The sequence below is a fragment of the Coffea arabica genome, chromosome 9c, assembly GCF_036785885.1.
Source record: "Coffea arabica cultivar ET-39 chromosome 9c, Coffea Arabica ET-39 HiFi, whole genome shotgun sequence".
Classification (NCBI taxonomy): Eukaryota; Viridiplantae; Streptophyta; class Magnoliopsida; order Gentianales; family Rubiaceae; genus Coffea; species Coffea arabica.
The window spans coordinates 32,190,037-32,262,125 of record NC_092326.1 but is presented as its reverse complement, the minus strand read 5'-3'; the positions used below and the strand labels follow the sequence as shown (position 1 = coordinate 32,262,125).

Below are 72,089 nucleotides of genomic sequence, written 5' to 3'. Positions count from 1 at the left end.
TCTCTACTTTATCACTTTCAAAACCCGACACTCTGAGATGGGTCCTAAATTCATCAGAATGTGAAACAAAAAGGATATGTTTGACTTTCAAATATTCTGTTAATTTTCCCTTTTTTTTTTTTAACCTCTCATCCGTTCTCACGCCCTTCTCATCCGCAATTATCAAACTCAAGATTCGAACCCGAACTCGGTAACAGAAAAAAAACATTCTGTTGATTTTGTAGTTACAAAAGAGAAAGAGATTAAATTAGTCTTCAATGTTTTGGGGGGATTTTTTATTTTGTGGCGTTATTAACATCAGATGTTATCAAATCAAAAGATACAGCAAAAGTTGCATCTGTAAGTCACTTTTGTCATTGTCGGTTGTCTAAAGTATCATATAGACTAATCATTTTTCTAGAGAATATTATAGATTACTCAAAGCAATTCAACAATAGATAAAAGCCAAATAAAATATATGTGGTGTTAATACACTTTTGTTATCTTCTAACTCTCCTTTGTATACCCTCGCTATTAAGATTAAATTAATGGTCCTAATATTTTGAGAAAAGGAAAAAGAAAGAAAACCACCCTCAAACTAAATATTGTAACCTTATGAATCCTATTCACAAAAGAAAAAAAAAGGAGGAAAGAAAAGCCAAAAATTATATTTATGAACAATTAAATACATTTTTCTTATAACAAATATACTAAGAATATATCATTAACACATGATAAATTTCAATGAGCGCTACTTTCTCTTTTCCCCTATCAATTGCCTTTGGTGTACTAATTAAATTAAACTACAGTAAATGAAATGTCAGAAAGTTGATCTGCTTTAGTTCTTTTTACCAGCAAATATTTAGAGATTATTTATCAAACAAAAGTAATTAAAGCTATTTAGCTTTTAACAAAGACCATGTAGTGCTAGACCAGTAATTTAAGTATTTTAAGCAATTTTAACTATTACTTAGAGGGGTATCATAAGTCATCCCCTCACTACCGGAAGGATGGTTCGTCTACAATAGGAGTATTATAATCCATATACTAATTTTGGAAATTCTAAATACGTGAGTGATTGAGATAATAATAATTTGTAATAATGTCTTTTTCGGTTCTTTACTTCATTTTTTCACTGATATAAGTATTGAAAAGTACTTCACAATCCTATGTAGACATTTCTCGAATATAAAGAGTTTTGACTGTAGTTACAAGCAGCATATTTTAAGATGAACAATGGTTAACTCTACTACTCATCTTTTGTTTTTAAATTTCCTTTAGCAGGGGAAGGGAAGGAGTAAAGAAATGGGGAAGGGACCAAGGGATTTGAATCCAAAATATAAGGCCTAAAGTAATTGAAGAAAGAGGTGAATTAGGTTGATTAACAACTAAACAAAATAAGTCAAATTTTCATCCAATTTAAACTAATCAAATTACCTAATTAAGTGAGCACACATTTAAACAAATAGAATGTGATGAAGATAAAACTAAGAAATCACACAATTTATCAAGTAATTAAGAGAACAACAAAGTAAAAAGAAAAGCAAACCAAATGTATTTGTACCCTTAATGGCACCTCCTTTAACTCCCAAATTTCACCAAACTTGGATTTCAATCAATCAAGTACTTCTTCCAATTGTTGGTGACACAAATCAATTTGTACAAAGAAGGGCACATCCCTTATTCACACTAAGTATTTCAATTCTAATTGAACCAAGAGATTTTACAACTCTTCCTAGTTGAGCCAAGGAATTTTAAAAAGAAGGGTTTATCTTCTCCAAGGTTTTATTTCTCTTTAACGAGAAACCTTTTAAATCTAAGAATTTTTTTCACCACTATACAATATTCAAAGTATTTTTCTACCCAAAAATCACTCTTGAAGGTTTGTACCTCATGTAGTGCAAGTGAAATTTTTTTCCGGTACTTGATCAACAACTAAATACATGTGATGTAGCTATTTCATTTATTGTGAGATTAAGAGCATTTCATCTTTCTAATCATAAATGAAGATATAAAGATCACTAGATAGATATCTAATTCATTTCTTATGTGAAGCGAACATGCATAGATATATCATTTGGCACCAAATGGTTAAACTAAATCAAATTTAGATATCTTAGCATAATTTACAGATCAAACTCATAGTAAGTAAACATAAACAATTTTCAACCACATAAACTCTTTCAAAAAAAAAAATGAAAACTCATGTTTTCTTTTGTAAGTCATGAGTTAATTTAGAAGGAATTGAGAGTTATCACAATCAATTATTTATATGTCCAAATTTATCATTTTGGAATGATATTTTCACATATAGGACATATATGAATAGAATTTCGAAATGATTAGGCATTCAAAATCCATATGTTCTATTCCAACAAGAGTGCAAATTAGGGTGCATGGCAATTAAACATTCAAATTAGGATGTATGGCAATTACACATTCAAACAGGCATGTTGTGCGTTCGACCTATCGTCCGATCATTAGAATTGGCATTCTTTTCATTTTTTGGACGTCTGATCCTTCAAACTAGTATCTGAAACTTTGTCTGATGCTTAGCGACAAACTTTATTTCTTCTTATTTTTCATCTTCTCTTTTGCCAATTGCTTGAGCATGTGTACTAGTAACATTCTCACTCAAAATATTAGTCGAAATCATCATTATGGTTCGTTAATCATCAAAATTAAGGATTAATCAACCTAAATCTTCACAAGACCTCTAACTCTTATGAACCATACGACTCATGATGACTGGAGTGTAAATTCAATTACCCTATTTCCCTCCTAACTTCTTAAATTCCACTTTTTTTCTGCTTTAAAGTAAAAAAAAAAAAAAAAAAAAACAATGTGGATCGATGAGATAAGAAAAGGGCTTTACTCTTTTCTCTCCTATTTTAAACCCCACCGCTTTAATATACTTGTTTAGCAATATTGTTTCAAGATTAGTTATTTTTTCCCCTTTGGCTTCAATATTTTATATGTTGAACCAATAGATACATAAACACATATAACATTTTATCCAGAAAAGAAAAGGAAAAACAAACTCCGTCTTATGTAAATTGGCATTCCTATCATTAATATATAGATTTAGACATGACGTTTATAACATGTCTCAAATAAGCCTCAATCGCCAGTATTTGAGCAAAATTTCCTTCTTGCATCATCAAACCATGTTAGAATCAAATACGCAGACCCCTTAAAATTCTTCAGGCTCTCTAGTAGGTTTTAGACATTTCAAAGAGAACCATCTTTCATATAGAGGAGATGCTCAGGATGTGTAACTATACATACGTTTATCATTTTTTTTCTTTTTTTTAATCCTCTTCACATCTTTTCTACTAATTATCAAATACAAGATTTGAACTTTGAATTTGACAACTAGAAAGACTCTAAGAACTCTGCCTCGAGCACATTTAACGTTCACTTTATCCTTTTTGAAGTAAGCTGCAGATGGATGTACAATGTACTATATTTCTAATACCTCTAACTTTAAATTCCGAAGGTCTAAAGGATCATTAAGCCACGTTTTCATGGTTCGTATTCGTGCTGGGAGTCAGAATCAAACGAGCTTTTGCCCTTCTGTTCCACACGAGATTTATGTTCTCCTAATAATAAAAGTTGCCTGCCCTACATACACGAGCTTAGTGCCTCTAGATTTTTTTGCTTGTGGTTGCTTGCCTTTCTTTTCGTTTGGTGTAACATTATATTTTGTTTACATTGAAATTTTGGTACTTACCCTAAAAAAAAAAATTTTGGTACTTGAAATTCATTTTTCTAAGAATCATTATTTAGATTATCGTGTGTTTTCAAACTCCATAAAGTTCAATTGATAAATTAAGATAGTAATTGATCAAATTCACAAATCAACAATAGTAAATAATGCACTATTAATTGACTAAATTAAACGTTATCCAAAATTTTTGTTTTTTACAGGGAGGGGAAAGGGAGAAAAAACCAGTTAGAAGTAAATAATGCACTATCCAATGGAAGAAAACTAGGATAACATTTTTCGTGCGTCACGCTACAGAAATATCGAATAACAATTTCCAGATCACAAATATATATTATTTTGTCTAACCAAGTGAAACCCTAAATAACATTTCTAAACAATATACATAAAAGTTTACACTTAAAATTTGGCAAAAGAAGAAAGAAAATTTCACTGCAATACTGCTCAAACTTTTTTGCATAATAGTTTTCTGCTAAAATATTTGCCTTTAAATTAACAAGTTGCATATATAAGTGGAACTAGATTCGTAAATTTTAATTGTGTGGGGTTTTACACATAAAGCAGTTTGTAGCCCTTGTAGCAGGCATAATCATTCCAATCCCACCTGGTTTTCCTTTTCAGTATTATTATGGAAAAAGATATTCCTGCAAATACCAACAAACATTTTACTACTATCTTTTTTGTCAAATTTCAGACCAATTACTGAATACGTCTAGCAGTTGAGTTTTGACCAATGAAATTTCACTAATTGGATAAATAGAGATCCTACAATTTTGTTTATATTATATTTAATGTGGAATTAGTAAATTTCAAAATTTTACTTGAAGCAATTTTATTAATCAAAGACCAACTTCTTGCCCTAGTAGTTACTGCTGTATAGTGATAAAATTCCTCGCCCACCCCATGGCCCTGATGGCAAACTTTGCACTTTCCGCAAAGCATATACCATTAAAGTTGCAAGTACGAGTAGATTGAAATTGAATATATGATTCTTTATCATGTGGATACACTTCTTTTGACTTCTTCAATCATTCTTTCAGCTTGTTTAGGCTACTATTTTCTTATAAACTTACAAAATAATCATATTGCTAATAACACTAGGGTTAGACTTGTTTAATTCTTGAACAAAATTTCACGGCAATGTAGCATTAGTAATTTTTAGAAAAATTGCAATTCATTTTTGAGTAATATATCAAGTCCATAACTCTTTCTATTTTATTTTTAGGCGTAGATATGTTGTTGTTTTAATAGCTAAATAAATACTCTCCCTGTTCCATAATTTTTATCATACTTTAAGACTTGTTTTTTTTTTTTTTATTTACAGTAAGCTCCACTAAAGAAAAAAAAAGCTTTTGGTTCCACATATGCCCTTCACCACATGCTAAGTTTGTGAGTTCAAATGATTTGGAGATTACCCAATATTTTATGGATCAATTTATATATCTTTCATGACATCATAAATAAAGGGTACAAAGGAGATTTCAAAACTTAAAATAGGTCAAAAAGTTAAACATGACAAAAATTTAGGATAGCTCGAAAAAAAAAAAGTGTAACACTCTCAATATATATGGAGAGAATAATCCAATAAAGAGAATTTTCTATTTTCACTTGAGAAAGAGATGAAGAGTAAATAGTAAGACACGAGAGCAATGATTTTGCTTTGCCTTTTGGGTTACGGTTCCAAGTCTCGAAACTGCCTCGTAAATAGCGAGCCATCAGTAACGCCTCCCGCAACTCGTGCCGCGCCGGTAATGATGGGAATTACTAATTGGAGCAAAAGCTGTTATCCGCGTGAAATGAACGATGATTCCGCTATCAGCTTAATGAGCTTAGCCGCAGACCCCAGCCGGCTAATCAAGATATAGGACCAAGTCTGGGAAAATTGTTCAAAATATTCCTAAAATACCTTTTTTAGTCCCTTAAAAATGAGAGACGAAAAAAGTCATTTTATAAAATGTAAGGGATATTTTATACAATTTTTCATTTTCTTTACTTAGGGCTCCATCGAAAAATGCAGATCCCAGTTTTTTTTCCCTTTTTTGGTAGAGTTTTTGAAAAAATATGAAGAAGCAATTTGTTGGAAGGAATTGTATCGTATGAAAAGACAATTAGAAATGTGTTGAACTACTTTTTTTATTGAAAAAATTTGTTGGAAAAGAATCATACAAAAAATTAATGAGTGTACTTCTTTAATATATGGAAGGATTTGGGTCCTAAAAAAACAACAATCAAACTGAAAAGACTTTTTTTTATAAATTTTTTGGATAAAATTGCAATAATGCACAATAGTAGAGTAATACAAAATAATTACAAAACTACTAAAAACGAACTTACAAAATGGTGGGATGAATACTAATAATTAGACATATTATGAGACTTGAATTTAAAACATTGAACTCCATAAGTACATGCAAATCGAAGTGTAGACTTCCTCTTATCTTGCCAATATAATCAACTAATCAAAGAAAAAATTAGTGTGATGCTCGTATTGTGGTTTAAAAGTCTTTTTTCGTTTTCATTTGAAATTACATATAAGTCAATGTTGAAAATGTTTAAATTTTGTATTTAATGATTCTAGAATGTACATGCATGTATTGTATTATGAATCAAATGATTCTAAGATGTACCTACATTGTGATAAATGTATATTCATTCATGAATATATTCATGTATATGGGGATCCTTTAATGTAAGGATAGATTCATGTTTTTTATTATAGAATTATGTGATGCATGAATTAAAGTATATGAATTTGTACACAATACCTTGAATCTATTCATACAAGTATTTATTAAGTTTATTTGTTTTTAAACAATCTTTCCTATATAAAGAGGTTAAGTATAGAGTGTTTTATTACAGAAAATCACTTTCCTACTATTTTGAATTCTCTCAAAAAGCACTCCTTAGTTCAAGAGGGTTTGCCTTACTTGTGCAAGAATTTAAGACAAATAAATTTCATTTTACCCTAAAAGATATTTATCCCAAGTTATTGCACGTTATACCGGATAAATAAAATCAAAAGAAAAGTAATATACAATCATGATTTAAAGCCAATTCTTATTATTTTGTCTGCTAGTTCATTGTAATACTATTAACAATTTTTAGGCTTTATTTTGTACTCTACAATGGCTGATACCTTGAAAGAGTTAGCATCCAACATTGTCAAACTTGAGAAGTTTGATGAAGGAAATTTCATTCGTTAACAAAAACGTGTTCATTTCTTTCTTACTGCACTTCAAGTGATCTATGTTTTGACCACCCCAAAATCATTGATCATTAATTCCGATGAAGAAACTCTTGAAGGCATCCGAAAACGTCAGAAATGGAAGAACGATGATGAAATATGTAGTGGTCACATTCTCAATACCATGAGTGACGCCTATTTGATGTCTACCATTCAATTACTATTGCCAAAGAACTTTGGGATCGTTTGGAGTCCAAGTGCATGCAAAAGATGCTATAAGTAAAAAGTTTCTTGTCTCATCCTTTAATAATTATAAAATGGTAGATAATAGGTCTGTTATGGAGCAGTTTAGTGAAATTGAAAGGTTTCTTAATCATTTCACACAACACAATTTGGACATGGATGAAGCCATTATTGTTTGTTCCATAATAGACAAATTACCACATTCTTGGAAAGATTTTAAGAGAGACCTCAAACATAAAAAAGAAGATATCTCCCTTGAGATTCTTGCTAAGTCTCTTCGAGTAGAAGAGGAAATTCGCATGCAAGAAAAGAAGAATATACAAATTCTTAAAGAGAACAAAGATTCTACTTCAAAAATACATGTGGTTGAAAAGGGACAAACTAAGAAGTCTCAAGAAAGCAAGAAGGGCCAAAACCCAAGAACCAATCCAACAAAAGGTAGAAGGGGCAATGCTTCTATTGCAAGAAAGAAGAACATTACAAGTCCGAGTGCAAGATTCTTAAAAATAAGAAGGAGAAGCAAGAGTCTTCCAACAACACAAGCAAAAATCTTGTGGCTATGATCTCTAAGATTAATATGATTGAAGATGATTTTGCTTGGTGAGTTGATTTTGGTGCTATATGACACGTGTGCAATAATAAAATGTTCTTCAAGTCCGTGAAACCAGTAGATGAAAGCACCATTGTTTACATGAAAAATTCTGCTACAATACCAGTTCAAGGTACTGGAGAAGTAGAATTAAAATTTATTTCCGATAATATTGTAACATTGACAAATGTATTTGATGTACCGGAAATTAGGAAGAACTTGGCGTCAGCTAATTTGTTGAATAAATTTGGCTTTAGAATTGTATTTGAAACTGACAAATTTATTTTGTCTAAGGGTGGTATGTTTGTAGGTAAGGGTTATCTTTGCAATGGGATGTTTAAGTTGAATGTATTTGCTATTAAAAATAATAAGAATGATATGGTTTCTGTGTATTTGATTGAGTCTTCTTTTGGATTGTGACATAAGAGATTTGGTCATGTTAACTACAATAGAATGTATGAAATGATGAGACTTGATTTGCTGCCATATTATGACAAAACTAAAGGAAAATGCAAAACATGCATGCTAATAAAAATCACAAGAAATTCATTTTCTAAAGTTGAAAGATTTTCAAAAATCTTAGATTTCATTCATAGCGATGTTTGTGATTTGCACGGCACTGCTATTTTGGGTTTTAAAAAGTATTTTGTGACCTTTATTGATGATTATACTAGATATTGTCATGTTTTCTTATTACACTCAAAAGATGAAACAATGCAAAAATTCAGGACATACAAATCAGAAGTTGAAATTCATTGTGAAACCTTTATCAAATGTCTAAGAACAGATGGAGGTAGAGAGTATTATAATATTACCTATTTTGAATCTACTGGGGTAAAACATGAGGTGGCTGCTACTTATACACCATAACAAAATGGTGTAGTCGAAAGGAAAAATCGTGTATTGACAGAAATGATTAATGCACTTTTATCAAATTTTGAACTAAGTCAAGGATTTTGGGGTGAAGTCTTGTTAACGGTTTGTCATATCTTAAATAGAGTTCCTAATAGAAGGAGTTCTACAACCTTTTATGAATTTTGGAATAAAAGAAAGCCTAATCTAAACTATTTGAGAGTTTGGGGTTGTACAGCTATTGTAAAACTTTCGGAACCTAAGAAAAGAAAATTAGGAGAAAGAGGTATGAAGTGTATATTTTTAGGATATGCACAAAATAACAAATCATATAGGTTCATGGTAATTGAACCTAATGATTCAATTTTGGTTAATACTATTATTGAATCTAGGGATGCTATTTTTGAAGAAAATAGATTCATCTCCATAAAAGATGTTATTCCAAATGAAGTGAATTGACAAAAGATAGTGAAAATAAAACCATTGAATTGAGAAAGAGCAAAAGAGTTAGAAAGTCAAAACACTTTGGCTCAAACTTCTATATGTATCTAGTTGAAAGAACTAGAGATACATTAAGTAATCAAGTCCCTTATTCCTTCAATACTGAGGCTGATTTCAAAACCTATGAAGAGGTAATGAAATCTCAAGCTGTTCCTTTTTGGAATGAAACTATAAATGATTAAATGGACTAAATTATGGGTAATAAAACCTAGAAATTAGTAGACTTGCTACCTGGTTCAAAACTAATTGGTTGTATGTGGATTTTCAAAAAGAAAATGAAGATTGATGGTACTATTGACAAATTCAAAGCCAGGTTGGTTGGCAAAGGGTTTACACAAAAGTATGGTGTGAACTGCTTTGACATATATTCTCCAGTAGCTAGAATTGCTATAATTAGAGTACTACTTGCTAAAGTTTTTATCCAAAATCTAGTCATTCACCAAATGGATGTTAAAACAATATTCTTGATTGGTGATTTAGATGAAAAAAATATATATATATAACAATTCGAAAGGTTTGTAGTACTTGGTCAAGAGTATAAGGTGTGTAAACTTGTAAAGTCCTTATATGGACTAAAATAAGCACCTAAACAATGGTATAAAAAATTTGACCAAATTATTGTTCCTAGTAGATTCAAGGTAAATGAATATGATAAATGCATTTATAGCAAGTTTAATGCTGGTAAAAGTGTCATAATTCATTTATATGTGAATGACATGTTAATTTTTGGGACTGACTTGGAGCAAATTGAAGTCACCAAAACTTTGCTTTCAAGTAATTTTGATATGAAAAACATGGGTGAAACAAATGTCATTCTTGGCATAAGAATCTTAAGAAACAAGAACAAGATAATGCTATATTAATCGCATTATATTGAAAAGATTCTTAATAAATTCAATCAAAGTGATTGTATTCCAAAATAAATTTTGTAAAAAATGAAGGAAATCCAAAATCTCAATTGGAATATGTCAAAGTTATAGGGTGTTTAATGTATGCAATGACTTGTACTATACCTGATATTGCATATGCTATTGGTATATTGAGCATATATACAAACAACCCTAGTAGGTTACATTGGCAAGGTGTAACTAAAATATTGAAGTATTTAAAGGCCATTAAGGACTATGGTGTATGTTATATTGGTTATCCTTCAATTTTAGAAAAATTTACATATGCTAGTTGGATCACTAATAAAGATGATCACTTGTCGACAAGTGATTGGATCCTTATACTTGGAGGAGGTGCAGTTTCTTGGGGTTCTAAAAAACAAACTTCTATCACCGATTCAACAATGACAACATAATTTGTAGCACTTGTTTAGGCTTACAAAGAAGCTGAATGGCTATGAAACTTACTCTATGATATACCATTGTGGCTGACACTTTTGTCGCCTATCTCAATACATTGTGATAGTGCAGTTACACTTGCTAAAGCATATAGTCAAGTGTATAATAGTAAGTCAAGACATATTGGTTTAAAACATAGTTATACCAAAAATTTGATCATAAATGGAGTCATATCAATTGACTTTGTGAGATCTAATGAAAATTTGAATGATCCTTTGATAAAAGAGTTATCAAGGAACTTGGTGTTAAGAACATCAAGGGGGATAGGTTTAAAATCCAAAATTCTTGATCACTAATGGTGGAACCTCAATTCAACGCTAGATACAATGTCTAATCTTGAATTCAATGAGTGAAAGTACATCATGCTAGTGGTTGGTGCACTATGTAAATTTAGACATCTCAAGATAGAATTGTGCATATTATTCTTGTCAGTGCAAATGTAAGAGTGAGTCACTGGACTCTTGACGAATCTTAAAAGTGTCATCAAAGGCGGGGACAGTAAGATATTGCCTATATGAATGTTGGTTTTCGACAAACCACAAAATTAATGACTTTGCTTTGTTGCATTCATGAAAGGATGATGTTACAAGGCTGTAAAACGTATCATTGAAGAACTTATGATTGTGCATTGCTCAATGTGTGATGTGTTTATGGGATTAGTCAAATGAACAAGTGGTTCAAAACTTGTTTACCATCTTGTAGAATTGATTTCAAAGAATTTTCACTAAGATAGTGGTTCAGTCGAAAAACACCATTAATTATACATATAAGTGTGAGATTATTCAGTGACATTTTGGAAGTCTATTTTCTAAATTTTGAAAATGGCGGGGATTGTTGAAAATTTTTAAAATTTGTATCCAGTGATTCTAGGATGTACATACATGTATTGTATTATGAATCACATGATTCTAAGATATACATGCATTGTGATAAATGTATATACATTCACGAATATATTCCCGTATGTGGAGATCCTTGAATGTAAGGATAGATTCATATCTTTGATCATAGAATTATGTGATACATGAATTAAAATACATGAATTTGTACACAATACGTTGAATATATTCATACAAGTGTTTATTAAATTCATTTGTTTCTTAAACAATCTCTCCTATATAAAAAAGTCAAGTAGAGAGTGCTTTGCTGCAAAAATTACTTTCCTACTACTTTGAATTCTTCAAAAAACACTCTTTAGTTCAAGAGGATTTGTCTTATTTTATACAAGAGTTTAAGACAAACAAATTCATCTTATCCTAAAGAATATTTGTCTAAGGTTATTGCACGTTATACTAGACAAATAAAGCTTAAATGAAAGTGATATACAATTACGATTTAAAGCCAATTCTTATTACTTTGTCTGCCGGTTCATTGTAATACTCTCTAACAGTCAATAATTGGAAATGAAGTTTAGAAGTATGTAGACAACAATTGAAGTGAAAATAAATGGATAGTACTGAAAAGAATAAAAAAAAATAGAGTAGAATTACAACTTATGGTAATGCATTACCATTTTCAAAGCTGTATATTCAATTGCCTAATGTTTTTTCAGATTTCTTTATGTGCTTTTTGTAGACATATACCAGGGTTTAATCTAGTTTTATGACAGTTTGGCATGCTCGCAAAAATTTTCATGTTGTAATTATAATAGACTAAGTGGTTACTTTTGGAAAAATTAGACTTAATTACCAAGTATTGTAATATAGCCAGCTCGTTGCCATTAGGCACCAGATGCGCCAGTGGTGACTGAAGACTGCACTTCTAAGTACTGTAGTTGATAAACTTTTAAAGATTTTTTCTTAAAAAAAAAAGTTTAGTGCCTTGTATTCATTGTATAGTTCTTAGACCATGACAATTTCACATTTGTTGGAAGAAAAAAGGAAAATAAACAAAAAAGAAAGTACCAGTAACAGTTGTTTAATACACAGAAGTTGACTAGGTATGTGGAAATAGAGAGGAGAAAGGACAAGAAGAAGGTTAAAAAGTCATTAAAGCAAAGCCATGCTGCTTTAATCTTTATTCCATTGATAGAGTTAATAGACTAATATGTCATTGACTACATATATATGTTATTGTGACTAGTTCTTCCTTAATGTGTGTGAAATTGTCTTCCAATTTTTTCTAATATCGTTATGTCCATGCAATTTGTGGCAAATGAAAAATGGATATTCAATAATGCAAAATGGGTATTCAATTCAAAAAATACATGCAACCTAACCATAAACACCTCCCTGCAATTGTTCAATTCATCTTAATTACAAAGTATTCCTATTAATATCAACATTTTCTGTCACTTATATCATTATACTATATAAGAATGAGTTTAGAGCAAAGATTTCAACTGCAAGGGTGGGGCTATTTTGGGAATATGAGAGTATTTGAAATGCAATTGAAGTATTGAATATGAATCATTATAGCTAATTTGATTTTTTTTATAATTAAATGTTTTGTCAGACATTTAAAGCTATGGATAAGTTTAACATGTGGCAATATTCGATATCCGATTAAACATTGGGTACAATTGAATTCAGCTTGTGTTTTAATGGAATTACATAAAAATCCTTTTAATCATTTAATTGGATTAACATCCAAGTCTCTTAATTTCTTAAAGGCTTTCTCATTAGTTATTTGCAAACTTATGATATATAGATGTTAAGACACAATTAATACTGATTAGTAGAGAAGTTTGGTTTCTTGGCTGTTACTATAGTAACCCCCATCTATTCAAATTCATTTCATTTACTTATAACTTTGTTCCACTACAATCATGCAGTCTATTGAATTCAGATGTTGCTATATTAGTTACTCATCTTTCCCAGTTTGCAACATCTTTTTCAACAGGTATGCTTTCTTTAGCTAATCTACTTTTTTGGTTGTAAGAAATCTATAATCTTGCAAGTTGTATGTGCAATACTTTTTTTGGTGTTTTAATTCAATTGCCCATGTTAGATAGGCTTGATAGGGAGGAGATCACATTTGTTAATTGTTATTTGTGGTTTAGAATAATTTTATCATCATAAAATTTTTCATTTATAGATTGCATCTACTTCTTTTGTTGTTTTAACTATTAGTTACGGTAATTTTCAAATTGTTTGCTACTTTATTGATGATTCCATTTAGGCAATTTTTCACTTCATTTGATTTGCCAATATGTTTAACTATCTACTTAAAACTATTTGGCTATAGATCCAAAGTATGTACTTCATTACTTTTAATTGTTTTCTTGAATTGAGTGGATTAAGATGTTTTAGTACTTTTTTGAGGTAATTATTCATCTAGATTAGCATGTTAGTTATTGTATATCTTTGCAACTAGGTCAAAAATTGATGTTTTGTTATTATAACCCCTACTGAGAAGGAGATGCTTTGCTAGATATCCTAAATCATACAATAAATCATAATTGATTGATTGGTCAATGTGGATGTTTCATGATGATATGCCCTTGGAATCAATATAAATCAAAGAATTTGGCTTGCAAGAACCGAAATTTCACTAGCAATGATTTCTTCAAGTATGTTAATTGTTCAAATCTCACTTATATGACAAGATAATGAAATGGATTGCCCTCATATCAAAATCAAATTCAAACTAAACAACAAATTTTAATATCCCTAAAGTGCATGAGCAGATATAAGTAGATTTTTTATTCTATTAGATTAGACGCAAAGTGGTTAATTGTGTTTTATAATTATATTTCAGTGCATATTATATATTTTACTCAATATGTAATTTATGATTTTTTTGTTCAATATCACATAATAAAATTGTCATACTTCAATTCTTATACTACAAAATACTAAATAATAATTATTAACTATCTTTAATTATAGGTACTAAACTCCTGCGCATGGCGCAGGCTTTTTCCCCTAGTATTATGAAGAGAGTTTACTTATAAAAAACGACTGAAAAATCATGACATGTCTAACCAATAGATATAAATATGAGAAACCCTAAAATTAAGGAGATGAATCATCATTTAGTTTGTATCTATTGTATAAGTTGTATGTCATTTAGAGCAGAATTTTCCTTATGAAAAATGTTGTTTAAACTACTCACATCTTTGTTTTTGGTGCTTCACATGATCTTATATTTAAGCAACTTGCTTATATGGAGTAGCTTATTTGGAAAAAAAAAGTTACTTGCTTATAAAAGTAGGAGCCATTATATATTTTTAATAATCAAATATATAGTATTATGTAGTAGGAATACTAGTTTGTGCAAAATGTCCCAACGGCTCTCAAACTATTAGAAAATTTAGCTTTTGGCTCTCTAACTATTAATTGATAAGTTTTAGCCTTTCAATTAATTAAAATATATAATTCCAACCCTTCCATTAACTTGAGTTGTTATGTTTAACAAAAATAGTATAACATGTGCAACAGTGGCCTTCTTTTTTCCAACAAACGGAATTAGTGCAACATTGGTCTTCTAACTATTATAAAATTTAACTTTTTGCCCTTCAACTATTAATTGATAAATTTTATCCCTTCAACTAATTAAAATATATAATTCTAACCTTTCCGTCAATTTGAATCGTTACGTCGAGTAAAAAATCACCATGTGCATGGTAAGAGCATAGTCAAGAGGTGTTTTCGTCTTCACAGGACATGTGTCAGAGTAAAATTATTTTACCCTATTTGACTCATAAACTAATTTACCAAATCTTCAATTACTGAATTTGACCAAAATCAATTGAAAACGTAAAACCCAAAACCCTAAATGGAGAAACTCCAACAAGGATAGGCAACTTGAATTAATTGAGTTGTCTTCATTTGGAATTTAACTCATTTTCGTTGTTGTTCCAAAATCATTGGATTCATGTGCTTCTCTTAATGGCATAAACTTGGCATACAATTCATTTTTTGGGAATATTCCAACAAGTTCTGGTTCACTTTCAATTTTGAACTTTCTAAATTTCGCAAATAATCAACTATCTGATAAGATTCCTCCAAACTTTATATCACTATATCTAAACCTTAATTTATCAACTTAGTTGGATACATTCTAAATTCTTTATCAATAAATGTGTCTGTTCGATATAATGAGTCAAGTTAACAAAAAGGGTAGAATTATATGTTTTAATTAGTTAGAGAGTTAGAACTTATTAGTTAATAATTGGAGGATCAAAAGTTAAACTTTGTAATTGTTTGAGAGCCACTAGCATCTCATGAATCCTTTATCTCTGTTAAACATAACTACTCAAGTTGACGGAAGGGTTAGAATTATATGTTTTAATTAGTTGAAGGACTTGTAAAACTTATCACTTAATAGTTTGAGGGCTAAAAGTTGAATCTCTAATAGTTTGAGGGTCATTAGGGCACTTTGCCCTTCTAGTTTTTGATAAAGTGTAGGACGGACAAAGTTTGTTTAGCCATAAATTGATTAATGCATGCAACTATTACCTCCTATTCTGCTTATCACTTGCTTTGCCTACTGATTCTAGAAAATGACAACATCTCTATATTTTTTTTTTTTTTTGAGAAAAGTAGATAGATGAGGGAATTTTACATAATTTTTTATTAGAGGAAGGCCAGGGGAGAAGATCGGACAAGTTTAAAAAAATATTAAAATTTGGGGTCAACTGCCGTCATTTGGTGCTTTTGTTATCAACTGGTTGTTAAAATTTAAAAAAAAAATTCACGTTTTCCAAAAGAGGATTGAATAAATTACAAATTGTTTAATAAATTTTTTTTTTTTTGTAATTGAGCCCTTATATATAAGGGGAAACAATCAATAAATCTCAACTCATCTTTAGACATCAAATCAACACATTTTCAGAAAATGAGAGCATTCTACCCATTATTATTTTTTGTTCTTATTCAACATATATTTGGACTAAAATCTGTGTTTTGCAGATCGAACATTCTCCTAGTTGTCTTATTCTCATCCAAAAGCGTCAAAGCTGATTTTTTATGGCCCTAAATGCAATAAATTAATAGGAAAGTAATTACATCCTAATTTAATTTCTCCAAAAGAAAAAAACCTTTTGGCCAAATCCTAACAAAGTAGTAATTTACTAATAAAATATCAATATTTGGTAGCCGTACAGTTACAGTAGGATTTCATACCTTTTCTAAACTGTAATTGTAATTCTTAAGTGCATAAAAAAAAATTGATGAATTCTTTTTTATTAATGATGATACCACATTACTCTAATAAGAGAAATTTGTGTGAATAAAGAATTAATCCTCACATCGTCTAGAATCTCTAGACAAGCAGTTAAGACTTTGCAAACTCAATTATTGATCCCAGAAAAGGACAACATTGCTTGAAGAAAAAACATAGATGAATGGTTGAACTGACCAAAAGAGGACAACTCTGAGTGCTAAACCGGTGATTAGTTTTGATGATGGTTGCATGGAATTTTTCAATTTTATTGCTTTTTTTTTTATTCGTAACGGCATAGCTAGTTTAGCCTAACCAATCTTATTACTTTTTTTTTTTTCAATCTTATTGCTTGAAAAGTTGAAAAGTTCATACCATACATCTAACGAAATGCTAGGGTCATAAGCAGTATTATTAATCTTAATCAAGTCAACAAGTTTAATAATTATGTTACGCACTATTTAGTAGTCGGAAAGAGGGGAATAACTTTGACAAAGCTTTGCTCTCAATTTGAACAAACTTGGTAGTGGTGGTTTCATTAGGGATAATTTCACAAAAAGAAAAAAGTCTAAAGGAGTTAGACTTTTTTTTTTTTTTTTTTTTTTACAAGTTCGAAATTGACTTATTTGTGTAAATTCTAGCAGTAAAATGTTGACTAAATTTCAGATGGAAATTATATGGTAATATTCGTTCATGATTCAGAACTTAAACTAAATGATGAAAATCTTTCAACCTAGACAAGTGTAGATTAAAATCTTGAAATTGATGCATAACACTCCTAGCATTATGTGCCAAAAAAAACCAAAAAAAAAAGACCGCAACATTCTTGCTTTTGGTATTTAGGTTATACTTGCCGGGAATTAGCTAAGTTTGAATAATCCTGTTATAAATGTATCTGCTATGCCTCGGATAGTGGCTCAGTCAAAAAGGATCTTCGAGCTTTATTCTAAATTTCAATTATAGAACAGGTTAAGCATTGGATTTGTGTGGAGTAATATTCATCAAATACTAGTTCTTAAAATGGGATGATAACATTGACAAGAAGAAACTATTGACTTGTAATTTGTATACTTCTGAAACCTTAACAACTTCACATTTGTAGGAATAAAAAGAAAATAAACCAAAAAGAAAACACCAGTAATTACTGTACACTGTCAGTGTATACACTATTACCGTTAGATATATGACACATGTGTAAAATTTGAATTTGAAATTCAAATTTTGGTCATGTGTCATTTATCTAACCGTGACAGTGTATACACCGACAGTGTATATAAAATTTACTCATTAGTAATTGTCTAATTTAGATGCTTATGAGGTCTGTGGAAATAGAGAAAAGAAGAGACAAAGAAAAAGGTTATAATATAAGTTCATTAAAGGCTAAACCATGCAACTTTAATCGTTATTCCATTGACATCTGACAAAAATAACAGACTAATGTACCTTAGTGTGACTAGTTCTTTCCTAGTGTACAAGAAATTATTCTATAACCTACTATATAACCACTATATACTATTTCAGAGGGAGGGGGAAGGTAACTGACGGAAACTACCGTGGAGGAAGCCACTGATAGTATCGTGGCTGGTGGGAGATCAAACCAGGCAAGATTTGATCTCCTGATCTCTCATCCTCACCAAGACTTAAAACTCGATTTAAAGTCTTAGTGGTGACCAACAGCCCAAGTGGTTGTTGGCTTGAGTTCATCCTATTTAAGGAGTTTGCTTTTGTATAAACAATTTCTGTCACTTTATATTATTATAAAAGAACCCTTTTTATGATTTATGTTTAAACTACTCTCACCATCATCATCATCATCTTTTCCTTCCTTTCTCTCCACCACCATCTTAAATAAAATTACTTCCCCAGAAAAAATGCAATAATCATAATATTCTGAATAATTAAATACATAGGGCGTGAAAAAAAAATGTTAGTCTTGGTAAGATGTAGGACGGACAAAAATTTTTTTTTATAGATAATTCAGAAACCTCCCCTGAGATTTTTGACATTTTCATTGTTCTTTCCTAAAGGTTTGAAAATATCACTTACTTTCCCTATTAGTCATTTAGAACTCAATACTTACCTCAATAATAGTCAAATGACTTTATTACTTTTCCAATTTAGGAGATTTTAGATATCTATATATATGGAGAGAAACTATTACGCCTTGTTAACTAAATTAATGATATTTTAACCAGGAAATCTTGAATACTAAATTTTTTATTGATAATCGTTAACATTTAAAATTATTTTTTCTATATTTTAGTAGTTGTCGTAATTTCTTCCCCAAAAATATAGATAAAGAGATATTTAATTCATCTTCATCTATCTATATTTCATAGATATTTCATGAGAATTACAAGATGATTACCCAAAATACACTTTTTAAATTTTCCTTTTTTAAGTAGGGGCTGGGTGGGATTTAAAAGCGGGTAGTGGCCAAGGGGATTTGAATCTAAAATTTTTAATTCTTTAAATCTCAACCTTAACCACTAAACCAAAACCTCCTCAATATACCCAAAATATACAAAAAAAAAAAAGAGTAAAGTATTGAAATATGTTTACAAATTAGATCTTGTATAGTAATGGACAAAATGTAACCATACATAATCTTTTCACTTCCATTTGTTTCCAATATATTGGTGCTTCTTCTCTTCTCATTCCATATATAATCCAAACAAGATGGATAGAAATATTTTTCCTCTACTTTTATTTCGTTTCTTTCCACTGAAGTCATTTCCTTTCCATTAATCCAAACATTACCTAAGAGTGAAGTCATTTTTTGTTATTACAAATGATGAGAATTTCTTTGTCAATCGTGCGAGATAATGACTCGTAAGTGACAAGAATAAGTTGGATCATTTCTGAATTGAAAAGCATGACATAATTAACCATATTTTATACTGTTTATTTTATTAGTATTTGATCATGGCGTTTCTTCTTGAGAAGGCCATAGTTTATGTCATCTGATTCTTGTTCAAACTCTCACAAATTTCAGTACTAACTGCAGGAATTCTATTCCTAAATCTTGATTCCAAAATAACAAAATTCTTTGATTTTACTATTTTATGTATATCTATGGAAAGTAGACAGAATAACTAAATTATGCTATGCTTATGTTGGTGTTGTAATTTCCCTCAACGACATTGACACTGACTGACTTTGGTCTTTATTTTCCATTTTTACCTAATATTCTCTTTTGATTCTTAGTTAGCTAACTAGTTAATAGTTGAGGGCACTTGTGGAATCAACTGTTCTTCTCATTTTTGAAATCTTTTTTTTTTTAAACTTTGGCGGTTAATGATATTTTTGAAACGTCTAGAGAGAGCAGTGAAATTATCAGAAATCTCAGGAGAGGTTTCTGAAATCATTCCTTATTTTAGTAATAAATAGATAATGCATGCGGAAATAAGAGCATTACCTCGTATTTTGCGTACTTGCTTGCCTACTGATTCTAGACATAGAAAAACAGTCCCCATGCATATATCACTCAAAAGTTTTTATGTTCAAAAAGACAGTCTTGGCGATTATCTTGTTATTGTAATTTGTAAATAACACTACATGTACACTGGTTTTTTGGTACAGATGGCTCTGGAGGGCATAAGTGCCTTTTACCAGCTGCCCAACCCATAGTTTTGCAACAGGAAGAAGTGAACCTGTATAAGAGATCTGATAAGCTTGAGAGGAGGCTAGAACGCGAGCTGAACTTGCTATCTGAAATAGAGATGAAGTTTGAACAGAGATTCACTAATGAAGAGTCGCAGACTTTTCTTGGCCCACAGCATCCTTTGTCAGTGAAGCGAGCTGAAGTATTGAAGAAATATGTGGATGATGAGAAGTCCAAGTTTATAATCTCTATTCAAATCATGCAAGCCATGATTTTGAACAACTTACAAACGAGCGTCCCTGATGTGTTTTGTGCGTTAATGGCGTTCTCAAATTCATACGCTAAAAGCTTTGACATGGTGCTTAGTATGGCTGTCTGCAGCTGTCCAGTGGGAAGATACCAGCCAAATCCCCCTGTCGATTAATGTGCATGGACTCCCTTTTCAACTTGTTCTCTTGTTCATCTCTCAGTACTAAGCTGCGTAAGTACTCAGCATTTGCAGCTCCTGTACTTTGAACCATCTTCGACAAAGCACTTCCTTTATTGAGAAGCAGCTTCTCAGGTGTATCATATTCCACTACCTGCAAATGGATTCTCTGAGTCCCTCATGGCAACTACAGAAAGTATGTACTCTTGACTGAAGTTGGTTTTATTTAAACCATATACGAAATCAGTTGGAAAATATCTGATCCTTGGTATACCTGACCAGCCTCAAGCACCAGGATCCGGTCACTGTCAATGATAGTATTTAGCCTGTGAGCAATAATGAGCATTGTGCATGACTTAAATTCTTCTCGAATAGTTTTCTGGATTAGTGCATCGGTTCTAACATCAACAGCTGCAGTTGCTTCATCAAGGATGAGAATCTTTGATCTCCGGAGCAGTGATCGAGCAAGGCTAAGCAACTGCCTCTGCCCAACACTGAAGTTCTCACCTCCTTCTGAGACCTAAAATCAATCCCAATACATTTAATTTTCCATTTAACTTGTATGCAGCATGAACTATGTAGAAGAATTTGGAAGTCTGCATACACCACAATGTTATTCATCAGCTCCCTTGCATGCAAATTACCTGGAAATGTTGTTGGGCATCAATGTGAAACAAAAGCTGATAGTTTTTTTTTTAAACTATTTGATTAGATTCTACCTGTTAAAGAAAAAATTCCAGCATCCTTTAAAAGACATTGAACTCATTTCCCCTTTTTTTTTTTTTTCTGTCAGGAAGTTGAGTCATTAGAGCGTTAGTTTTTCTACTGCAGGAGTGTCAAAGAATCTGGATCTCTTGAGTGTAAGTGGACATAGAATTTAAGCAGCAGTGCAGTTCTGGGGACTAGTGAAAACAGATTTCTAGCTCTCTGAATCATATTCTCAATATTATGCCCTGAAGAGGACTCGAACCTCCATGCTCTTTAGCACGAGATTTTGAGTCTCGCGTGTCTACCATTTCACCACCAAGGCATGAATCGTATTCCATGAATATGATATCTATCTAGTGTGATGTATGTTCAAAGGAGTCTGGTAAATTCACTATGTACATGTTACGGCATACATGAGCAAACAAGGAACAAATGGGACTTCCATGACAAAGTATAAGTTGAAAGCATGAAGGCATTACAATGCCAATGGAAAATGTAGTCTTTAAGTTGACACAAAATTATTGATCAACTACATCAACCATAGAGCTTGTACTGATCAAAATCTGGATGCCAACTCGTAAGACGTTAAATTTGCTAAGCCAGGGATTGAAGAAAGGAAGATGAGGACCATTATCATTCCATTTGAGTTATCAATGCATGGGAAGACCAAAATAGTTATTATCCCCGGTAACCTGCATGATATTGGAATATAAGTATTCAATGTGTACCTCGGCATCCAGACCAAAAGCATTTTTCTGAATGACATCCTTTAGGTGTGCCCGCTCTAGTGCCTCCCAGAGATCAAGATCACTATGTTTATTGAAGGGATCCAGATTAAATCGCACAGTTCCTGGACAAACAAAGAACCACCATTCAAAATCCTCAAAAACTTTACTAAAATTAATAGTATAAATTATACTTGAATGCAAAAGTGGAATCTAATTCCAGAGAATTTAGATTTACTTAAACTGATAAAAAAGCTAAGCATAACTTAACTTCACTGTCAAGGTTTTACATATATATATTCTCATCTGCATGCGTGCATTTTAGCCAAACTTCACTGCAGCACCGTGCCAAAGTTAATGCAGTGGTTTTGGAGTTCGAATTCAGCAGCAGGCATTCAATCTCAGCTTCAAAGAAGGCATATGCATATGAAACTGAATATGATACAGGCCTCATTTGACATGTATACATCTAAGTGGAATATCAATTTCTCATAGTCATACTTTGAGGTTAGAAGAATTTCAGGTATAATAGGCTTGGCCTAATCAAAGGTGCATCGTTTGAAATCAAATTGGCTGTTTGTTGAAACCCCGTTAACCTAAAGCAGAAAGTGTCACCAGTTCTATTCTTCCCGACATTCATCTGCATAAGCAGGGCAAGAGTATTGAGTTGTGGTTGGCTGCATACATTGCAGTATTGAGTTGTGGTTGGCTGCATACATTGCAGTTATACACTTGAACTTTACTACTTGAAGCAGAGATATGCAGAATCTTATTTTCTTATGATGCGTAAACATGTTCTTGAGATGGAAAGGCATTAGCAAGTATAAAATAATGAGAACACAGTATGAAAATCTCTGCACAGCTCTCACCCCAATATAACATATGAACCCCAATAGTCCACATCCCAGTCCCCAGTCAACAAGAATGTATGAAAAATCACAATCCTTCCTTTTACCAGAGCTTCTCAAAAATATAACGTTCTAGTTATGGAGAGAGCTTCAATTGCACAGACTATTGAATTAACTAAAATCATTTGATAAAATAGAAGAAACACAAGATCTCAAAATAAAGTAACAGAATGGGTAACTTAACAGAATGGGTAACTTAGTAGGTTTTACCAGAGAAAAGAACTGGTGATTGTGGTATAATGCTAAGAACTCTACGTAGATCAGTCAATCCAAACTTTAAAATGTCGCAACCATCAATCAAGATTCTCCCTCTTTCAGGTTCTACAATCCGGAATAAAGCATTGAGCATGCTGGATTTTCCTGCACCAGTTCTTCCAATTATACCGACCCTCTGAGTTGGAGAGATTGTGAAGGACAAGCCAAGTAGGACAGCAGGGAGCCCAGGCCTGTAGCGAAGGACAACATCTTCAAATTTGATTAGTCCTGCTGAAGGCCATCCAGGTGGAGGCCGATTGCTTTCAATAATATCTGGAGCTTCAGCTGGTAAATCAATATATGTTCCCACACGCTCAACAGAATTCAAACTATTTTCAGCCCTACTTGCTTGTCTTAAAACATTACCCAACAAATCTGTAATGTTTAAAGAATAACTAAGCAGCAGACCCATTGTGGATGCAAATGCAACCTTGTTTTCTGCTCTTCCATTCTGCATTACCGCAAAGGTTGCAGTCAACCAGATCATAATACCTCCAAGGCTTTCCAGCCTTATGTTGAGCCAGCGATTGGAACTTGTATTCACAAGAGTGAACCTGAGATTATTGTCCATAGTTTTTCCATTGATGTTTGCCAACCGGTCATATGCTTTATACGCACGAATGGTTGATAAACCATTTAAGGCTTCTCCAAATTGTGCATACACAGGAGACCTGGTAATGGAATCTAGACGTTTCACTTCCCGAGACGTACTCTGTGGGACATCAGACATCATGTGTAAAGGTTCTAAAAACATAGTACTGGGAGAAGGTAATAGAATAAAATAGTAGAGATACGAGCATTATTATTAAATCTGGCCCGGTTCGACGGTTAAACCGGTCAATCCGGTCAACCAGCCATGAAACCGGGTTGGGTTGCTAATTGGATCATTTGAGCAATAGATCCGTTGATTTGTCAACGGACCAAATGGTTCAACCGGTAATCTCGATGAACTGGCCGATTTTGTAAGGAACGCGAGTTATTGTGTGAAAATTTTTTAGAAGATATTAAAGAGATGGTTCGAACATGGAATCTCACATATAGGAGAAAAATGCAATCACCACTGAACCTACAATCCATTTGTGGGTTGTTTGGTCCTTCTTATATTATATATTAGATTTTTATTCTTATTTTATTTCTCTAAAACAAAATTTATTTGGAATCTTTTAATAAAATTTTGTTATTCCCCAAATTCTATAAGTTATGAAATGGATTTAAAAAATAACATATTACACAATTTATTTTAAAGGTAAATATCATTATTAATAACCTTTTGCACTTAAAATTCGTAAATAAATTAGATAATTACACTTACAATTTTATATTTGAAGTTTGGTGGATTACTAATTAAATTTAGGTATTGTTGATTCTTATAAGAATTAATAATTCTATAATAAATTAGACTAATCGAACATTTATTATGGCATAGTTTATTATAATTTCAACCGTATCAAAAATTATGAGACATAATATTTAAGTATATTTAGTGATCCACTGCTTAGACCATTCATCCACTAATTGGACCAGAAACCCGTTGACATACCTCTTTCTCTAGATTCCTGCTTGGGCCAAGTTTAATAACTATAGATATGAGGTGATATATGTTTTTAAGAGAAGCATGAGAGAACTACTCATCAGATTGTGGATATGTGGATTGATTTTACGAATTTGAAAAATCATAGATACCATAAAACAAAAGTAAAATTACTAAATTTATGAGTACTTTTGTTCTGAACATAGTCGTCATGAGAAAAATGCAATAAAAGTGGTGCAGACAATTATAAGACTAAAATGGATAAAATTGGATGAAAAATTCAAATTGTGCTATCTGTGCGATGCAGTTGGACAGGAATGACAAAGTATGCCAAATTAAACTTATATAAAGCAACACATTTCTACCATGAATTCAGGTTTTAAAGCCTTTCTTAAGAAGACATGGAAATACTTGTCAATTTTTATCACCAAAAAATGTCAACGAAATGTAGTTATTATCCCAAATCTCAAGTCAGCTATTAGGCACTGGGTGTTTAAGCTCAACAGCCTTTTATTCAGTTTCCTATAGCTTTTGGAATTCCTCTTTGTCATTTCAAGAATAAAACTGAACATGTCGTTTTGTTTACTACAATATCATCGGCTAGATAGTTTGTAGGGATCATGCAATTCTGTGTTTTATCTGGTTAAGAAATGGCAATGGGACACCATATAATACTAAGATCCTGTTTCAGCCTCGATGAAGTTGAGGTCCCAGGTATACCTTCTTCAGCATCCATAAGTTTCCAATATCTATAGAATTAGTACTTTGAAATTTGGAAATGGATAAATAGCAGAAGCAAAACCATATTTACAACATAAGGCTTCGGCAAGATATATCATTCAACAGCTTCTTTAATTCTTTATTATTATTATGACGTATCTTATGCCTTTATATCTGCCAATTCTGAACATATCTTAAGAAAGCATACCTCAAAATGCTTGCACTTCAAAGGTTTGAAAATAAATCTGACAGTCTGACAGAGTAGCTCGAATTACATAAAGGCATTTAATCTTTGACTGAGTAAATGTTTTGTTCGCTCATCATTTTCCTAATGTTGCTGCGAGTTCTATACTCTGATGAGTATGCCCTGTGACCTTAAATATCCTCTTTACCACATAATTTCTCAATAAGATGCAGCGGTTTTCTTTGTCTGGCATATATAGGATTCTTCTGCCAGCAGTTCAGATTGATGACAGTTTCAATAGCTATTTCTTAAACTAGTTCTTGAAAATATGAAAATTAGTCGAACATAGTTTGAGATACTCTCCAAGAATATCTTAGCCTCTAAACTACCTTAAACTCAACTTTAACTCCAAGTATATTAATATCATAAAATCCTATGAAACTTCTCAGCTCTTAATTGTTATTATAAGTTTCTAATGGTCCCTCGAAATTCCACATTAAATTTGGCTAGGGCCAATATATCGTATAAGATTCTGAATACCATTGATAACTTGTTATTAAATTTTTGGATAGTCTAACTTTAGTTGACTCTTGAAAAGGTTGTTTGGAATGTTGAGATGTTATATGCAGCAAGAAATACACAAACAATTGTTGACCATTCACCCAGGTCAACGGGAACACAGCACAGAAGAAAGCTTATAGACCCATGAGAAAATAGTAGGCATACAAAAGGATAGAGAAAACCAACCTGAAAATATAAGTAGGCGGCATAAAATACAATCAGAAGTGGCATGATGGCCCAGAGGGATACAGTGCTCACAACACCGATGAGCACAAACGTTGACAGAAGCTGCCACAGTTGGTTAAGAAACATACTTGCAAGATTAGCAACATTACGATCAATATCACCAATATCCTTCGAGAATCTGTTTATAATTCGTCCGGTTGGATTAGTGTGGAAGAAAACCATTGGAGCCTTGAGTATTGAATGTAACATAGAATCATGGAGTCTTTTAGCTGCATTGAGACTTGATGTGATCAACCAAAAGGATTTTGCCAATGCCACCACCACCTGCATTTAGTAATAACAGAATAAGCCTCTGTTGAATTTGCTGTGATGTTTCAAAGCCTTTGATGCATCCCAAAGACCCTGAAGCCACAAACAAAACAAACAGACAAAAGAGAAAAAGAGTGACCAAGTGGAAATAAAAGGAACAACATTGCAAGCTTTAAAATATTCCTTTCCATCTTTCTTGGAACGGAGAGTAAAAGGCACTTCACGTAGATAGGAAGTTACGGATTTGATATATAGATAGAGGACTATAAATCAATAGCCCCTTTGGCTAGTAGAGGTTACAGCAATCAAATAACAACCAGAAACGATGACCTTAAACAATTAAAATACCTTTTGGATGGTCAAAAGAACACTTTTCTACCATGCAAGACAAACAAAAGAAAAACATGGGTGTTAATATCACAAAGGAGAGCTGAAAGAGCAGATGAAGGCTGATACTCTCATTTGAAAATTTGTTATGCCATCAATTAAATAATCTACTCCATTCATACCTGACCAGAAGATAAAAGTGCATAAACCAAAATGTAGAAACCCAGCCTATAGTTCTTTACAGCACTTTCCCTTGTCCACTTGCTTAACCATGTGCTGCTCAGAACTCGAAGAACTTCAGTTAGTGTATAGCACATGAACAGCACCATGACAACCCATATGCCTCCTAAAGCTTTTTCATACCTGTTGATTAAATAAAAGCCAACAAAAATTTCACCAAAATGATCATGATTCCTAAAGCACCACTAGGTCTCTGTGTGGAATTGCTACAAAGGAAGCTGAGTTGACCTATTAAATGGCATAAATGCCACTGCAACAAGGGAACCAATTAAGAACAACTGGCTGTGTTTATTCTGTGGACTGGTATCCGCACCTTAAAGTAAGATTGCTTTCTAACAGTGCTGAATTTATGTCTTACTTTGGTGTGGATCTTTCTAACAAGACATATGTATGAGTATTTTTTGCAGCCCTTTTAGAGGAAAAAACATCTAATTCATTGATGGTGAACTGTATGTAGAATGTGCATGCATGTCGTTTAGAAGCATGACTACGTCAAAAACATAAAATGTTCCCACGAATACAACAGAAACTACCCTTTTGCTCTTGATCTTGAAGACTGGTAGAGAACTCACAGAAATTGCCTAGGAATGTGTGCTGAATCTTCCTTTCTCACTTAATTTCTTTCTTGCCCTAGCTATCTAGACTACCGTTAGAAAATGTAATTCCCATAGATTTGCAGGTATTGCTTGCATGATAAGGACATTATGCATAATTGGCATATAAGTTATACCCACCATGTTTAGTTGCTGCCCATTCTTTTCTTCTTGTTGTTGAGGTCATTACTTTTGGTTCAATATAGGATGTATTTTCGAATGCAAATTATCAAACTATATGAGGACAGATGTGTAATGTTTATGTAACTTGGCTTAAATTAGGCAGTTGCTTGACCTCTCAAAATATGAGCACTAGACGTTCATAGAGACTTTACATTTTCTTTAGAGCTATTGTAATAAAAATTTTCAAATAAAGCAAATGTCATTAATGAATTAGTTTGAGGTGATAAAGTGTTGAAAGAAACAAAAAGTGCAAATTTGAGAGACTGGAAATCATAGACTTTAACCTAAGAGCTGTAAGGTACCTTGTTAAAACTTTCCAGCTGACAACACCTGTCTCTCTCTCTTCTTGCTTGATTAGAACAGATTCAACTTCCTTCCTTGTACTCATTGAGTCAGTGTCCTTTGGCTGCTCATCCAGTATGCCAAAAGATTGTGAAGATTTACAGCTAGTAATTGTGACATCTCCATTTTCTTCAATATGTTCTTCCATTTTTCCTGCATTATCCATTAGCTTTTGGAAAAGCGTGCCATCTCTGGAAAGCTCTTCAAAGGTGCCCTGCTCTTTCACCGTACCTTCAGATATCAAAATAATTCTATCCACCTGTGGAAGAAAATGTAGCTGGTTTGTCACAAGCACCCTTGTTTTTCCTTGCAATTCTTCCTTAATACATTTGTTGAAAACCTGGAAATAGGCAATCTAGTCAATCAGATCAGGAAAATGTCTTGCTGCAAACACAAGTTTTTGATAATAAATAACAGTGTAGCATACAGATGCTTGTAAATCCAAAAGAACTATCATGTTGTTGCATCCAAAAATTACTTGAGCTGCAAAATGAGATAGATATGATGCATGCACACTTTCAGATTCTGTGAACATTAGAACCAAAGTTTATGTAGTAGTGTGTTCTGCAAGATATAGAATTAGTTTATGGATCAACTAGTAATCTGAAAATGGTCTAATTTATGGAGACTCAATTGATGTGAAAGGAAACTAATTAAATAAGAGAGTTTCCATCCTCACAAGACACAGATTTTAAGCAAGAAATTGCAGCTAAAGGACCTTGACATTGGATAATTCCAGTCAAGGAGTAGGGTATAGGCATTAAAAATAATATAAGTTTCTAGCTAAATGTAATTAGATAAGAGTAGAGAACAAGAATGACTGCAGATATTTCTTATGCTGAAGCAGTCACACCATTTCACCTTTTTTCTAATTTCTCTTCTAGCAGAATATACTTGCAGAAAGTAAGAATCACCTGTCGTCCAACTTGTGCATCTAGAGCACTCAAGGGGTCATCAAATATGTATACATCTGAGTCAGAGTACACAGCCCTTGCCATAGAGACTCTCTGCTTTTGTCCTCCACTGATATTAACTCCTCTTTCGCCTATCTCTGTAAGGTCATGACCCTGGAAAGGCAATTAATTATGATGCTGTAGATGCAAGGTAAATGACAAAACTACATGAGCTAAGAGGCTTAACTGGAAGTAACTCAAGATCATGCTGCAATGCTGTAACTTCTATAGCTTTCCAATATTGGGCAGGTTGAAAGCTAGACCCGAACAGTATGTTTTCTCGCACCTGCAAAATGATTTGAAGATGTATTTGAATCTCTATAACAAACTAGTAGATGTCAAGCTCCTTAATAGTTATTTTACTTAATATTTTTGGTAAACATTTATAAATAATGTCTAATATTGACATCTTGACTCTTACTGTGGCATTGAATATCCAAGAAATTTGAGGAACATAAGCAACAGTTCCTCTAATGACAACGTTTGTATCTCCTAAAGCCGGAAGTTCCCCAAGCATTGCTGATATTAGAGATGTCTTTCCTTCTCCAGTGCCACCAACAACTGCCACAAGGCTGCCCACTGCTATATCAAGATTTATATTTGATATGGTGGGACTTTCAGCCTGAAAAGGAGTAATGAAACATGAAATTTAAGAGAAGCATTTTTTTTTGGGTCAATAAAATATTCAAAGGCTAAAGTTATAATACTCCATCTCAAATAAAAGTTCAAATAGACAGTATTTTAATTGGATGTTTAAAGTACATCGCAAGCACATTCATTTGCCAAAAGCAAAGTCAAATTTCAGTAACTTTTGAATTTGCATGAGATAATCGTGACATCTGGAGAGCAGCTCATTAGCTTCCCTTGTCCCTAAAAACTAAATGCAGTAACTTAGGAAGAGTACTTGGCATTCAAAATAATTGATAGTGCACTAGAAGAAAGGTTAAGAGAAACACAAAAGTAATAGTCACTAAGCTTTTCAGACAATCAGCTCTAAGGATTTGCTCATCGATTAAAATTTGACCAGAGGTTTCCTTTCAGAGTGAAAGATTTGTGATGCAATTAAATTGACATATGCTGTAGAAACTCGACAAATAGAAAGAAGATTGTTTCATGCATTCATATTCTTTTACTCTGCATTACTGATCCTCTGGTTGTTAAATCAAGAGTTCAGAATCAAATGAGAATTTTAATTATGAACGCAATAAAAGTTTTATAAAAAATCTGAATTTTCCTTTTTTTTTTTCCATGTGGATTAAGAGTTTAAAAATTAAACACATTAGAGATATGGACAGTCTACAGAGATATAAGGAGGAAAGTACGACCTTAGGATCCCATGAAAAGTATCCATCCTTGATTGAAATGGCAGGAAGGCCTGGTTCCCTAGGTGGATTTGGTGAAAGGATTCTTTCTTCAGCTATGAACAATTCCTCCAGCCGTTGTAGTGATACATTTGCATTTACCACCTTCCAAAGTAGAGCAAGAAAACTTAAATTAGAATAGATGGAGCAATAAATAATGTTCTTATATTATTTAAGGATCTTTGATTATTCAACAAAGTATAATAAGTTGGCTAAAAATGGAAGTCTCCATAAGTAGGCTGCAACAAACTATAACAAAGAGAAAAGAAGCAAGCAAATAGCAAGAAAAAGGGAAAGTATCCCTTGGAAAAATGTCAAACTGGTGTCTGAAAGCATCATAATGCACAGAAAAACATAAGAGGGAAAAAGAAGATTAGACTCAAAACAGTTTCATCAGCTATTTTATGGTTTCCAGGAAACATGTAATATAACTAGGAATATTTGTCTCCGTAACCATGCTGTACTATCCACAAGGAAACTTCAGATATCAGACTACTTAATACAAGATTTAATCAGAAGAATTGGTTATTCCCCTAAATGGCCAGCCATTATTTTTTTTGTTTCAAATCTTGAATAAAATTGGCATCTTGGCCTAGGCAATATGCAAAGAATAATATGCCCATGTTTAAGCATTCAGTAATTTTCAGTATACGTGGTTTTTTTTTTTAATGTGGAACACAAACCTTGTGCAATTCTTTTCAAGCACTCAAGCACAATCTACTTGTTTTTCATGTGGATGACTAAGATTGTAAACCAGTCATGGACAAAAGCTTCAGTGCTTTCTGATAAGTTGATTCCCGTGGCAAGAATACCTTTTGAAAAATAGCCATATCCTTTAGATCTGAAAATTTAGCTACTTTAAGTTTTATTTGTCTTTTCCTGGAAGCATTCTGTTAAGTTTCATTAACTTAAATCTCAATATATTGCTCTCTGTACATAACTGGTCACACTCAAGTCTCAACCTTTCTTAGAAAGCACTGTTAAAGCATTCTGTTCAGTTTCATTAACTTAGATCTCCATATATTATTCCCTGTACATAACTGGTCATACTCAAGTCTCAACCTTTCATAGAAAGCACTTTTTCCACATAATAATTTACTGCTCCAAACACATTTTTTTTTTTTTTCATAATAATGTGGATGCCTGAATTTCAAGGAACTAAAATGTTAGGCCAATATTGTTGACTTGCCTGCATGACTGTTTGTAAATGAAAATTTGATACATGTAACTCCAATAAGTTACGAACACAAAAGAAAAGAAACTCCAACTCTGCAAATCCATATTTAAACAAAGCAATGAATTGCAACCCAAGGTGCAAATAAAATGTGAACAGATGAGTTAGCAACATGCCAAAGAAGAAATACCTGAGTTATCAAGTTGGGAAGCATGTTCAAGGGAAAACGCAGAACAGCAAAAAGAGAAAGAGAGGTAAACGCCCGGGCAGGTGTCAAATTTCCACCAAGATAAGTGAACATTCCGAACGAAACCACAGTTACAAGAACAGGGATGCTGTTTAATATGAAAGTGTTACACTGCAATTCGAGGAACATAGAGATAATCAGGGAGTGGACAACAATTAAGCACTTAAAAAATTGTAAACATGATGCTTTAGGAAATTGAATAACTATCTAATATATCACACTCCTACTAAATATCTGGAGCATGAAAGTTTGGAAATGAATAGAAGTATTATTGAAGCCCGCTATCACTGCCAATAGGAGAAACATCTAGGACACTGTAGCTTTTGATGATTTGGTTCAGACATCAGAAGGGTCCAAATTCAAAGAAACGCACTATTGAGCTGAACTTAACTTACCCAGTCAGTATTTAGAAACTGTGATCAGACAATTTTAGGTCTACTTACTTAGATGCAATTGCAATCATCAGAAAACATAAGCTACATATGCAGGAGCAACTTATAAGCTAACAACTGAACAATATTATAAATGTCTGAAACAGACCAATGTTTTTCAGGGTCAAAATGTTTTGATAGGCTAAATGAGGTTTCCTGATTCAGCTTGACTTTTACATAGATTATGAATTACCGCTGCTAGCAACTGTGCTTTCTTGAACCATGAGAGTTCATCATTCCTCATGCTCAGGATCTTGGACTGAAAGCTCTTCTCCCACGCATAACATCTGATATAAATAACCATATCATCATCAGTTGTTTAATAGAACTAATTAAAATTATAAGCAACCTTATCCATTTTGTGCCTTACTTAACCGCATCCATGGCCATTAAAATTTCATTGGTTAGACCAACTCTTTTGTCAGTACGCAGCAGTCCTTCCTTGGATAGTTTTCGCATCTTGCTTACAATATAAGTCTGTATCAAAAACTAAATTAGAAAATCAAGCATTTTATTGCGGTGGAATGAATTATATCCCACAGGAAACAAGAAACAATGCATAGTACAGGAATAAGAGCCCACATGTCAAACATTTTGAAGGATGCCAACACGTGCATGAGTATTAAAAAAAAATAAAAATAAAAAGCCAAGTGAGGAGAGATCACTGGCCCAAAATGCTGAACACCTTCAGAGTAGAAGTATGTAAAGCTAACCAAATATATTGACATAATGGGTGGATATTGTCTGTGCTCGGACGTAAAAAAAAAACTCAATTTTCTTAACAAACATGTATTCTGGATTTTGTAATTGGAATTTTTCCTGAATGTTTCACACAGAAAAGAAAATGCTTCGAGTATTGTCTTCTTTTAGCCAAACCAAATTTACACATATTCTTGCCCAAACATGTAAGACCCTTCCAATGCTCCTGAACATTTACTTCAAGTGTTGAAATTACAGAATGTGTTTGCTAACTTATATGTATGGTACAACTTTGAAGAGATCATTTTGAATCAAATTTGTCTTCCTAAACATTATAATAGCTTGGTGTATAGTTCTTGATTAAGCATTGCTTACTAATAGTTCAGAAAGCATGCACTAATAAAAAATGAAAGAGGTAACAGTTGTAGGACAATGTGACCTAAATTCCACTTACATAGTGCATACTAGAAATCTTATTCTAAATTAAAGAAGGAGCAGTTGCAAATTAACCCACTAAAATACTTGGTTTGGAATGTACTCCATAGTCCACTGATCCCAAAAGAGACATTGATGCACAAAAGTTAATGGAATTGTGGCTTAATAATCTTTTTACCTGAATGGGAAACATTAGAGCCAACATAAGAGAACCAAGAATTGATGCCACCCCTAACTGCTGGTATAGAAGAACCATGGCTATCAAAATTCGAAATGGAGCTGACCATAAGCCATGAAGTTGGCAGCATATTTGCTAAAAAACAATCATAGATCACTTAGTAAACATAACGCATGAATAAAACTATGAAAATTCTTGCACAAAATGTAGACAAACACAAGTATAAACATGACAAAAAATTGAGTCTACGCTGAAAATGCATGACTCCATTAAAATACTTAATTATTGCTAATTCATCTCATTCAAGATTAGTTTAACCCATCTTCACCAAATCAATAATGTTGGTTCCAGTGATGTTCTGAGACTGATAGTCTGATTAGATTTCCTAGCCACAAGAATTACAATAGAAAGGTACATGTTTCCGAGCCAGTGATAATGGTTTTACCCATTAAGCCAAATCATACAACTCTAACATCAACAAAGATTTGATGTTTTACAAATTAGCATATCCAATGGTGTAGAAACAATTCTAAAACATTTTCTTATATATACAGGTGTCAATAATTATTCCGGCCACTAAGAAAATATGAAAAACCTTTACTGCTTTTTTGAGTGCTAATCAACCAGAGATGGTGTTAGCTTCAACTTATATGTGTTCTTTTTTTTTTTTTTTTTGTAATTCATTCCATAGTCCAGCTTAATATAGACTTTGGTGTTTTAGCCCATTGATGCAATCATTAGCTAAATAAAGTATTTAACACCAGTGAAAGAGATATTACTGCTAGTCTGGATGACCATTCCAGAAAATTTCTGAAACCAATGGTTGTTGATATGTATTCTAGGTAGATGATAATCATAGTTTGGAATATAAATCTATGTCATGGACTCATCGCAAAATTTCTCCTTAATTAATTGTTCGGTGGATACAGAGGATGACAGAATATTCAAAAGCCTACTCTAATCTAACTCAGTTGTTTGGGTGCAGAACTTAGATTAACAGCTCTATCATAAAAGAGAACAAAAGCCAACTAAAAGAAGACCAGACTCTGGCGACAAGCTTCTCACCCATTAAATATGGTTATAATTAAAATAAAAAATCCACGTCAGTACCTGAAGTCCATTAGCATCGGTTGTTATCATATTTGTTATTCTTCCGGATGAGAAGCTCTTGCGACTCTCATGTGTTAGCCTCAAAGTTTTCCAAAAAATAGCAGCTACCTACAAATGCCAACAGTATATATTCCAACTCAGACAAAAAATGCTTCAGCATCAGAAAACAGGACAAAATAAAATGATATCATTATATGAACTCAGCTTCCGACTTTCTTTGATACCAGGCAGAATGGTAGATTCTCTTCCTATCACCATACAGATAAAAACAGAAAAAGAAAGACGGGGATAACACAGACCTTGCATCAAAAGCCAGGAGTAGAAAGAACAACATGAAAAGACTAACTTGAACTGCTAAGCTAAAAGGCAAGAATCTGAACCTATGGTCGAGTATGGAACAAAACTTGATACTTTGTTTGACAATGATGTTAAGCATTCTGCATAAGATGAAACTTGTTTCTTGATTAACTTACACAAACCACAATGTTATTTCTTTCAGCTTGACATTCCTCTCGTTAACGTAGACATCAAGAGGAAGACTCGTGTACATGTTTTTTCAATTTCTTTTTCAGTGAAAATAAAAAGGTGTTCCATAACACACTATGCTTTCAGACAATTTATTTGTTATAAAAACCATTTGGGAGAATTGGATAAAAGAATAGAGAATAAGATCCTATATTCTCAATCCTTCCATGTCAAGGTTAATAGAAATATCAACCATATAATACCTACACACCCTGGAAAAGCTAAAGATTCAACGAACATCAGGGTAGGACTAGTTTGTGTATTTTCCTATTAATGTGTTGAAGTTTAAAAGAATTTTTTTTGCACATGTATGATGGGGCAATTGATAAATGAACTACTTGTAGTTAAAACATTGATAGATGAAAACTGAATTAGAATGGAAGTGGAATTCAAAGTCTGATGAAATAAAGACTCAGTGTCTCTACCGAGCACTAATCAACCTTCAAAGTCATTACTTGTTGAAGGATCAATTTCACAGGAATACCGGCCTGATAACTTACTGGAATCTCTTGCTAGCTTGACATCTTATCAGTAGTAGCCAGCCCAGTCCAGTTAGCATCCAAATTTATGCAAATTATGTAATGCAAAATATTCCGGTCACCATCTCCCCATGAAATCCCTCTGATATTCTGACATTCACACAATGTGCTCATGCCTACCGATATCAATTGTTAATGACCTAGGTGGATTATCAGCCCAGCACATTATTGGCCACTCAATATTAAGCCCAACATGCTATTACTATTGCACATTAAGTCTTATAATACATTTCAGAAATTTTCCAACCATCCACTGCAGGACATATCATGAAGTCATGATTGCATATCTTAGAAGGCCAATACCACTATGATGCACATTTTATCTAGTAGGCTAGTGATTCTGGCTTGCCAATTCATGCACTCTTTCCTTTCTCCAAACCTGCGGCTGGAGTTGCAGATAGATTTGGCGTCCAACCATGCTTTAGTCATTCAGTCTGTGGTTCGATAGATCCACATACAAATGTGTTTTCACAACATTCAAAGCACAAAAGCATGTAATCACAAGAACAATGAGCAAAGCAACATATGAAAAAAAGGCAATATTTGGTGCTCGCAATTTAGAGAAGGAAGGATAATTACCAAAGTTGATCTTAGCCTGAAACCAACACGCATCATGTTCTGAAAGTACTGAGATTCACAAAGAACTCCAAATGACTGAAGAAATGGAAAAGGGGTTAGTTTATGACAGACCAATAAATCTAAAATGAGCAGCTTAGATTCGTAGTGTATCATGAAGAAATGGAACGTGCAAATACAGAAAGATTCTTGAAAGAAATTTAAATTGAAAATATGTCATTTAAATGATGAGCAAATATAGTCATATTGACTAGATACATTAAGAGTTTCATATCACCAGGTGCAGGTTTCTATAATTCAAAGATGATGAACAAAACAATCAATGGTGGTACAGAACTTTTATCAATTGATTGAGGCAGTTGCCTCCAATGTGAAGAAAGAAGAGAGGACATTTGAACATACACATGCACACTTAGAAAAGGAGGGAGAAAGAGAGAGAGAGAGTCAGAATGAACATCAATGTATCTGAACACATTCTTGCCATGTACAGTTAATATATTTATAAAATTAAATTATAACAATTGAATGTAGTCACGATATCTACACGACAGATTACTTGGCTTACATGAATTCAATAAGAGTATCCATGTATTGAGATTTTGATTCTATTTTGCATCTTCAAATCACAGTTACTTAATCCCTAGTATAAACACACAACCAAAAACATTGAACTATGATTGACTGCATTAAGATAAATAGATTAAACACAAAATATGTTGTTAAAGATAAACAGATACTTAAATCATAATAACAGAAGAAAATGGAGATATTGGCCTTGTAGACATGTCCATTCCACCGATGACTCCCTAAAATTTAGGATGAACGTCAAACCCACTATATTTTAAAAGACATTTAGAGATGTTCACTGCCTCACATAGAAAAACTAGTACACCCACCATACTGCACAAGTGTACTTTCTTCTTTTTAAGAAATTGTCTTCATCAATGCAGGTAAAACCTGATTCAGTCCAATACTTAAAGAAGAAAGAAGAAGCTTTTAGCATACTTAGTACGAGAGTCATACCACTCCAACAAAAATTGAAAAAGCATAGGCATAACCAACCCAAGCAGGATCTCCTCGTTCCAAAGACTGCAAAATGTATCAAGTTAATCAAGAGAACTGGCTACTGCAAATGGAAAACGTACTCATGAAACAGTAAATTATTTTGCAGTCAAACTGAAAAAAGAAGCATTAGACCATATTACGACAATTCTCCAGATACCCATGAAAGACCACTTCCTCTCACATTTATATGGTTTAAAATTTGTACTGGCTCACCTATAGTACCAAGCTTGAGAACTCTAGAGCTTCAACATCTGAGTGAGTTGGACTTTCATTTCTTAATTAGACCATTTCTTTTATGTGACTTTTTTACCATTTTCCAAAAACTAATTTCTACAATTGTAATTGGTTGAAGCTTTTGACAACATTTAGAAACCCTTTCAATAACCTTAAGAGTTCAAGTTTTAAATAAAGAGAAAAAATTATGGTCCAATACAAAAAGCATACAAGATAAAGTTGTTCACACGACTAAAAGGTGGATGAAGATATTGGGGTTGCACTGTACATGCTAGAATTAATTGAAAAAATACATATTATGAAGCCAGAACTTGATTATTAGCCTCATGTACTTAGAAAGACTAACATAAGATGATATCAACTGAATTTTCATATTATGCTGTCATCAGACAACCAGCAGTCAACAATAGTCAAAATGACAAAGAAAGATGACTTTTGCACAGCATAGAGGCAGAATCCATAACCAAATCACTTTTCCTGATAGGATGTACAAGTGTTTCTTGAACATGGATGTTTGGTATATCTTAGAATTGACTTGAGTGTTGATTCTATCCCAAAGCCAGCTTCATTTCAGCTTAGATCAGGAAAAATATTCACCTATTAGAAGACTGGATTGTAGGATGCACGTGTCATGCATGACTACATTTTTTTGCTTCACGCCCAGTAATAAAAAGAAAAAGAGGTTATCTGCATCATTCAACATGGTTATGGAAACAAGGAAAAAACAAAATTACCGTTAAGAGATGATTTAGTATCATGGGCCCTATGAACTGGGAAATATCATAACCAATCTGCAAGACCATCAAAATTATTCAATCAGTTTAAGAAACTGTTATATGTTTCGTTGTATGTGTATATGCAGAATTATGCTTTCATGGGAAAGTATAATCTCCTCATAACTTCAAAAGGAACCAGAGTTGGAGGCAGTACTGTCTCGTTTGGATGATATGAACTAGAGTTGGAACTAATACTAGCTCATTCATATGAACTTAAGAGAAAATAATCTGAAAAATCACATATTGGACTGCAAAGAGATACTCATTTTGATGCTGAACTCCAATAATTCTGATGCTTTGGTGGAAAGATTCTTTAACCTAAAATTCACATAATAAGATATTTTCAACTTCAATTTTTCCAATTCTAATTTATCTCTCCCCTTGATGCATTGTAAAATTTGAAATGTCTAACCTGAATATATAAAGAACAAATATTCTGGTGATACCCGCACTAATCAACTTGATTTAGTCATTATTCTACATTTGGCTTGATAAATACTAGTCCACATATATGTTCTTTTTTTAGTATACACGGATAAATATTAAATGATAATGACATTGAATTGATTGAATAAAAACAAGTTCTTGGCTAACATTAACTTGTGGCAAAAATGACTTTACATAGTAGCTTATTTCATTATATAAGATGAGACAGTACGTGGCTCTAATAATTTGTTACTGACTGAAAACTAAAAGTTAGTCAAGACAAACCATCAGATGATGTATCAATTCTGGAAACTTTCATTAAAATTCTCTCCTCTTGCAACAAAATCTAAGAAAGTGTATAGTATAAGATTTTTCTTGAAAGAAGTGAAGCATAATTAGCTCCCAAAAAGCATAAAATCTAGTCATGCAAGGCCCTGCCTAGATGGCTCTACGTTGTATCATAGTATCAGAAACTAAATACATTTCTGGACTACAGAACGAGTAACATTTATAAGAAACTCACCTTGAAGAGGCCACCATACCAAAACCTGCAAAAACAAAAACAATTATATAGTGGGGTGAAAAGGCAGAATACCATCTATTGAAGATACAGCTAAAGCAATATCAACAATATAAACCAAGACAAGTGCTTTATCCGCCCTGCCCCCAACCTCCCACCCCACTCTCACAGAAGTAAAAATCATTCATAAACCTAATGACCAAATAGCCACCTGCTTCCAAGGCTACAATTCAATGCACGTAGAAGCCATGGCTTTGGTCTTTGAGATTCTTCAGCCCAACATTGATGGAACCTAAGTCATAACAGAAATGAAATTTAGTTCAACAACTGTTTTACACAAGTGGAAAGAGAAAACTGCAAACTAACTTTTTAATCAGTGTCTCAGTCTGATCCCAGGAATCCAGTTTCCAAACATCCTTATCAGTTATTGGTCTTTTGTAACCTTGTTGCATGAGGGGGGTCATCCATCCAAAATATATTCCTGTCACAAGATGGTACTCAATTATGATTCGTGTTATGGGAAAACATCAAAGCATAACAGATGATATCAAGACATGAACTTAATCTTTGGCTACCATCACCACCTCGTCTAAGACTGAAAGCCAATAGGGATGAGAGTAATCTATTTATCACATTCTATTGATCTCTTAAAATAAACAGTCCATGTTGCTATATCTGCTATACCACTTGAATTGATGTTTTGGTCTGGAAAGTAGAATAGGTTGATTGTCAATTAAGCAGCATCAATAATTTAACCATGTAGAGGATGTAAATTCTGATTAGAGCCTTGATCAGAGTTCATTAAGTTACCATAAAGAGCACTGATGGGGTTCTAATAAATATTCATGTCCATACTAACCAAGATCCTCCCCAGTTCACATTCTTAGGAATTTAGGTACCTGCCATGAAGGACTTTAACATAAAGCTACTTACTGTCCAACAAATTGGCATGTCGCTCTGGACAAATGTCTTCTCCAAGGAAAGTATCATGTTTATTTTCATCAGCAGATTCACCAGATAATGGGATGTAGCCAGGGTAGGATTCCAGTTGTGGGACATAAACAAGAAGCAGCACTCCTAACAAAACCTAATGCAGAATATTTAAGGCAGCACATTACTTTTGGTAGAGCTTTGTGAAAGAAAGTTCAAATCTCAATTCTTCTTGACAGCCATGCTCTAATATTAGACGCGGACATTGAGCTTTGCATTTGTTAATTGTACTATTAGGTTCTTCTCTACAGCTTGGTATAAATGTGCTGGCTTTAGATTTAAGAGATTACATTAAGCATTTGACAACTGAAATCTTTGTGTGTTGAACCTCAAAAGTTATACACAGAGGAATTAGTTGACCACCTGGGGAGAGATGACCTATAGATGTAGCAATGCTCATCTACATCTATGTGCATGTGAAACATGTGTCAAGAAGCCGATTATAACAGTAATGATAGAAGAAGTTTTGCAGCCTTTATCACTTAATTATCCTTCAATAAAATTTTAAAACTAATCAAGCAAATACAGTTGGTAACTCCATACAGAAACTAAGTTTACATTAAATGCCTTCCAGAATTTTTTAGAGTAAAGCCTGGTTGCACTATAGACTTCCTACATTGCCCAAAATCTTTATGGATCACTGCATTTAATTGCATATTATTGATGTGTAACAGTGGCAAACAAAATTAACTCTCATTTGCCAAATCAGAAAAGAAAACTGAATGTACCTGGCAGGCAAGTGTAGAGCAATATAGATACAGTACCGACCTGCGAAATTACAGAACTGGTAAAAATCTGCTACCAAACATCATCCAGTAGAGACATCTTATGGTTTACAAAAATGGTAAAATTATGTCAGAAAGTTTCATCCAACTATTTTGTTACAGATTTTAGGCATTACCAAGCTATAAAATTTATGTGTTCTGCTGATATCTATTATTTATCATCTTTTGTTACCTATTTGCAACTCTTTAGTTAAAGTAAAGTTGCATTCACCATCTTGAAATATCTGCCACTAACCACCTACAACAGTTCAAGGCCTTTGAACGACGTGTTGTTCTCCATTTTCATTTTCTCAATGTATGCTTTATAAATCTCTCAATATTAAAATACATCTCCAGTTCCCCTCGAACAGGGAGTCATTCTATTTATCTTTGACGTGCAGCATTGGAGATTACATATGTTGATAAGATAGATTTCCAGCACCCACCCTGATGATCCAAGTGTTAAAACTTTCCTACTGACATTTTGACTCTATTCATACTTCCTGCGGGACATTGTTATTTTTATGACATGGCCTATAAACGTTTATCTTAAACACAAATTTAATAATGCGGATACCAGAAACTTAATTTTTCAATTTATCCAAACTGCATTTAGATGGAGCTATCAATGTGAAGTTAGCATAGAAAACTGACCTAGACCTTGCAGCTGTACTAAACATAGAATTTAGATAAAGAATAGGAACACCATGGACAATAAGCAACTTACCTTGGACAAAAATCCCTCAGTGCAAATATTAAATTGAACATCACAGCATCTGCTACCAAAACATAAACCAGTCCAAATCGGACATACCACCGGAACTTGCTAATGTAAATTTTTGTTTCCAAGCCCAGCATAGACACTAATGAGAACCATGCAAGTGCCTCAATTCCCAATGATAGCATCTGAACAGAAAACAGGTACTTAAAAGTGGTAAACACCTAGTGAAGCACCATAATGTAAACACCTAGTGAAGCACCATAAATTAAGGAAAATATGGCCTGCTAAACTTAGTCTCCAAATCAGCACTTCTTCACCACCAAATGTATGCGTCAAATATCTTCTCAAGCCCAAAACTTGTAATTTCTTTTGCAAGGGATTTCAAGTTCTTTTCCATATCAGCATATTGATAGTTAGGCAAAGTTGACAAGAAACAAAGTGAAAAAAATGTTTCTATACTCATAGTTCTGAGAGAGAGTTACGTCTTTGTTTTATAAGGAACTTGAACCTCTTGAGCGTTGAACAGAAATAAAAATAATATTTACATGTAAACAACCATGTCCATTGGCAGCATATCAAACCATTTCTCTAGTTGAGCAAGAAACCTTGGAGTAGCATAACAACAACAACAAAAGCGCACATGTCAAAATAATATCCTTGTTTACAAGGTAATCCTGCTAACTTGGAAACTGAAATGGGCATATGACTTTAATCATTAATCAAATACTCAAAACAATTCTAAGCTAAAAAATTCGCAAACGCTTAATGAAGCAGACACGGGATGCAACTACTACCCTAATATCACATATTGGTCACAGATAGCTACATAGAGTTGAAGAACAAGTATCAAACAGTTAAAATAGAGGAAAATCAGAAACTTTCAAATGTGGAAATGCCCACCTCAAATGGAGCCAGACAACTCTGTGCATCCAAATTGAAAAGTGAAATGCCCATAGTCAATCTGAACAAGGGCTCAGCAGCACAAAACCCGGCCAGCAATGCCAAAAAAGAATTGTACAAATTTGACCTCAATCGATATCTCTGGATCCTGTAATCCATCTTAGTCAACCATATTCTATATAAACACAATCCCAGAAGAACCAAATGGGACACACACCCCACTACAGAATCTAAGGCGCAGGGTGTGTATGCCCCAAAAGCACTCTCTGTTTCCTTTGCCCAAACCCCATTCTCCACTGGTCTGCAATACCAAATTAATAGCTTGAAACCCATTTTCTGAGTCTCCAATTGGATCACACCGTTTCTATTTCCAGCAGAAATTACTGGGATTTCACTAGAAAATTTGTCTGCATTCTGAAACTGTGTAGTTCCTAGTCAATGCATATCCCCGTAACACAAAGAAAGACTAAGTTAGCTCCAATTGAAAGCCAAATTAAACTCAGCCAACTAACGTTACTACTTTTAATAAACCAACAAAGTCAACTAATTATTCAAGAAACCTTGGAAACTAACCCGTTTATTTTAAACTCTCGGTCTTTGTCATTGCTGTTGTTTCGCTATTATAAGGTGAGCATCCACGATTTAAAAATTTACGTTATACCCTCTTGAATGATACCGATCAAAGGTCGACCTTCTTGATAAGAAAAGACAGGTACCATTTTTCTGATCAAAGGTCAATTAGTAAATACAGTAGCTTATTGCCCCAACTTAGTTCTCTACTTGCTACTCTTTCTGATTAAAATAAAACAAACGTAAAAGACCTGGAAACTCACCCGTTTATTTTAAACTCTCAGTCCCTTTCATTATCGTGGTTTTGCTATCATAAGGTGAGCATCACGGCTTGGAAGTTTATGTCAAACCCTCTTGAATAAGACTGATCAAAAGTCAAATTTTTTTTTTTTTTATATAAGAAAAGCTCTGATCAAAGGTTTAGGAGGAGAGGAAGCGATCAGGTGTATTTTTTTAGTGGTTTAAGGTAAATTCTTACCAATTTTCTATCACCGACAGCTTGGCATGCTTTGCGCTTTCTTAACGGCATGATTTTCACTTCTTGATATAAATAAACATCAGAGTGGCCACTAAGATTAACATCAGAAGATCAAGACAAAAGACAATATGAGTTTGTTTGGACAAATAGTTTTTGGTTGATTTAACTTGAAAATTTGAGATGTATGCTTTACCTTAGCTGATATCTGGTTTTGTGCCTGATGTTAGCATTTTGAATTATGGCGGTCAAGTGTGGAGAGAATAGAAATGCCACCGTGTAACTTTTGTCAGGAACCTATTTGAGTTTGGTGCTGAATGTAGTACGCCGGTCCCACGGTTTAATTGATTGCCTTTCTTATTCATTCACTTGTCCGAAATTGATGAATTGGAAGGCTTTTGCCCAACATAGTTCGCGGGTCCCATGCTGTTTGACCATCAGCACTCTTCATTGAAGCGTTGGGATCTGATGCTCTGGACTTTATTTGGAAGCGAATTGTTTTATGTATCCTTCCATATATACCAGCAGCAATTGTTGGACAGGAAATGAACAGTAATGAAAAATGCAAATAAAATCAGAAAAACACAAGGCCACTTACTTATTAAAAAAGTCCAATTTTGACTTTAATTATAGATTAAATCTTACGACATATTATATATTAAATCTTATTACCAGATTTTCCAAGAAAGCCAGCCCCAAGTTTTTTATTCCAACCTGTCAAGCTACCACTACTAAAAATATAAGACTCACGGTACAAATATCACACGATATTAATACTCCGATTACAACCAAATCTTATTTTCAACAACAAACTTATTTTGAGTACGAACGAAGAGGATATATGGGCATCACAAATACCAGGTACTTCTTAATACTATGCAAGCCTCTAACTAATAGCAAATCTTTAATTGAACTGCTTCATGCACGGTGTCGCGTATTTCTATAGATATTGAACATATGTGTCGCCATTGTATCTCTCATGGCAGTCCATTGTTCAACAACTTCAGGAGGAGAATGCAATGGCTATATCTCGGGATATGGATGAATTGCACCATGACTTGTTGGATCTCCCTCGTCTGGGTTAACAAAGTACATATCATTCGGTTATTGATCTCTAATGAAGTTATGCACGGCACAACAGGCAATAACTACATTTATCTGTGTTGTCATCATGTAGTTTGGAACGGCTCCCCATAAAATGGCAAATCTCCTTTTAAGGACACCGAAATTTCGCTCTATGACATTCTGTAGTGCAGAGTGTCGGTAATTAAAAAGTTCTTTCGCAGTTGCAAATCTCCCCCCTCCTGTGACCACTAACATCCGCTTGGCGTCCCCTATACGGTGGTAAGAAACCGGGCAAGTTTCGATATGCGGAGTCAACTAAATAATATTTTCCTGTATCGCCATTACGAGAACCAAAGGATTATTTGCATTTTGTACTTTGCAGGTATAGTTATTGGCTATATTCCAACGGCCCAGCCAAGGGTTTGATACACAATAAAAGATGATCATAGTTCTTTTTTTTTTTTGTTCGCGTAACAAAAAAAAAGTCCCAACTAGCAAAGGTTAACTAAAATCACTGTGAAAAAGAAAGTTATAAGACATACCGATATTTTGAATTATTTGAAATAGGATAAAAAAGTACATTTGTGGTAGATAAATTACGAGGACGGAGGGATTGCATATTATACCTGTAGGTGGCACATGAAAGTGATTTGGGCCGGTCAAAGCCCTATCCAAGACTCGGGCATCATGTGCGCTTCCCTCCCATCCGGCATACACATATATAAATCGTATATCATGGTCGCATACAGCCAGAACATTTTGCGATTGTATACCATGCCTATTTGTGTATGCCACTTGCTGTCGTCTTGGGACACAAGCAGGTATATGAGTCTCATCAATAGCCCCAACGCAGTCCTTCAAAAAGAAATTATTAACTGGATGAGGTATAAAACAATAGACGAAAAGACACGTGTTCTACATACACTATTAATTGGGTACACGATACAGACTTCCACTTGTTTCACATACTAGCTCCAAACACCAAAGGGTATAAATATAAATTAGGGTAGGGACTTTTTTCCCACAATTTTTTCGCCAATTATTAGTTGCCCTGATATGAAATCGTATGGTGAACTGTGCTCGTGTTGAACGGTACACATCACCTGCATTAGAGTAGGGTTTGCATGAAATTTGAAAACAAGAAGATGTATATCTGAAAGCAATTTTGATATCACCGTACTTCAAACCAAGGATAAAATCTCGTGTCGCTAAGAATTTTCGGATGAATTGCATCCTGGTTTCCGAGAGTAATGATGAATTGCGCGAATGTGCATAGGCCCCGGATGACTTCGTGAATATTACGATGCACCGTCTCCGTGGAATGGTTAAATCGGTCAGCAATCATACGCATTCTCATATTGTGGCTCATTATGACCAATGTCATCAGAAGTGCCTCCTTTATTGTAACCCGTTTCTGATAATATTGGGGAACAAATCCACATTCGGCCAAGAGCGAGCACAACTGCATGAAAGAATCAACATTTAACCTTGTTGCGTCCATAATTCGTGTATGGTGGCCTGACATCACTTATTCAACCCAGTCACGTCCTGATAATGTAGACATCCTGCAAGGCACCTTTTGGATTGGACCTCCATATGGTTTTGCATGTGGTCCAAATAATAGTGTAGCACCAGCAACAAATAGAAGATCATCTTCATCCGAAGACGAGCTCGTGCCCTGACCATCACCGGGATCACTCATTTGGCCCTTTTTTGAACTACTAGGAGGTATAACCGCGGCGTTGCGCGGTGGAATAATCAGCATGCATGCCCATTTAGACGGGTTTAAGAAGGGTTTATATAAATGGTGATGGTGTGATTGGATTAAATATTAAGAGTACAAGATATTCTAAAATCGATCACTGCAAGTATGAAGAAAAAAATGAAATTCGATATGATGTAGAAGGAAAAAGATGTTGTCTGTAAAGATACAAGGATGAGTATTAAATGTAAATGTGGTCTAATTGGTTGTAATTCTGAAATTGACTGGTGTAGTAGAAAAAAAGGGTTCGTTTCAGTTGTCAAATTGTGCAGCAAATTGATAGATTAATTCAATACGCATACAGAATCATGGCAATCAATGTGCTACTTGGTTCCAAAAGGCAGGTGCTCTGATAAATAAACGGATAAATATACCAAATGGTGATAAGTTTTTGGGAGTTACATGGTATAAAATCCATTCCTGACAACAATGTAGTCGATTAACAACAGAAAATTGTGGGACAAATGTAACAAGATAATCCGGTAACTGAATTATTTCTCGTTTTAGAAAAAGAAATGTCCTTACAGATATAACAAGAGGGTTTAAAATTTGCAGAAATACTAATATATTAGATGTGAAATGTATGATGCCATTGATACATGATTTCTTTTTTATTCCATGACCCTACTTACCCTAGTTCCCTAGTTTAATGCATAAACGACGTATTAGCGCAGTGAAAAAAAATGGAGGTGCCCAATTTAATCAAATGATTTGTACATATTCAAAATGGATCCATTTAATAGAATTGTTTGTGTCTGATGGAACTTAGTTACAGATAAACCAAAAAGAAACCTATAACAAAGAGGGTCTAATAAATTCAATAACGAATTGGCCTAAACTAATTACATTGATAAATAAGAAAGCATGCAGCATGGAGCTTGAAATGCACAATGCATCTTTCCCCTATCCAAAAGCAATTTTGTTTCTACTGCCGCCCATGGCAAGATTTGCTAAGTTCTCCCGCAACAACCTAATCATGAAATTATAACGATAAAATCTTAGTATATATTCCATTGCAATTAGCAATGGACCTCGGCACCAATACATGGAAACTGGAAATGGGTCAGGAGACATTGATTGATCCCAAAACAAACAAGATAAACTCGACAACTTTAAAACTTGTAATATTTATACAAAATCTTAACCACATTTTCTCCTCTTAAGAGGAGCATGATATATATTTTGTCTATTATTAAGTATCAAAGAAAAGAGATCTAAAGAATATTATAAGTTGTAAAGTTAGAGCAACTTGCATAGTAACTCATAATTCCACCAAAGCAGATAAATTGGCTACTCTGCTATTTCCAAAGAATTGGAGTTAAAAGAATTCCGAATGCAATCTATTGCAGTATGACCATCCATGTATATCACCCAAAGGAAGAAATTGGAAATAGGTTAACTAACAAATGATCCTAATCTGAAAGATAAATTTGACAAGTTCTAACTCCAAAATATCCCAACATATTAAACTCATTCCGTTGTCGTAAAAGTGTAACATTGAAATAGCAACTATATTTTTATTTTTTTTGGAGGAGGAGCAAGGAAGGGGCATAACACAAAGTCATTGGAATGATCCTAAAATGCAAAAACAAAGTGAAAACTTATTCATCATAGGAAGGACATCTTTCTATTATGTTAAAACAATACTCCATTCCAAAAGTCAGAGGCATTGACATATAAGCTAGATTGCATGGTTGCTTTTATCCTCGGAGAAGCTTGAGATATTCTCATCTAAGAATGCGTTTTGTAGATCTAAAATTTAAAATCTTTTGTGTCTGAAAATTTTAAGGTTTGATAGCTCAATTTTTCATTTAGCATATGATAAGAAGTATTAAGAAACTATAAAATCATGACGGAATATTTCTGTACCTGTAAAGGTAAAACCAAGGTTTGTATAGAAACCTTTATAGGGAAATTTTCCATGGTATAATAATCGAAACTTAATATTTGACACTTAATAATTGCTAAGGTTTTTCAGACTTCACAAACACAGAACAAATGCAACTGATCATAAAGAAGTCCTATTATTCTAATCTTCAATTGGGAAAGAAAAGGAAAAACACAAAAGAGAAGGAACTGTATCGAGTCCCATACCTCAAGACGAGTGCATGCTAATCTAAGGCAATTCTTGCTTACGCGAAACTGCGGCTTTCTTAGCTGCAAAAAGAACTGCTCAGTGCTGTATCCAATGCTCCCTAATTGATTATATCCTCTGGAAGGCCCATTGTAGGCTTCAAAATCCAATTTAGTAAAAGCACCTGTAGGGATTGTCGCATTAAGTTTCTGCTCAGAAAAAAGATTCATGTAAAGCAGTTGAAAATAGATGTATAACAAAGTTTCATATATTCATGTTAAAAGCAAGAAATGGAATTTATGAGCCAATCCCATAAGCCAGTCTAAGTGAATTTCTTGGGGATGGTAACATCTCCCATGGATATGGAACTACTAATATTGCCCGATGGCAAAATGCACTACTCCAATTACATCAAACAGATCCAATAGTAATACAAAGTAATAAGGTTAACAGAAACCAATAGTGATACAAAGTAATTTAAAAGCTTCCATTTCAGTGAAGGTTTTCAAGAACAAGACAAAGCTTTTCTTTTGCTATACAGTCTGGAAATTGCAAATGCTAATTAATCAGAATGGAAATATTCAAATCAAGAATAATTACAGCATCTCTTAGTTGAAGTCCCAATTAGATAGAGAAAAGTCAGTTCAGTGGTATATTTGCACTCTAAAATGATGGCAATATGGTTCTTTAGACATTTGCAGATGTTTAGTGCACTTGAAACAATAATTCAAAAGCAACATCTAGCATTGCAGCATAAGAAACACATAAGATGTCCAACCTCTGGAAGTCCTCCAATCCCAAATGCAATATCCAAAGCAAATGAACCTGTGGACACAACTGGAACTTGTTTGACAGGGGCAGAGCAACCAAGCCACATGATAGAAGCTTTCCAAATGATGTAGTGATATGATACATTGCCTACTTGAGTGCCAAAATTTTCTTTGACACCTGACTTGGATTTTCTTCTACCGTCCATCCAAAAAATGACTTATGTTTATAATGAACTAATGAAGCACAAAAAAATTGACATTTTCTATTGCAAAAAGAGCAAAAAATAGGTACTCTCAAGCAGGAATAGCACAATCCCAGCCAAATGCGAAAAATATCAAGCTCAACAAATTTTAACAAAAGAACTCATTTAATTCAAAGAATCACATGGGGGAAAAGGGTCAAGTGATTGTTACGTTAAAGCTATTGCACTTAATGTTACAATACTCCAGGAGAGAGGTACAAGGCCAAAATATGGCAATAAACTTGCATACTTGGGTGCTTTATAATTTTTAGTGAACAGAAAACCCCAAAATATGGGAGAAAACATGCAACTGTCACATTAAATAAACATGATATTTGAAGTATTCAAACACTAACCAAAAATAAGTATTAGTTTTAACTGGTCCTGGCAAGGGGCTAAAGCCTAAAAAGATAGACTTCATATGCAAAAGTTATTTTACTTCATCTATTTTTGAAACCCATAAAAATGATCACCAAGATAAGAAGGTATGAAAACCAAATGCAGTCCAGTTCAGTAGGAAAATAAACTTCGAGCACGTTTTGGAAGAAAGTAGGAGAGCATAATGGATGCCCCTAACAAGCCTCTCCTATACGTCTACATCAACAAACAACAAATTCATGTCATGACTCATGAAGAAAGTGAGAAAAAAAAAAAAGAAAAGCAGTATTAATTGAAAAATGATGTCAGAAAACATGCCAAACAAAAGACTTTTTCTTTAAACAGTATGCAAGTTCAATAATTTTTTTAACAAAAAGGACCAACTTCTGCAAGCTAGCAAAGTACAGCATTTGACTTTCCTAATTGATAGGAAATTACAGTATAAACATTTATTTGCAGCTTCCAACTGCTAATAACAAGTATAAACACTATACTAAACCAGCTAATAACAACTACTAAAAATGTTGAAACTCAACAAAGCTGTGAAAAACATATCTAACAAAAAGTTGAATTTTTTTTTTCTAAAAAATGCTTCAAATTTCTACAACGGGCTATTACCTATCATTAATTCTAAGCAAATTGTTCTCCAAAAATACAAAGAAAGTAAGAACAAAATCTTCCCTATTTTAAGTGACCCTGTATTTCTGGCTTGATTGGGAAATTACCTAAGAGAGAGGTTGCAGAAACAGAGCGCATCCGAGAGAAGAAGCATTTTGGAGAAGCCTCGCCATCATATTCAAAGGCTTCCACCAAACCCAAAAATGTCATTGACCAAAAAGAAAATAAAAAAAGATGTGCATTAATTTTCTCTTCTGTTAGAGTGTCAATATCCCCAAGTTCTTTTCTCCTTTGATCACCTGGAATCCTCTGCATTCAGAATAAGATTCACAAGTAGAAAACCATTAGTGAAAGATTTATCATGGAGATCTAGTTTTGAGATTTAAAGTAGTAGTAATCTGCTTACCTTCAGTTCACTCCTTAGGGAAGAGATAGTAACTATCCTTGCTCCTGAAGTCGAACATTGAACCAATGGAACAGTTTTGATAACGTCTTGTACAACGTTAACAGGCTTCCCTGCTAGTTGCATTAACAATTAGTAAAACAGTGTCCAGTGGATGGTGTCCGAAATAAAGCTCCCACGATGGAATCTATTCATACCCAGTTTGCAGGATCCACGTTTAAGGCCCGTGGGCCATCTTCATCAACGACAACTCCTGAAGCTCCTGCATTATTTACCTGCAGATGTCAAATGACCAATTGGTCAATGTAAACAGGCCAAAGCTGACAAGTTTTTGTATCCGTATTTCCTTGCAATCTAGATCCTACTCAGGTTGTCAAATCAATGGTAGCACATTATTTTATGTTATTCTGCAAAATATTATTCTTACCAAAATGTCAAGTCTTCCAAATTCTGTTTCCATGAATTTCGCCAATGATTTTATGCTCTCTGTGTCTAGAACATCAAGCTGATGGAAGACTACATTTGATAAACCTGATTGGTGTAGCTTCGAAGTTGCCTCCTTCCCCCTGTTCTCGTTCCTAGCCATTAAAAATGACAGTTACACCTGCAGTTGCAAGCTGCCGGACAGTCTCCAGGCCGATCCCCTTATTGGCTCCAGTTACAACTACATACCTATAATATCTCCAGCAGATTACACAAAACTCAATTAACCACTATTCTCAACAAGATCTTCATGTGTCTGAACTGTAATTGTTCATGAAAGTAAATTACAGCCTACATAGCAGGAGGTTTGAGGACAGAAAGAAAGTGATGATGGAGATTGAACCTCCACCCCCCTCCCCTCCCAAAAAAAAAAAAGAAAATTCACAAGGAAGGAAGGAAGGTTCAAAGTGGATGGAGACAGGTATTTCAACTGACTGGAAATTTTGGCATTATAATCTTGTCTTGGAAAGGAAAGGTAAGAGGAAAGCAAGGAGAGGAGAAGCGGCGGCGGAGAGGTTTTGGAAATATGTTTTGTGTAGCTAACCCTAAGCCAATAACCCGCGCATTGCAAAAAAAAAAAAATGCTTTTAGTAGCACGTGACGACGACCAAAAAGAAATGAACAATAACGCTGCAAAGCACGTGACGACGACGAAAACCTTCGATGCATTGTATGTTATGTTGAAAACAATTTAGAGTAGGGTGCTTTGTCCGACTAGAGTTGCTAAAATCGAGCTGTCGTCGAAGTGCGCTCACCAATTCTCGTTTTACTCTCTTCCTTGTTTGTATGTTCATATGAAATATATAGCGAGTCTTGAGATACGCGTTTTATAGGCCATGTAAAAAGGGAAGACAACATTGGAGGTGTTCGCGTCAATAACAGTTACTACCATTATTACTAGCTCACAAGAAATCGTCTTTGGATTCCATTACGAATTGACGGTAAACACCTTTTACCTCTGCATGCTCGCTTCCTTTTTTTGGCCAACATATTTGAATAGTTACGATAACGTCCACTGAGAATACTTTTTCCGAATCCCACAGTACCTGTCTGAGCATGCCAAGTCTCTGTCAAAATTTGAGATCTTTCGAATGTAGCTTTCATGTGCATAAAGGTTCACGAGGTCTGCATATCACCAGGTTAATATAGCTGCTGTCTACCATAGATGTTCATGAAACACCCAATAATAACTGTTTAGGGGACCAAATTGATGAGAAATGAATCTACCTTTTGACTTTTGTGTAGCCGATACTTAGCCTTATAAGACCGAAAGTCTACACATTATGATGTATCTAGGACCTTTTATTAATCGGAAGCTTTTATCGCCTTTTACCTATGCATTACTCGAAGTAGGCACGTGATTCCTGGTTGTCTATTTCATTTTATTGTCAACTAATTTTGCTGATCTACAATTATTGGCCTCTGTATAAGCTAGCACTGTGTGCTTTTTATTTCTAATGTAGTCCCTGCTATTAAATAGTTCGTGCAATTTGAAGCAGTTTTGGAGTGAAAAAAATAAAATATCCAGTTGGCCGGTAAAATTTGAAGTAAATTTAGATTAATTGACGGAATTAGTCCCGTGTGTTTACATGTTTATTTAATTAAATTTCTCTAGGACATCACCAGACCAATAAGAATAATTAACATAAGGGAAAAATTGAAGGGACAATTTGCATTGGATCAACTGTTGATTTGGGTGCTCTAACTAATATTGATTGAATTAGATTAAAATTTTCCTCCTCCTTTCTAGTTATTTAGGTATTCAACGAATTTTTTCGACTTGCTTTTACAGTTTAGAATTAGCTACATTTTGCTTATGTTTTTTCAACTTTAATTTTAACGGACACATGAGCTGAAGAGAATTTGATTAGTTTTTCAAATTTAATTTACAAATGAATTTGATTAGTTTCCCTTGCCAAAAAAATCTGAAATAGCTAAAGATTTCGTGGACATTAGGGTTGAAATTTAGCTCCTGCCGAACTATTTCGGACTCAAAACTGAACATGTGCTACACATTCTCAATTTCACTAGTACGGACTTCCCAAAACTTGGCAAAGGCTAAAACCGCATTGGCCCTAAAGATGCTCCAGCCAACAAATTTCTATTTATGCTTATTTTCTCACGCGGCAAGAAATCGCATATCGATGGCCATATCACAGAGCTATTAAAACCAAATGAACTAATGCAATTAAAAACCTCCAACATTAACCATAATATACAGCTAGTACTATCACGTCCAATCACGTCCAGTTACAAAGCCAAAGTTTTAAACCAAACAGGGCTGTCTAAATAACTTCTGGAAACATAAAGGATAGAGCGAGTAATTATTGCTACAAGCTTGGGCAAGGCACTAGTTTTAAAGTCTCATACAAAGGAAGTAAAAGTCCCAACTCAATGTCTTACAAATTGAGAACCCAAGAAACAATCCCAAGTCTCGACTACTTTCCATCGGGTCCCCGCTGAGGTGCACTCTCCAAAGAGTACAACCAGAACTCTTGCACCTGGCGACTGAGACTAAGGAACGTCTTCCGCCACTTGTCGTCCTGGAGTGCACTGCAGCAAGCTTAGCCCCTTTATCGAGCGATGGTCCAAATGATTCAACGACCTGCACTGCCATATCGACATCAAATTTCTCCTTATCAGATGCTCGGCAACCCTTGATGTGTAATTTAGAATTCGCTAGGGAGGAGAGGGAGTTGGCACACTCGACGAATGGATCGTTGGTACTTCGACTTGGCTTGCTTCCCCGGGATGCAATTGGGAGCGAGGTTGTCGCCCCTTGACTGCTCGAACCTCGCTTCACTCCCACAACTGGAGATTCCTCGTTGAAATCCCCATCCATGCCCACGTTGTACATATCATCACCAACGGGCGAAGTGAAAGTCTGCCCACGACTATGCCCAGCTCGCTTGCGTGGATTGTAAACTGAAGGCGGAATTGAAGAGGCTTGAGCTTGACTCCCTGTGGTGGTTTCTGTTTCTAAGATCTCGTGCAGGATTGCACATTTGTCGATGCATTGCCCGAATCTGAAGTACCTATAATCATTAGTCTCCTGTTTCAAAGACAAACCAAGGAAGGTTAAGACAAATTGAATATTGACATACGATTAAAAAAGCTTGTGCAAGGACAAAAACTAATAAAAGATTCCATATATGCTCTCCTTTTGGACAATTGTTCATAACATTTGTGACTTCCCTCCCCCGGAGGACAGAAATCAGCCCCTCTTAATGTAGCCCCCCTTAATGTCCTATATCCATATCTTAAAAATTGCAGCCCCTCCTGAATGTGCATGCATACAGAGCTAAACACAAAGGCTATAGCAAGGATGGCAGAAATTAAGAACAAATGGCAGATTATATTCATGTCCTGATAATGTCAAAGCTGAATGACTCGAACTTGGTTTGACTGCTGTTAGAATAAAAATTTGATAAGGAGTTATTACAATTATAATTTTTGGTTTCCTCTATGCAGGAAAATGGTATATTTTAACAGCCAAGAAACAGGAAAAAGACATCACCAAGAAGTGGCATATGGAATTTAGATATGTGAAACACCATTTAAATAGCTAGAAATGAATTACAAGGTCGAATGGAAAAAATACCGGGCAAAAATTGTTCCATTGAGACTCTTTAGCCAAGAAGCACCTCCTATTCTCGTCCCAACCAATACCAATTTCGGCAGATTGGCGCAGACCCTTTAACTTGGCAAAGGCACGCCAAATCCTCTTCTCTCGTCCGAATTTAGAATGGTACACACTCCATGCGTACTGCTTCCCCCACTGCGAATTCAGATGCGCAACAAGCTTCATCCAATTGGCCTCAGATGAAACGTTTGGATTCCATTCCCCACTCCTTTTCCACTCGACGAATGTCATACAGAAATGAATCTCCATATTTGCATCCCAATGGGCCTTCGCAGCGTTGGGGTCATGTGGCATCTAAATGAGGAACCAAAACGACGGTAAGCATTAATAAAAATCTGAAGTGCTGGAAGAAGAATCAGATTACAACAGATAGGCAACTTTAACAATTATTAGAATGTGGATGGATCAAGCGTTGGCAGCCAAGAAAGCAGAAATTGGCAAAGGCACTCGTTTGTGTTAGTTTGGCTCATCAAACCTGGTTTAGCAGGCATTTGCACCCCCTAAATTCATATAGCGAAGTACTAACGATGTTTTTAATTGGGACAAAGTGATAGTCTAAGAAAAGGCTGCTAAAATCAGATTACGATTACTATGAAAATCAGATATAGTCCAGGATTGACCTGCATTCATGGTCACATACCCCATAAGTATGCTTACTTATTGAATTAAACTAGCATGGGCAGCCAATAAATGTCATATGCATGCCAAATATAAGTACACAGGAAATGAACTTGGCAGCAAAACAAATTTTTAGTTGAGATAGATGAATCCCCTGATGTGACTGCATAGGTTTTTTGTTTAATAATTAAAAAACTTACTCTGAAGTAGTTGACAAGGAACTGGATGTAGTCGTTCGAGTTTGTGACGGAGTGGACAGATGAAGCTTCGGAAAGACGGGCGGAGTATTTGGACCGGACAGTGATCTCCTCCACTTGTTGAGCATTTACTGGTGCTCTATCACTGTCAAAAGGTCATGACATGCACGGACCTCAGACCAGATCATAAATCAGCAAATTCAAATTCTTGCGGCTGGTAGATTGACTGCATTAGTTTAGAGGTAGTATTTGAGAAATGTCAGACGACATAAATGTGGAGTTGCTACAACAACTGGGTTTCCAATACCAAAAAGTCTATTAGTGTATAATTGAAATCTGTTGGGGCATGTATGTGGTCCTACTGTATTTCTTAATATGGCTGACTATAGATGCAAGGTTTGGCAAAACTCTTGTTATATAAGCTATAAATTAGACTTCTAGTAATGTAGCTGGTTGTATGACATTTTCAGGGCTGTGATTATTAAGACACTTCATAACATTTGGACTGTCATTGGGTTTACTTAGTTCACCGTAGCAAAACCATGCATCAGAAACTTTTGAACTGTATTTGGTATCTAACCGAATGATAAACTAGTCCAAATGTTTATGTGACATGATAAATGGATTACAGAATCTTGGGAAATGTATGAACAAGCATGGAAGATGGAGATTCTAGTAGGTATGGCAAATCAAATCCCTAACCTGTTTACTCAGCCATATTGAAGCCACCGTAAAATCAGATAAATAATAAGCGAAATGAGAACGACATAATCAAAGTTGTACCAGCAGCAAGGAATTCATCATATAAGCAATTTGGCAGTATCGAATATGCTTAAGTGCAGCATAATTACTCTGATTGGGGAATTAATTTCCAAACCCAAAAGTTGAACCTGATTATTAGAAATTATTAAAAGTTAATCATGAAATCCAAATTCTGGCGAATTATATTTGGGCAACTTTTTTCACAACAACGACATAGGCTAATATATTTGATCCAATTTCACAACCAATATCCTATAATTTAAGTCGATAAATTAAAGAAACAAAAGAAGTCCAAGACTGTATAGATCTGAAATTATTAATGATTTTTAAATGACTCCTGTACTACAGAAATTATGAGTGAGAAATTTTGAATCGGAGGGATATCATACTAACGATGCTTCATCACAAACACTAGACATGGATCTACCCTGCACAACTGACGAATTAGTTTTTTCATCGAAGAATTCTACCCCGTTGTTTTGAGAAGCTCGCAAAAATGATAGGCAGAATCTTGGGACATCGACTAAATTAAGTGCCCAGTTCAAATTATTAAAATGACTCAGGAAAATTTTTTGTTCCAATTGCCGATAGGAATTGATATAAACAAGATGCATACCTGCCAAATCTGACGGTTGCCCTGGTACGAATTTGGCCTTCAAATCAAGCCTCCAATTACTAGATTTTTTATTTCTGCGTTCGGTCTCTGCTTCCGTCTACACTGCTCGACGCCAGCGATCTGGATGTATCCTTCTTCGTTGAAACCCACTGTACACAAAATAAGCGCTTAATGCACTCACAATTAACGCGGTACCCACTTTTACTTGTTCGCACCAGATGCGGATTCCGTTGGCTATGGGTGACCTCTTCTGCAAGAGGAGAAAGACGTATAGGGAGGTTTTGGAAGGACAAAAAAATTAAATGAAGGAACTTGTTGTCGTTTTGTTAGAATTCCCAACGGGAGGATACGTCCAGACAAATCATGGGTGTCTTCATCTTGATGGGATATTAAATTTGCTTTTCTGAACTCTTCACGTGATGGAGGAATTTCACTCTGTTTAATGAGTTTGTGGGGTCAACCAGCAAATGGTCCGGGCAAAATCTAAAAGGCAAGCGAGAAATGTAGTCTGACGTGTCCAAACACTATTTTGAAATATTGTTTTGACAAAGTAAACTAATTAAAGTAAAACCACAGTCCAAACAGAGCCATTAATGAATCAGACTACAAAATCTCCATAAACATATAATTACTATAATCTCAAAAATAATTTGCAAAATTTACTAATAGATGACCTAATTCTCATCCCATTACTCTCAGTCTGTCTGTAAAATTAATAAGTAAGAAATGCAATTTATAGCTTTTCGTATTCAATTTTTCAGACTCAAAGGGATTTGTAGATTCTTGTATTCAATTTTTGTCCAAGATCAAACATTTTTTGGGACAATTATTTGGATGAATTTGCTATACACAAAGATCTTTATCTTACAAATCCCACGTCATGCAACTAAGTAAAAGAAGTCACAGAACTTTCATTGTTTAAATATGTTATTTTCTATTATCTAGAATTTGTCAGGGAATTAATATTTCGCCCAAATTGTATTAAACGATACCGTTTTTCATTCAATTGTGCAAATTAGGTTTGATAGTGGTAGAATAAGTGTGATGACGTCGCATAGCTAGAAATTAAAAGGAACGACGCCGCAGGAAGCATAAACAGATTTAGTTACAAGAATTAATTGAGTCGGTTGGCTGTCCTATTTATAGGCGCTTGATTGGCCAGAAAAGCATCGAGCAGATTAACAGAATTTCATTCTCTTTCCTCCTACTTTCTCTCTCTATTTTTCCTTGCTCTCACTTTCCCCTCTCCTCTCTTCTTCTCTGCAATCTTCTTCCCTAATTTCTGAATCAATTCTCCAATCCAGGATAGAAATGGAGTCCGTAACCTGACATTGGGTATCAGAGCAAGCTGAATCCTTGGACGACACTAGAAAGCTATGGCGGAAAGCACCAAATTCAAGACACTGGAGGAGCAAATCAGAAAACAAAATCAGAATCCAAGAAGTAATAGAAAGTCTGCAGTCTTTGCAGTTGCAACAATAGCAAATGCAGACTGAGTTTCGTACTAAGCTAGAAGAAAACAACAAAAGAATGGAAGATCTGGTAGCTGAGATGAAGCAGGAGTTCAGTGCCTTCATGAGAGCAATGATCAACAAAGAGAAGGCTACTCTAGAGGAGGACAGAACGAGAATGGAGCAAGCATCTCTGTTACCAACACCTCCACTAAACCAGAGGCTACCAGTAGGATCTAACTTCAACAGGACCGCCAGGAAGGAAACAAGTAAGATCTTGATACCAAATCCTCCTAGAATCGATTTATCCATGTTTACTGGTGACAACCCTAGGGAATATATTCGAAAATGTAATAAATACTGCCTGAATTACCAGATCCCTAAGGATCAGAAAGTAGAAGTGATAGAAATGTATCTAGAAGAGAGGGCTGATAACTGGTTTTAGGGAATTAAATTGGAACAACTAGGAATAACTTGGAGAACTTTTGAGGATCTGTTGTATAAGAGGTTTGATAGTAGAAATGGGAGGGATGTAGTGGAGAAATTTAATAAATTGAGGCAATTTGGCAAAGTAGAGGAGTACCAGGAAAAGTTTGAGGAACTTAAAACTCGCATGATGATTAGGAATCAGCACCAAGATGAGGAATATTTTGTGTCTAGTTTCATCAGTGGGCTTAAGGAAGAAATCAAAACTATGATACGGATGCTGAAACCTACCACTCTATCAGGAGCCTTTGAATTAGCTACCCTACAAGAAGAGGCATTAAGGTTACAAACAAGGACCATCAAAGAGAGAGGGAAGAATATGCATAAAGACAGGTTTGGCATTTCCAGGAGTTCTTCTCAGCACCAGAACCACAATCCTCATTACAGAGTGCCCTCTACTAGTACCTTTAGGAACACTCATTTCAAAGGAAACACAGTTCCTACTCCTGGATTTGAGTCTAGGAGAATCTCACTGCAAGAGTTACAATACAGAAGGAATAATGGACTTTGTTTCAAGTGTGGAGAGAAGTTCGGACAGGGACGTCAATGTAAATCTGGTCACTTAAACCTTCTGGTGACTGAGGATGAGGAAGAACCTGAGTTTGAAGATGCTTTGGGGGAGCAAGATGAATCCACAGGTAATCCGAGTCAAATCATGGAAATGTCCTTACATGTACTATCAGTAGCTATGAAGAGGAAGACAATAACATTGGTAGGGAAGTTGGATGGAGAAGAAATGCTCATTTTAGTGGACACTGGGAGTTCTAACAATTATATCAACTGCGAGAAGGTGATTCATTTGACATACCATATCAATTATTAAAGCCATTTTCTGTGATTGTAGGCAATGGAGCCTGTGTGACCAGCAAGGCCATCTGCATCAAAGTTTCATGGGAAGTTGGCCAACATAAGTTCTGCTTTAATCTCAAAGTGATGGACCTAAGTGAGTGGGATATTATACTAGGGGTAGACTGGATGACTCACTTCAATCCCATTACCTTTGACTTCCATCATTTAACTATCTCCCTACATAATCAAGGGGAAGTAGTGCAACTGAGAGGACAGGTAGAAGATTGTGACTTGGATCTTATCAGAGGCAGTGATATGAGACATTTCATTGAGTATAAGAAGCAGATGTGCCTAACTTTGAGGTTGGGGCAGAAAAAGTTGTCTGAAGAAATTGTTATGCCTGCTGAGGTGCAGCAAATCATTGAAGAATTTGATGATATATTTCAAACTCCCACTGAGTTGCCCCCCCACAAGAACAGTAGACCATGAGATTCCCTTAAAACCTGACTCCCAAGCCTTTAAAATGAAACCTTAGAAATATCCTCACTCCCAAAAAGGTGAAATAGAGAAACAAGTCAAAGAGATGCTGCAGCATAGGATCATTATCCATAGCAATAGCCCCTTTGCCTCACCAGTATTGCTTGTTAAAAAGAAAGAATGAACATGTCGTTTCTATGTGGATTATAGGCGCTTGAATGAGATGACTATTAAGGACAAGTATCCTATACCAAATGTGGATGAGCTGATCAATGAGTTAGTAGGGTCAAAGTACAAAACCAAATTGGATCTCACCTCAGGCTATCACCATATTAGAGTCAAACCCAAGGATACTCATAAGACTGCCTTTCAAACTCACTGTGGTTATTATGAGTTCCTAATGATGCCATTCGGACTAACCAATGCACCTGCAACGTTTCAATCCCTTATGAATCAGATATTTCAGCCTTACTTAAGGAAATTTGTTCTGGTATTCTTTGACGATATCTTGATTTATAGTCCCGCATTGGAATTGCATTTAGATCACCTAAAAACAGTGCTATCTGTCCTGAGACAACACCAGCTATTTGCCATGAGATCCAAATACTCCTTTGCACAGGAAAAGGTAGATTATCTGGGCCACACCATAACTGAGAATGAGGTATCCATGGATCAGGCCAAGATTGAGAGTATCATGCACTGGCCTATACCTAAGACAGTGAAAGATCTGAGGGGCTTTTTGGGTTTGACTGGATATTATAGGAGATTCATTCAACACTATCGAGTCATCTGCAAACCACTCACAGAACTACTTAAGAAGGATAATTTTGTTTGGAGCAGTGAAGCAGAAGAGCCCTTTAAGTCATTGAAATACACTACCAGATTTCCACAAAGTTTTTACTATTGAGACTGATGCTAGTGGAGGAGGAATTGGAGCAGTACTGATGCAGGAGGGTCATCCTATAGCCTTTCTGAGTAAGGCATTATCACCTAAGAATTTGGGACTATCAGCTTATCAAAAGAGCTATTGGCATTGGTGATGGCGGTGACTAAGTGGAGACATTACTTGATATCATTTCATTATTAAGACAGATCATCAGTCCCTGAAGTACCTGCTAGACCAGAAACTTACCATTGCCCTACAACATAAATGGTTGGCCAAATTGTTGGGACTGAATTATGAGATTCAGTACAAAAAGGGAGCTGAAATAAAGCAGCTGATGCACTGTCCAGGCTGCATGCAAGAAACACAGATCAGGCAGGACAACAAGGATCTTGTTTGGCCATCACTACGACAAAACCATTATGGATTAAGGAGCTTTATGAGAGTTATAACTCTGATTCTCAATGCCAAAACGTCAATTCCCAACTATTACTAGATCCAGCTTCTCAACCCCAGTATGAATGGAACAATGGACTATTAAAGTACAGTGGCAAACTTTATATGGGGTCAAACAATGGATTGAGAGGCAGGCTGATCCAAACTCTACATGATTCTGCACTTAGGGGGCATTCTGGACAAAGAGGGTGCTGGCAGATGCTGAAGACCTTGTTCTACTGGCCTAACATGAAGCAGGATGTCGTAAGGTATATTCAAGAATGTGACATATGTCAGAGATTTAAGTCAAAGCATGTCCCCTCCCCTGGACTGCTACAACCATTACCTATCCCTCGTTTAGCTTGGACTCACATCACCATGGACTTCATAGAGAGTCTACCAGAATCTCAGGGATATGATACAGTGGTGGTGGTGATTGATAGGCTGTCCAAAGTGGGTCACTTCTTGGCCTTACATCACCCCTTTATAGCCAAACAGGTGGCTCAATTCTTCCTTGACAATATTTTTAAACTGCATGGCCTACCTGAGTCTATAGTAACTGACTGGGACAGAATCTTCACTAGTGCTTTCTGGCAAGAATTGTTCAAACTAGCAGGGACAGAATTAAGGTATAGTTCTGCTTATCATCCTCAATCAGATGGACAAAGCGAGAGACTTAATCAATGTGTAGAAAATTACCTGAGGTGCATGTCTGGGGAATTTCCCCACAACTGGCGCAAATGGCTACCTTTAGCAGAATAGTGGTACAACTCATCTTATCACTCCAGCCTGCAAATGACTCCTTTTGAAGGTTTATACGGCTACAAACCTACCCCTTTACCTTTAGGTCCCCACCATGATACCATTATACCAGCAGCCTCACAACTTCTCCAAGAAAGGCTGTGAATTTCCAGTAGCATTAAAGACCACTTGGCAAAAGCTCAATAATGGATGAAACATTTCGCAGATCAGAAACGCACTGGAAAGGCTTTTGAAATGGGTGATTGGATATTCCTAAAACTACAGCCTTATAGGCGACAGACAGTTGCTATAAGAAAGTGTCTCAAACTCTCTGCCAGATTCTATGGGCCATTCTAGATTGAAGCAAAGGTTGGATCAGTTGCTTATCGGCTCAAATTACCTGCAGGGGCACGCATTCATCCAGTTTTTCATGTTTTGTTGCTCAAAAAGAAGTTAGGACCACTGCAATCCATCGCAGCTACCTTACCTGAACCTGACTTAGATGATCAATGTACATTGTTCCCAGAGCGCATTCTAAGTAGGAGGGTGATCATGAGAAATGGACAAATTGTGATTTAGTACTTGATCAAATGGTGTCAGTTAAGTGAAGACGAGGCTTCGTAGGAAGATCAAGACTTCATCCAGGCTCAGTTTCCTCAGTTTCAGTCTTGAGGACAAGATTGTTTAAAGGGGAAAGCAATGTCAGGGAATTAATATTTCGCCCCAATTGTATTAAACGATACCATTTTTCATTCAATTGTGCAAATTAGGTTTGATAGTAGTAGAATAAGTGTGACAACGTCGCATAGCTAGAAATTAAAAGGAACGACGCCGCAGGAAGCATTAACAGATTCAGTTACAAGAATTAATTGAGTCGGTTAGCTATCCTATTTGTAGGCGCTTGATTGGCTAGAAAAGCATTGAACAGATTAACAGAATTTCATTCTCTTTCCTCCTACTTTCTCTCTCTATTTTCCCTTGCTCTCACTTTCCCTTCTCCTCTCTTCTTCTTTGCAATCTTTTTCCCCAATTTCTGAATCAACTCTCCAATCCAGGATAGAAATGGAGTCCGTAGCTTGACAGAATTGTAAATAGGCTGGGCTAAACCAACTCGAACTTGGCTCGATAAAATGTCCGATAAGCTTAACTTTTTGTTAGATTGGATTGAGATTAAACCTAAATATTAGCGTTGAATTAAATGTGAGCCAAGCTTGACTCTTATCAAGTTCAAACTTGATATAGGCTCAACCCGTTAATTTATACTTATATATATAATTATATATATATAATACATTTATACGTTGGTAGACATAAATATATCCAAATAAATGTATAATTACTAAATACTAATACTTATATGTCAAAATATATGAATATCTATCAGAAGATTAAGACAGAAGAATGATGAAAGCCTTAATCCCTCTCATTTTTCCCTTCACCCACAGCCACAATAGCCTCTACCTTTCCAACTCCACTCCACCTTCACAATTGGCCTTTCCAATTTCCAATCTCCAACTCTAATCTCTAATTTCCACCTCCGCAAAGCATATATTAATAGTTTCAATGACAAAACATGTGTTTTGTATACTTTACAATCTCCACAGCAGCTTCTACCTTTCCAATCTCCACTCCACCTTCACAATTGGCCTTTCCAATTTCCAATCTCCAACTCTAATCTCTAATTTCCCCCTCCGCAAAGCACATATTAATAGTTTCAATGACAAAACATGTGTTTTGTATACTTTACCAACTTAATCTCTTTTTGAACTGAATACCATATGACTTTTTCTTTATTGTAAGTTCTTATATGACTTATGAGAAAAATCAATTTGATTACTACTATTTGGATTCAAATGTTGTTTTTTTGTTCAAATCTAGTCACTGTGAACAAAAAGAGTAGACAAATATTAGTAGGAACAAATTGAGAAGGCTATGGAGAAATTCCAATCTTTGAAAATATATTGACTATTGGTCATATTTTATTACTATTTTTCATGTACTTTGAACTAATTAGATATAATTATTATTGAAAAATTCTTGGCTTATGTACTTTTTAATGAATTGTTACTGGTTCATGTATAATTTTAATGTTGTAGAAATTAAATTAGCTTTACGACTTAATAGTTATAGTAATTATATTAAGAAAATTAAAGAGTAATAAGTAAGTTTGGACTAAAGCTGAATTAGGCTCAAAACTCGAATATTTTGTAAATTAAGTATGAGTTTCACATGTATTATCTCGAAACTCATGACTTGAAATTCAAAATTATAACTAATTAGATGAATTGAAACTAGACTTATTAAAACCCGACTTAGATTGCCTAATTGACATCGAAAGATCAAGATAAAAGACAATGAATCAGACTACAAAATCTCCATAAACTCAAATCTCAAAAATAAATTGCAAAATTTACTAAGGCAATATGTCATTAATTTGGAAGATAGACATCAAGTTGGGTAAGAAACTATTTACTGACTTTACTATAGAGATGTTGCTGGATGATCAAGCTAGAAGAAGGAAATAGTGGCTGATATGTATTTATGCAAGTATTAAGGGGCAAATTAGAGTGTAGCAATGGAAAATAATTGAACAAAGGAAACAAATATGGCGTAATAGTTGGATTTTAGCTGGAGACATGAATTTACATCATCTCAAATGATGAGAAATAGGGTGGGAATAAGAGGCCAGGGAGAAGTTTTAGAGTTTTTAGAGAGTTTATTAAGGGGAATCATCTTAGAGACCTGAGTTTTGAAGGAAAACTTTGGACTTGGAGTAACAAGTAGGAAAATGAAGGGGAGATAAAAGAAAGGTTGGATAGAATTTTACTTAGGACAAAATGGAGAAAGGAGTATATCAAAGCTAAATGCATACATATACATGTGAAGGCTTTTGATCACTGTATGTTGATGCTAGATACCAATCCAAGAGAGAAACAATGGATAAAGAGATTTTATTTTCATAGGAAATGGCTCCAGTATAAGAAAGTTGGCAGTATAATAGACAATGCATGGAGGAGCAGTCATAACGGCACTAGATTTTTTAAACTCTAGTAGAAAATCAAGTCTTATAGGATAGCTTTGCTCAATTGGAACAGAAAATTGAAAATTAATGCTAATAAAGAAATCAAGGAGCTGAAGCAGAAGATTAATGAGGTCCAAGTAGTGGAATGCAAGATAAAAAAAAGAGATTAAGAAGTTACAGAAGAAATTAGCAGAGGCCAGAAAGAAAGAGTACAATAGCTGAAGAAAGGTGATAAAAATGCCAAATATTTCCATGCTGTTCTAGAAGGGAGGAGGAAGAGAAATACTATATACGCTTTGCAGAATGAGAATGGTCAATGGTGTATATCTAATAGGGAGATAGAGGATGAAATCATAGGTTATTTTCAAAAGTTGTTCACTATCAACCTTGACATTTTGTTACAATCATGAATGGTATTCCTTATGTAATTACAAGACAGATGAACTCAAAATTTATCAGACTTGTTTTAAAACTGGAAGTAAGAAAAGCAACATTCTCTCTTCATTCTAACAAAGCCCCTGGACCAGATGGGTATGGCACCTGTCTTCTTTCAAAATTTTTAGAACACAATAAAAAATGATCTAACTGTTGCTATCTCTAGTTTTTTTCATTTTGGAAATCTTCTGAGAGCCATAAATGAAACTATTATTACCCTGATACTAAAAGTTTATTGCCCTTATCTGGTTTCTCATTTTAGACCAATTAGCTTATGTAATGTAGTTTATAGGATCATTTCTAAGATTCTTGTTGATATACTCATGCCCTTCTTAAATAATGCATTAGTTTGAATTAATTAGAATTCATTCCTAGTAGACAGACTATTGATAATATGGCATTTGCTTGTGAGTTTATTCATTGCCTTAACAATAGGAGAGTTGGAAAGGAAGCTTACATGGCTCTAAAGTTAGCCATGTCTATCTAAGGCTTATGATAGAGTAGAGTGGATTTTTTTGGGCAAGATAATATAGAAAATGGGATTCTATCCTATATGGATAATATGGATTATGAGATGCATAGCTTCAGTTGCTTATACTTTCAATATTCATGGAGAGATAAGAGGCTTTGTTAAACCATCTAGAGGGCTTAGACAAGGAGATCCACTCTCCCATTTTTTATTGGTTTTAGAAGGTTTTTCCAATTTACTTAAATGTGCTACATAGGAACATAAAATTTTTCGGTTGAAAATTGCAAGAGATAATCCTACTATTTCTGACCTCTTCTTTGCAGATGACACTTTGATTTTCTATAAGGCATCCAAGAAGGAAGCAATGAAAGTGAGGCAAATTATTAATAGCTATACAGAAGCATCTGACCAGATCATTAATGCAGACAAGTAATCAGTCTTTTTTGGCAAGAACATGAGAGAAGATGCCAAGATTGAGATGTTGGAAATCCTATGAGGGATGAAACAAGCAGAGCAAATATTTAGGATTACCAATGGTTATTAGGAGGTCTAAGGAACAAATCTTCAGCTACATTAAGGAGAAAGTGATGAACAAACTAAAAGGGTGAAAGGCAAGGTTGCTAAATCAAGTAGGGAAGGAAGTTCTACTAAAACCAGTGATCCTAGCTATGCCTACTTATGTTGTGGCCTTCTGCAAATTGCCTAAAGATCTGTGTGAAGACATTTGTAAAGAAATGGTGAAATTTAGGCTAGGGAAGGAGAAAAAGAGAAGAAAATTCATTGGATGAAATGGAAAAAAATGATTGAGATAGAGGGCAATGGGAAGTTAGGATTTAGAAATCTTCAGGAGTTTAATACTGCAATGTTAGCAAGGCAACTGTGGAGGGTGTTGACAAAGCTCAACTTAATCATGAGTAAAGTATTGAGAGGAAAATATTTCAAAAGAGAATCAATCTGGGAGATAAGGACTAAAGCCACTAATTCATGGATGTGGATAAGTATAATTAGTGCTAGAGAATTGCTTGAGAAGGGTGCTAGAAAAAGGGTTGGAGATGGTCGCACTACAGATATTTGGAGGGATGGATGGATACTAGATAGTAGGAAGGCAAGATAAATACACCAAGGCCATCAAACTACCAACTACAGAAGGCAAATGAGCTAATACAGAATGAAAACAAGGATATAAATAGGATAAATGTAGTTTTAGTGAGGAAGACAGTAGGAAAATCTTAAATATCCCTATCAGCTTATGCAATGAAAAAGATAGAATAGTGATGCTGAGTACACTGTGAAAACTAGACATATAGTAGCTAAGGAGATAAAGATGGAAAAAATGAGAAGGCAACAAGAAGGAGGTAATAGTTGGAATGAGCAGAACAGTGATACATGAAAATTCTTGTGGAGTCTAAATATAACACAAAATCTCAAACGTTTTATATGGAAATGCCTCCATAGAATACTTCCAGTAAATGAGGTAATTTGAAGTAGAATAGGAAAAGGAAATGATAAGTGCTTGTGTTGTGGAGAAGGAGTAGAGACTATTGAACACATGTTAGTCTTCTGCACATATGCGAAATAGATATGGAAAGCTATTCCAATAAGAAAGGATGCAAAGAATGAGTTCAGAAATATCTTTTGGTTATGATAAAACAGTGTCTTGGATACTATGGAAAGACCTGAAGGGAAGGAACATATTATGGTAACAATAAACATAATGTGGCAAATTTGGAAGTCCAAGAACCAAATCCAATTCAGTGGTGAAAGGAAATGTCCTGGACTAACAATCAACAAAGCTAAATGTGAATCGATAGAAACATCAAAAAATACAACCAGAGGGGGGAAGGTGAGATCTTTGTAAGTGTCATTTTTCCTTTATTAGAAGGAAAAGCAACCATGTCAGTCACATGTTGGTTAAGTATGCCTTAAGCTTGGCTAGTGAAATTATGTGGAAGAATTCCTACCCTCTCTGGTTAACCAAATTAGCTAGAGAAGATGTAGGCGTTGCTCCAAATTTGTAATAGCTTTTTAAAAGTATGCATGTATGTATGTATATATGTATGTATATGTGTGTGTGCATGTGTGTGTCATATATATATATAGACACATACACACAAGTGTTATTGTTTTGGCAAAAAAAATTATTTCTCTTTGATATTGATTAGCTACTTATTCCATATGACCATTGAATCCTGACTAAATTACACATTCTAGAGTAGTAAATAATAGATCATAATTTTTGGAATAATTTTATTCAAAGCATATAGTATATTTTTTTCATCTTTAATGATCTTGGCATCGGATAATGACATGTTTTAACTATGAAACTTCTATGCCTCTCTTACTTAGTTACATGATTTAGGACTTGTAAGATACAGATTTTTTGCGATAACAAATTCATCTAAATAATTGTCCCAAAAAAATGTTTGGTCTCTAGAAAAAATTGAATACAGAAATCTACAAATCCATTTGAGTCTTATCCTTTTACTTGATTGAGTTTCATGATATAATAAATTGTGTTTCTTACTCATTAATTTTTAGGGATGGAAGAATGTAAGAGTTCCATACTTCATTTACAGGGACTGAGGGTAATGGGATAAGACTTCAATATTTGTGTTCACTTGTACCAATAGGATCAATCACAAACAAATTATCATACTTCAATTTCATCTTAACTTTATTCATAGAACTTTTTTGTGTCTCTAAAAGGAAGACTAAGTTTGGAGAGTGGAGTTTGTCAACCTCCTCATGTTGAAGACTTGTCAAGGGGCTCCTACTACTTTAATAGTTACACACCAAAGCTTTCATTGGTGATTGGGAGCCCACTAAGGTTGGACTCCACCACCTTGATTAGGTTTATCTCATCTGGTTCATTCCATCCCATAAATCTTTCTCATTTTCACTCTGTTTTGTTTTAGAATCCCTCTTCTCCCCCTTTTCCCCATTAACTCCTTCTTTTTCTTGCTTTTCTTGATCTAGATTCTCTTTTCTAATTTTCTCTCCTTTAGTTTCTATATCTTTGTCCTTATTCCCCAGATTTTCACTTATCTGTTTTTCATTCATCCCTTCTTTGATGGATGCTTCTCTCTTATTTCTATTGTTATTGGCTTCCATCATATTTTTGCCAAATCTCTCTATGTCATTCTCTGTATTCCTTCATGTCAGATGACTTGTAAACATGGATGTTAAATTTGATTATTGTATGTTTGTTTGTGATTTCTATCTCTAACTTACCCGGTCCACCAAAATATAACTCGGCGGCAAAGAATAAGTGTAAAGGTTACTTAAAAAGATTTGAGATATGGCAAATTGTTTAAATTATTTCGAGGAAATGATTAGTTGGTGTAGATATTACACTTAGTAATAATTTGTATCCTTCACATTTGCCATTTCTTTGTCCTTGTTCTTTTTTAGACTTGAGACTTGTTTGTCCTTAAGCTATATCTTCATATTCGCACCTATTTTTAAGTGTGAAAGTTACTTGAAAATATTCTAGATAGTAAGAGTTCTTGAGATATAGTAAATTATTTAAATTATTTCATTCTCAATCTTAGTATAACCTTAGATTTCATAGAATGTTAACAACACTATTAGAATTGTGTAATTTTTTGTACACATGTTGAACTGTATATGAGAGAGAAACCTACTCCATAACATTTGAAATTATGATAGGACTTATAAAAGTCCAGATCAAGTGCCCATAATTTTGGATAAATCATTTCTTATCATCACAAGTTGGATCATGATCCTTAAATTGCAATCAATTTGGAGTCATTTAAAAAAAAGTCATTGAACAAATTTTCAATGATCTTTAAAAAATCATTTAGCAATACATCAAAAACAACTAAATTGCTTATGCATCCTAAGCATTGACATTGAGATGATGAGCTAATAAAAATCTGAATTTAGAAGAATTCAAGTTTATTTCCTATCCAATTGCTAATATTAGGAAAAATTGAGAAAATTTCCAAATTGTATAGGCTGAGACATTTACTAGGTTTGACATAATCACAAGTAATATTTGTCTAGTAATCAAGGTATCTATTGGGTTTAATGTCATTTTTCTGTATAAGATTGGCTTACAATCATTACGGATCAAACAAGCACTTAAAATAACAAGACAAATTTCTGATATGACGGTTACAGTGCATTTGGCTGGTTTTGTTCTAGGTAGAAAATAGCAAAGTGTTGGAAGTCCAACATTTCACCATGTAGGTTGTCTGAATTGGTGCCATTCTAGATCGGCAATGAAGTCTTGGCTATGAATATTTATGCAACTATCATTCCAATATTTTTATCTATAATCAGATACTTTGGTATGTATGGGTGTTTGGTGGTTAGAGATGGTTGGGATTCATGATGGGTTTGAAAAAGGTTGTTGAGATGCCTAGACTAGCTAAACCTAACCAAAACAATGATATGATATCTTCCTTTCATTGCAGGAGATAAGAAAAAGGTTAATTGTGAGGGAATTAAAAAAAAAGAAGAAAAAAGAGAAGAAAAATATCATAATATTAGGTTGTGATCCATGTAGTTATATGTTTGAGATTTTGCTTAATGGTTGGGTTATTTGCGTACAAATAGTTGTTAAATATTTTATATATTTAGTTTGGTTAGCGGAAATTGAAAAGTTGATAATAGTGAAAGCTAACCGAAGAAGTATCTCTTCGATTTTTACTATTACCACTTGACACTTATTTAGAATGGTTGCTAGAGCAATAATAAGCTTTGAATTGAGCCATTGTTTGTGTTGAAGGTTGTTCTCATGTTTGAGGACAAGCACTGATTAAGTGTAGGGAAGTTTAATAGGGCGTAGATTATAGAGTTTTTATGTGTAATTGTGATTAATTATTTATACTCTATGTATTTAAATTGGATGAAAAACTGATCATTTGATATTATATTGGTGTTACAAGGAGCCAAAATGAGGAATTGAGGGAATTGGGTAAAAAATGTGTAGAGAATTCAAAATTTGAGAGCTGATTGGAGAAATTTAAGAAAATTGCAATAATGACTGACGCTAGTCATCAGGCCAAATATCGTCAAATCCTTTACATTGCGGTTGCAGGCCAATGATCGATGCCAATCATTGGACCAATCATCATGTCGGTCATTGTTGTATTTGTGTTACGTGCACTTTTCTTCATCTTCACGAAATCTATTCCAAGAAGGATTCAATTGTAACCTTTGACAACTATAAATGGAAAGTATTTAGGATGTTTTAGAGAGAGAAAAACATTAATTTAGCTTAGTTTAACAAATCATTTTCAAAGCT

The 72,089-nt window shown here is 34.4% G+C and overlaps 3 protein-coding genes across 9 annotated transcripts; all 3 read right to left on the bottom strand.

Moving 5' to 3' along the window:
• Positions 1-19,984: 19,984 nt before the first annotated feature.
• Positions 19,985-44,138, bottom strand: LOC113708631 (ABC transporter C family member 12). Of its 6 annotated transcripts, none has more exons than XR_011821179.1 (28): positions 44,002-44,138; positions 42,954-43,384; positions 42,060-42,238; positions 41,297-41,336; positions 40,512-40,665; positions 39,945-40,059; positions 39,790-39,870; positions 39,582-39,606; positions 38,591-38,647; positions 37,581-37,646; positions 36,561-36,635; positions 34,918-35,025; positions 33,808-33,942; positions 32,866-32,972; positions 32,689-32,782; positions 32,008-32,175; positions 30,608-30,748; positions 29,704-29,904; positions 29,470-29,568; positions 29,244-29,396; positions 28,290-28,669; positions 27,154-27,334; positions 26,336-26,659; positions 23,109-23,865; positions 21,994-22,115; positions 20,832-21,077; positions 20,418-20,711; positions 20,157-20,327 (listed from the first exon to the last, which is right to left on the bottom strand). XR_011821179.1 is itself a non-coding variant. In XM_072065251.1 (27 exons), the coding sequence occupies exons 2-27, from the start codon at positions 43,284-43,286 to the stop codon at positions 20,493-20,495; spliced, it is 4,560 nt and encodes a 1,519-aa protein (XP_071921352.1). In that variant the 5' UTR covers positions 43,287-43,384; positions 43,527-43,767; the 3' UTR covers positions 19,985-20,492. The 6 variants fall into 6 exon arrangements, 1 of the variants encoding a protein (XP_071921352.1); XR_011821181.1 differs by lacking the exon at positions 40,512-40,665 and adding an exon at positions 43,527-43,676 and having other exon boundaries at positions 43,787-44,044; XR_011821177.1 differs by lacking the exon at positions 44,002-44,138 and adding an exon at positions 43,527-43,767.
• Positions 44,139-48,975: 4,837 nt separating this feature from the next.
• Positions 48,976-52,300, bottom strand: LOC140014438 ((+)-neomenthol dehydrogenase-like). Of its 2 annotated transcripts, none has more exons than XM_072065319.1 (6): positions 51,738-52,300; positions 51,508-51,585; positions 51,314-51,426; positions 51,015-51,216; positions 49,678-49,724; positions 48,976-49,083 (listed from the first exon to the last, which is right to left on the bottom strand). In XM_072065319.1, exons 1-3 carry the CDS (start codon positions 51,894-51,896, stop codon positions 51,346-51,348), a joined length of 318 nt encoding a protein of 105 aa, XP_071921420.1. In that variant the 5' UTR covers positions 51,897-52,300; the 3' UTR covers positions 48,976-49,083; positions 49,678-49,724; positions 51,015-51,216; positions 51,314-51,345. The 2 variants fall into 2 exon arrangements, with proteins under 2 accessions (XP_071921420.1, XP_071921421.1); XM_072065320.1 differs by having other exon boundaries at positions 51,314-51,423.
• Positions 52,301-53,981: 1,681 nt separating this feature from the next.
• LOC140014385 (uncharacterized) lies at positions 53,982-58,021 on the bottom strand. Its single transcript, XM_072065197.1, has 4 exons — positions 57,630-58,021; positions 56,255-56,477; positions 55,395-55,730; positions 53,982-54,845 (listed from the first exon to the last, which is right to left on the bottom strand). The coding sequence occupies exons 3-4, from the start codon at positions 55,728-55,730 to the stop codon at positions 54,150-54,152; spliced, it is 1,032 nt and encodes a 343-aa protein (XP_071921298.1). The 5' UTR covers positions 56,255-56,477; positions 57,630-58,021; the 3' UTR covers positions 53,982-54,149.
• Positions 58,022-72,089: the final 14,068 nt, after the last annotated feature.

Excerpts from the sequence above, each read along its gene's own strand:
- LOC113708631 (XM_072065251.1), bottom strand. The coding sequence starts at position 43,286 with ATGGGTTTCAAGCTATTAATTTGGTATTGCAGACCAGTGGAGAATGGG. Across the intron at positions 38,648-39,581 it reads GGTATGGTGGCCTCTTCAAG|ATTGGTTATGATATTTCCCA; the intron begins GTGAGTTTCTTA and ends ATGGTCTTGCAG. Across the intron at positions 22,116-23,108 it reads ATCACCAGTTCTTTTCTCTG|GAACTGTGCGATTTAATCTG; the intron begins GTAAAACCTACT and ends TTGTTTGTCCAG.
- LOC140014385 (XM_072065197.1), bottom strand. The coding sequence starts at position 55,730 with ATGCCACATGACCCCAACGCTGCGAAGGCCCATTGGGATGCAAATATG. Across the intron at positions 54,846-55,394 it reads AATGGAACAATTTTTGCCCG|GAGACTAATGATTATAGGTA; the intron begins GTATTTTTTCCA and ends TCTTTGAAACAG.
- LOC140014438 (XM_072065319.1), bottom strand. The coding sequence starts at position 51,896 with ATGGCTAGGAACGAGAACAGGGGGAAGGAGGCAACTTCGAAGCTACAC. Across the intron at positions 51,586-51,737 it reads TTGGAAGACTTGACATTTTG|GTAAATAATGCAGGAGCTTC; the intron begins GTAAGAATAATA and ends TGACATCTGCAG. Across the intron at positions 51,427-51,507 it reads ACGTGGATCCTGCAAACTGG|CAGGGAAGCCTGTTAACGTT; the intron begins GTATGAATAGAT and ends TAATGCAACTAG.